At 45.1% G+C, this 72,089-nt stretch overlaps 1 long non-coding RNA gene across 11 annotated transcripts; it reads right to left on the bottom strand.

The window, feature by feature from the left end:
- Positions 1 to 31,750: 31,750 nt before the first annotated feature.
- Positions 31,751 to 53,276, bottom strand: LOC103692378 (uncharacterized). 11 transcript variants are annotated; one of them, NR_190624.1, is made up of 7 exons: positions 52,268 to 52,395; positions 50,438 to 50,564; positions 49,055 to 49,196; positions 40,939 to 41,003; positions 38,092 to 38,186; positions 32,893 to 33,022; positions 31,751 to 32,076 (listed from the first exon to the last, which is right to left on the bottom strand). It is a non-coding gene; the product is annotated as an uncharacterized LOC103692378 (long non-coding RNA). The 11 variants fall into 11 exon arrangements; NR_190625.1 differs by lacking the exon at positions 38,092 to 38,186 and having other exon boundaries at positions 32,893 to 33,019; NR_190622.1 differs by lacking the exons at positions 38,092 to 38,186; positions 49,055 to 49,196; positions 52,268 to 52,395 and adding an exon at positions 52,839 to 53,276 and having other exon boundaries at positions 32,893 to 33,019.
- Between the last annotated feature and the right edge of the window lie 18,813 nt (positions 53,277 to 72,089).

Here is a 72,089-nt window from a genome sequence, read left to right as displayed (position 1 = left end):
TCTTTAAAGACATGTGAGAAAGAAATGAAGGGTAAATTTGTATTTTAATAACATGTATGCATTTGGATCATAGCCTACACAAAGCAACACAATGACCTGATGTTTACTTTTTCCCAAATAAAATTCAAAGAGTGAATTAAATGATGCTTATTTATCAAATGAGAACGCTAGAAAATGTTGCACGAGTGTTGCAGATGTTAGTGAGGAAAGAACATCCATGTGGCGGGTTTTATATTAAAAACGCAATGCTTACCCACCTGGTTTTCATTTTATAAGAATGAAAAAAAAAAAAACCAAAAAACCAAAAAACAAAACTGTGTTCGATGTTCTTAAAATAAGTGACCTATATTTTCTATATTTTGCTTAAGATACAGTCATATTTTGGGACATAAATGCATGCTAATTTTTTAAAGGAAACAGTTACTGGTGTATATCATAAATATAAAGAAATTTTAAATATAAAATTCAAGTCAAGAATAAACTGGAACCAGAATGCTCCAACAGAAGCTGCACCTGCGTGCGTAAAACAGCTCAAATGAATGGCTTTATTTTCATTTTTAAAGTCAAGTTCTCAAATTGTGGGCCGGAACTGAGGAGAAATATTTCCAGAATAACCAACATTTACAAATAAAAAGATAAAGGCATCTGTGGCAGAGGGAAGAAATTCAAATTTACAATGAAAGTCTGACATCTGGTGGCCAAAGGGAGAAGTGGCCTAAAAGAACGCGATTTCAAGGTGCCTTCCTAAAATAAAAGACCAGGTTAAAGCCCGAAGACATTCTGTTTGTCTGTCTTTAATTCACCATGTTACAGAAAGTTTACTGGTCATACGCATCTCTTCCTAGCAAGTTTACTTTGAGGAAGCTTTTGTGGTAATATTTCCTAAAATTTGTTTATATTCAAGGTATTTTTAAAGAGATTTAAAATGAGAGGAAATATTTTAAGTGATAATGAATATGCAGTCAGAAACAGTTTACTGTTGATAAAATTAGCCCACAGAGAATGAGCTTTATATTAGACTTTTGGGAGTAAAATCGATCTGTCTCAAGCCTTCCCAATAAACAAATTTTAAAAATAAAAATCATACCAAGAGATTTAAAATTGTTTTTGAGAGAGAGAGAGAGAGAGAGAGAGAGAGAGAGAGAGAGAAGAAGAAGAAGAAGAAGAAGAAGAAGAAGAAGAAGAAGAAGAGGAAGAGGAAGAGGAAGAGGAAGAGGAAGAGGAAGAGGAAGAGGAAGAGAAATACTTCAAGCCTCAAATCAAAGACAATTCTGGTTCCTTACACATATTAAAATAGTTTATAGAACAAAACTAATAATAAATAATTACCCTCTCAATCTTGAGTATTGTTTTTATTAAAATGATCTGAAGTAATTTCCCATTTACTGCAAACTGACTTGACTGCAGGCTGCAATGGGGTTGGCCCATATTAGCTGAAATTAGGCTGTTTAAGAGGTACAGTGGTTGGTTCTAGTCACGATCCTTTAAAAATTAGCAACACTGTTGTGTTAGATAACACTTTCCTCAGATCATTCATCTTATGTTATCAAGTTCCTCAGATAGTTCTTTAAAATACCACTATGTAAGAATAATAATAATAACACTTTGGTGTTTTCCTTAGCCCCTAAATTTCAAAATATAAAACTAAGGATGTCTGCAAAGTCTCACATCGTCTTCTACATTTTCCCTGTACAGTGAGGTAGCCAGAGGGGAAGGCTGTTGCATAATTTATGTTCCTTATAAGATTTGACCGAACAGTGTGGAAATTGTTGACAATTTTTGAAATGCATCCTGTCAATTGCTTTGAATTCCCAGCTTGTTCACCGACACAGGCAGAATCCTGGCACTCGTTTGTTTCTGTTTGGGGCCGTTTGAGATCTCCATCCACCGTCCAGCACAGAGCCCGGAAGAAAATAGCACTGATCAGAAAAATGGCTCCTGTCTCCCTCATCTCAAAACTCCCTCTGCAGTGCCAGATGTGCAATACATCAACATCTGGTTGTTCCTTGTTTCCTAAGAGCTTCAGACTGAACCAGGGCATGAGCTGTGCTGTAATGTAGGGCCCATGGCCAGGGCTCTCATTGATACCTCTCATACAGCAGCGTATGGTGGGGCAGGTCCCTGATGCTCTGTGAAGGTAAGTGTGTGCTTTCAGAAGGGCATTCCAAATGCCCAGGGCTCCTGGTAGTCCTCGCACAGAGTGACATCTAATAATTTGTTCATGACAAACTGAAATTCCCACAAGCCAAACGGGCCTTTTTGTGCTATGCTCTTGAGTCATATTATTTCGGGAATGACAATAATAATAATAATAATAATAATAATAATAATAATAATAATAGATTTATCCTTCTTTAGCAACATTTCCTTTTTCTAAATAAACTTTTATGCGATTGCTCTGTGTTTCAAATACCAGTTGCTTTGGAGAGAACCATTTCTTGGCCAAGATTAATGAGTTAGTAACACAAGCCAGGGTCAGTGCAGCTTAGAGGACTATTAGCATTCTGTGTCTCTTAATGTAGATGTTCGTTTTCCTCAAGTAAATCACCCAGGTTTTTTCTCTTAAGATAAGCACATTTTAATTCTGGCATATAAGGACTCCTTAGATGGCGCTCCCACGCTTGGCCCTTATAACATCCTGGCTCACCCCGAGGGAACCCTCCACTATTTGCAATATCCAAGGAAAAGGGGACAACGTTGTTACCTGCCTCTCTGTGTCTGCTGCACAGCTCCCTGTCAATATCTATTGTTTAGAAGAAATAAGTAGATGATGAAAGTAAAATGCTTCCTGTTTTCTCCCCTCCAATATCAGTCACTTCTTCCCAAAAGAATGCTTATGCTAAGAACATATGCAGCTCAGCAGTAGGGCACATCCATGAGGCTGTGGGTTTGATCTCCAGCATGGGGAAGTGGGCAGAACACACTTTGACTGTTTCAATATATATAGAGAGAGAAAGGGGGAAGGGAGGGGGGACGGAAGGAGGGAGGGAGGAGGGAGGGGGGAGGGAGGGAGGAGGAAAAAGGGTTGCAGTGTATATATAGAAATAGTTATTACAATGCGTGCCCTGATGTGCAGTCTGAAGAACTATGTGATGGTTGGACGGAGAGATAGATAGATAGATAGATAGATAGATAGATAGATAGATAGATAGATAGATAGATAGAGAGACTCACATAATACAAACCTTTACAATTAAGCAGCCCTAGGGGTCCATGCTCTGAACATAGCTACACGGAATGGGTAGTGTATAAGCAGCTAATGTCTGCACTGATAATGTCTGTACAGAGAGAGGCCATCTGCTACTGAACCATGTGCTTGTATTAATGGGCCCTCAGCTTGCAATGATACATTGTACATACAGAAGCATGTCAGAAATTTGTAGCAGATCAAATATGGGGACCTATAACGGGCATCCCATTATCGTGTTAACAATAATCTTGAACATTTGGTTTTCTGATGATGTTCCTGTAAAGTGACACATTTTTACAGTTCTCTCAATCCCATCCTCCCTGCTCACCCCTAACCATGCTATTGCCCCCTCCTGTTATGTCCTATAATATTTACCTCTAGCCTCTCATTTTCTACATCACTATTTGCTAATTGCATAGTTGCCTTCCCCAAAATGGCTGTAACTCCTCCGACCGGCATGTGTGCCTTCCCTCTCTGACCTCTGTACAACGCTCAAAACCAGGGTTTGCAGAGACAATGCTAACTTTTCAACCGCCAGTAGGAAATAGTTCCCGGATGTTTAATGATACGAAGATTAAAAATGTTTGTTTCCCCTTTGCCTGTTCATCCAACCTCATTTGGACCCAACACCAGTCCTTCTCTGGAGAGTTAACTTATTTGTTTTATAATACTTTCTGCTACCTGAAATCGCTTTGTTTATTCTCTACTTGCTTGAGAGTTATTTTTTTTCACTAGAATCCTTGTTCCATGAGGGGAAAAAAACCTTTCTCTCCATTTGTAGTTGTTATCCCTGTTCCCTTACCCACCCTATTTAGAATCAGAATCTGTCAGGGATTGGCTTCATAGTGACAGAAGGGGACAAAGAGTCTCTTTAGCCTTAATGTCCACCAAAGACATGGATCTGCAGAGTAACGTCCTTGGGAGAGACCCACAGAGCCTCTGCTTCTATTTTCGTGGCAGAAGACCCATGGAGGGGCATGAGTTAGGGCTGGTCAGATGCAATTTTGAAATCTCTCTCTCTCTCTCTCTCTCTCTCTCTCTCTCTCTCTCTTTATAATGATAAAACATGACTTGTTGATTCAGCTACAGATCTTAGTTTTACTCTAGGAACTCAAAAACAAGACATTGCCTCCCTAATTCCTCCTCTAACATGTTCATACACACAATTATTTTCCCCCTCTAAATACAACACTGCCAGCATTGCTCATTTGTTCTGCTAAGTGCTCTAGACAGAAACAACCCCTGCTTTCATGTCCACACACTCAGAAGGGAGAGACAGATAATTAAACACATTATGTTCGTAACACATGCTAAGTACAGTGCCTGAATAGGAAGTGCAAGATCAAAAGGAATCATAGTGAGATCTGGGCCGGAGTAGAGGCAAGTCCACGCCATGCCGACTCTAATGGTGGTGTACCATGTGACATCCTTCTCTCTCATCCTCTACTCAAAAAAATGGATGTTGCTGTAAACCGCTTCAGAGGGTTCAGTTTGAGCCCCAGAACTGCATAACCCTAGCGTGTTTGTATGTGCCTATGAGTCTAGCACTTGGAAGTTGAAGATAGGAACCAAAGTTCAAGGTCACCTTCAGCTATGTAGGAAGAAAAGAAGAGAAATAATAAATCCTGGAGTTGTGTTTGTGGAATTGGAGAGATGGCTCACTGACCAGGAACTCACACTATTCTTGCGGAATCTAAGAGTTCAGCTCCCAGCGCTCACTTCCGAGACCTGCGACTCCAGCTCCAGCGGAATCTGATGCCCTCTTCTGGCCTGTGAAGGCACCTGCACTCACATGCACAGACCCACACACTGACGCATGTAATTAAAAACAAAAACAAAAACAGAATCTTTAAACAAAAAGGCAAAAAGAAAGAAAAAAAGAAAAATCAAACGTGGTTTTGTGAGTCCCTGGTGGCTGTAACAATGTAGTAAATCTTGCCTCGACAGAGTCGCAAGGCAATGGGAGTCTATCAAAACCAGGACGTTGTGTTTGGCTTATTTCTGTATTAAATCAGACGTTATTAGATTGATAGAAATGTGAAAGTCTTGATATCCAGCAGTGTGTGTCAGTGAAGTTCATTTCAGCCAAAAGTGACAGAAGCACTGAAATCAAAATGGCTTAAGCAAGGAAAACATCTCAGGGAGCTCAGAAGACCAGGGACTATAAGCAAGGACTCTGCTGCCTTGAGTCTCCTAGATCTACTCTTCTGGGGACAGGCTTCACACATACACCAACGGCAAAATGATTGCAACCGTTCCTGACATTGCCTCCATCCAAACTCAACAATGTCCAGCAAGAACTATTCTCATTTAGAACGAGGAAGCCTTTAGCACTTAGTGTTATTTCGTTCAGCATCCATGATTCAACACCTGGTAAGCGCGGTGAAACCATCCTCAGGCTTAAAATGCAGCCGCCAGCAAAACCACACACCCCTCTTTATATTTCATTGGTCAAGAATGTGTCTCATGACACCCTATTAGCCAATCATCATTAAGAACAGAAGCACTATGCTTGAGATCCAATCTGAAGTATTCTAAGGAAAAAGATCACCCACTTCTAGGTGACACGGGGAACTGATAACCGTTTTTCTAACAAATTCAGTAGGAGAACGGATACTCACTCCGCAGACAATGAACTATGTCTCCAACCAGAACTTATGAAAACTTGTTGTTGCATGGGGCTGGAGAGAGGGCTCAGCGGTTGGATGTGTTCTGCTCTTCCGGAGGCTATGCCTTTGATTCCCAGCACCCATGTCAGGAGGTTCATAACCACAAAGACGTCCAGCTCCAGGGACACTTATGCCTTCTCTTGGCCTCAACTGGCTCTCACATTCACAAATATTCATACATGCAGATAGATACACATAAGTAAATAATAAAACTTTCAAATATATATGTTTCTTGTTCGGTGAAAGCCATGCAATAATTTCTAAGAATCTCATACCCAATACAGGATAAATAACCAGGATTCTTTTAAAGAATACAAAAAGATCAACACTGTGTTTAAAAAGAAACCATCAAAATGTCCATAATATATTGTCTGAAATCTGTACAGTAAGAGAATTTGTGCATTCGTCTAAATATTCATTTTTACTGTGTTTTGTGTGTGTGTATATGTGTGTTTGTGTGTGTGTATGTGTGTGTGTTTGTATGTGTATGTGTGTGTGTTTGTGTGTGTGTGGTGTGTATGTGTATGTGTTTATGTGTGTGTGTATATGTGTGTTTGTGTGTGGTGTGTGTGTTTATGTGTGTGTATATGTGTGTTTGTGTGTGGTGTGTGTATGTGTGTGTTTATGTGTGTGTGTATATGTGTGTTTGTATGTGTGTGGTGTGTGTGTGTGTGTGTGTGTGTGTGTGTGTGTGTGTGTGTGGTACCTGTGGAGGTCAGAGGCTTTGATTCTCCCTGGAAGTCTAGTTAGAGGTGGTTGTGAACCTCCTGACTGGTTGCTGAGACTTAAACTTCAGTCTACTGGAAGAGCAGTGAGTGCTCTTAACCACTGGACCACCCCTCCAGTCGTATCAGTGCATTTGTAAGCTCTGTTCACTTTCTACTAAGTGTTAATGAGTTCATTTGAAAAAAAAGCTATTTCTTTAAATAAAAGGTTAGTCCTTGCCAACAATGTCCAGAATCATCCTCTAATGTCAATAAAATAGAATTTTATTTTATGAAGACTGAGGTTCCCAATCTCAAGTCAAACGATGACATCTTTAGCATTTTTTTTTCAGTATGTCTTGCTCCTTCAAGAGATATGGAGTTTTTGTTTTTTTTTTAAAGAACCACCTTGGCAAAAAGAAAAATTAAGTCATGGATTGAGAATATGTTATTGTATAGTTCAAATTTTTATAAAATATTTATAAATCTGCTAGCTCTATGGTCTTATATTATATCTGGCATAAGTAATTGAATTAAGAATTTTTTTAGAAAGTCTGTCGTTTTCTATAAAGGATATTATATGCATCAATAATTCTAATTTCAAACCCTCAAATAAATGATAAAGCCTCTGTTCACTACGCATTGCTTTTAATTTTTGTAAGTTGAATTTCAGGGGTTATCTATGACCTTGCAAGCTACTGTGAGATACGTGTGTGTGTGTGTGTGTGTGTGTGTGTGTGTGTGTGTGTGAGTGTTGCATGTGTGAGTGTGTGTGTGTGTGTGTGTGTGTGTCTGTCTGTCTGTCTGTGTGTCTATGCACATGTGGGGTGGGGAGTGTCTATGCCACACCGCACACACGGAGGGCAGAGGGCAATGTTGGGCGTAGGTCTTTGTCTTCTAACTTGTCTGACGTGGGGATCTCTTGTCATTTGTCACTGCATAAGCTAGGCTAGCTGGCCTGCAGGTGTCCAGGGAGTGACCTGTCAGCCTCTCATCCCTCCATGTGAAGCCTGGAACTACGGTATGCTACTGCACTCGGCCTCACATGGTTTCTGGGGATGTAGCTCATATCCTTCCACATCTGACACTTACCCTCGTGAACCACCTCTTTAGCCAGTATCATTTATTTTTTCAACCAAGTATTCGTGCTATTTTATGTGGGCCTGTGTAGAGATCAGAGAACAACCTCAGGGGTCATTCCTGAGACACCACGCATTCTCCTTGACCTGGAGCACGGCAAGTACGCAATGCTACCTGGCACCGAGGCCGCTCTCTGCCTCCCCGGGCTCTCTGCTTGGATTATATGTGCCACCATGCATGGGTTTTTTAAAAATGTGGGTTCTGGGGCTTGAACAGGGTCCCCATGTTTATAAGGTAAGAAAATTGTGGCCTGAGCCATCTCCCCAGCCTGAGACACTTGTGAAAGGTGATCACCCAGAAAACTAAAGGGTGCAAAATCCCACACAAGTGTGACACAGCCCCCAGCCCAGAGCTTGGCAAGGACGGGAGGAGGGGCAGCAGTTGCCCATGTTGGTTGTGGACCACTCCAGCTGCTCTCGGGAGTCTGGGGAGGACTGATCAGTATGACACCCGAACAGCTCACAACTGATAGGATTGTTCATCAGTCACCCTGGTCACAATGGTGCATGTACCAGGGAGGCAAGAGCGCCGATCTGCGCTGTCACTCTGGGGTACGTGACAAACATTGCTTTGTTCTCCCCCTTTCTCCTTTTTCTCCAGGCCATCTCATCCATCAACCAAACCACACAACATCTGAGACCCCGAACTCAAAAACACATACAGTGACAGTTGGCTAAACGATCAGGCTCTGCCAAACCCACAAGGGATTGGCTAACCACTTCATTAGATTTCAAGAACCCGGCTCCTCGGATGTTCATGTAAACAGACTGCTGGGGCTCCACGCGGCCTGTAGCTATAGACTGGAATCACAGAAATTAATTGCAAAGGCGCATTGGAAAAACTACAGACTTTGAAACCTTTAACTAATTGCCATTTGGAACCACTCAGCACTACATTCTTAGAGAGGAATTGGAATATAGAATATAAACACTGTGGTATGTTAACGTGGTCCCGGCACAGCAGAAGCCGGTTCACTTGAATGAAACTGAAGCGGAGGCGTGTGACAAAGCTTCATTGGGACTCTCTGAAACCCCCGCCACTTTGGAGGTCACTCCTCCCTCCGACTTATTTTTGTCTCTTACACGTATGAGGAAGATTAAAGTCCTGCTGTTATGCTGAATTTCTAAGATTGTAAAAAGACCAGGGAATTAAAAAGGTCGCCGTAGTATTTCACTCCGCGAGGAGGAGTTGCAAAGTGACTCAGAGAGAGAGCCCGTCCTCAAAGTCTAGGAAGTTGAATTAGGAGAAGCTAAGTGGGCGAGCGGCACCACTCTCAGTCCGTAGGTACATGCAAGAACTCCGAGAGCGGTCCTGGATCACAAGCGGGATGCCATGCGACTGCAGAAAGGACTAGAGCCAGGTGGCCTGCTGGAGAAGCACCCCGCAGGTTAGTCACATGATTTTGTGTGACCATCTGAAGTGGTATTCTGTAGAATGAACGAACGGCAGGCCTCATTACACTTGATCTTAGCCAAAAGGCCGAGAAGCGATGGCAGGCCTCATTATGACAAAGCGGTGGCCACCTCCGCATAAACATTAGGGCGGCCGCGCAACCCTGGAGGAAACTTCTGCACGATTACCTAATTGAAGATGCCTGAGAGCATAAAGATTGATAACCCAGACAATGCCAACCAATCAGGAACTGCCACTTGCAAGACACGCTTGCTTGGGACCGCCCCCAAGGATTAATAAATGAGCTCGCAGCGGGTTCTCAGGAGCGAATCTGAGCCACTGATTTCACATCACCTCATCCCCAAACCCCACGGGCAAGTAAGGTGGTGGCGGGCGGTTCAGGGCGTAAACCAGTAGGTATTCATTTACTTACTACATGGGTATGTTTATGTGTGTTCTTGTGTGGGCAGATACTTGCGTGTGTACAGAAGCCTCATGTTGTTTGCAGAGCATCACCCCACTTTGTTTTGTGAGGTGGGGTCTCTAATTGGCCCAGAACTCACCGAGTAGGTTAGCCAGTGAGCTCCAAGACCTGCTTTCTTAGGGCTGAGAACACAAGTATATGCCACCATGCCATCTCTGTTTCCATTAAACTTTGTTTCTCCAGTGCCGGGACTTGAACTTATGCCCTCGAGGATAGAGCCACGTGCTGTACCACGAAGCCACATTCTCAGTACTGAAGTGGTTTATAAGTTAGAAATGGAGATCATTCCAGCATCTAGGTGTGTGTTCTCCCACACTCCAAAGTCTCTATTTTATAATACTCTAGCTCCTGCATCTCGTGAAGATAACACGTTGACCTTATGTCCTGATCAGGGCTTTCTTTCCTGGTTGGGAGAATGAAGGGCTGGGATCACCTTGGCTAGACTTCTAAGGCAGAGAGATGGAAATGAACACTCAAGACCCTTTAGAGCCTAGCCCAGCTTTCTCCACAAAAACACGGCTGTGTGCACAGGTGCTATATTTAAATCTGAGAGCCTGAGAGTATCAGCCCTTTCTTTGGTATTCCCTCCTCTGTGGTCGCACAGGCGGTCCTGAGCTAAGTAGAACCCTCTCTCAACCTGCCCCCAAATTCCCTTCCCACGTGGCTGGCAAATTCAGCATCTGTGACTAAGGAGGACCAAACCAATAGATGGCATTCTAAGGATCTCTTTCTATAAGCCTTGGATGTACTTTATTGAAAACCGTCAGTGCTCCACGGGGGCACAGGCTCAGGTTTACTCCTCCCTATCATGAATGGGAAACTTTTTTTTTCAACCCAAGAGACACGGCAGGGGAAGCGAGTGGAGACACACCAGCGATGGTTATAAATGTTTGTAGACATAGCCGCAACCTTATCTAAAGTTCATCCTGTTTGAGGAGGTGTTTTATGCTGTACGATTCCTCCAAGAACATCAATCTAATAAGCGCCAAACGAGGATGAAGACAATGCTGCTGTTAAAAAAAAAATGGAGAAAAATGATTAAAATATGATAATTACACTGACAGCTTATATGCTCAATCTAATCAACCAAGCTTCCAATTTGTCACAACGCACACTCGCTCATACATTACTGCTTAATTATAGCAACACTTCTATTTGGAAAGGCTGTCAATCATGCGAATTCGCACCATTTTTCTTCTTTCCACCCCCCATGATAGAGCATATTTCAAGCGAGGATTTGATCCTTTCTGCTATTAATTTAACCCTTAGAATGCTTTATCCGCAAGAGCCACGATTCTCATCTCCTTTGTACAAATATCTGGAGATGTTTACATCACGTAAGAGTCCACCTTTAGATGGGGATCGACATAGAACATCCCAAAATGAAACTAAACATCGGCAGAATTTGACTATAACTCAGGCTTGCTTCATAGGGCGAGCTTCATTTCTTAATTTAAAAATTAATTTTGTACTCGGGTTTTTTTTTGTTCTAAACTAATGTTTCCTAAATAATAACTGATTAAGTTAGAAATCAGAGCCACTGGCCTTACAGTGTAGCCATGGGCATTGTTGTTAGGCCTGAGCGGACACTGCATGGGATGGTGTCTCAATGTAACTTCTCTTCAGTACTCTGCCTGGTGTTCAGTGAGCATTGGAAGCATAGGGACATTATCTCAATGCAGGAGACAGCAGCCAGGAAACCCTAGGTTTCCTTTGGTTCCTCGATGTTCCGAATGGATCTTTTTGTGGCTTGTTCTAGCACGGGAATATACATTTCAAATAAGCCCACTGTGTCAGTATGTAAGAACACCTGTGATTAATAGCAAAATGTATCCCCACCACCACCACAAAAGCATAGTGAAATGTCAGCTGTAGAACTTAGGTTAAATATATTTTTTCCCACTGTACAAGTCTTTAGACTTAGCTGTACATTTAAAATCTCTGGAATAGCCCGTCAAAAGTTTAGCATCAGTAATTTGCTTCATAAGCAACAGAAATGTGGTACTGGAGAAGAATGAAAATCTTCCCTTCTAACTTGACCCGCCACCTTGGCTATAAAAGCTTTGATGTTTCCCTCCTACATCAACCCATGGGCGAGCTCACCTCCTGAGAGCATCACCGGAACCAGCCTCTTGATTGGTTCGTTTTCAATCACACAGAGGGGTTTAATGGTGTCAGTGACTCTACACCTCACCTCAGAGTCTTGGGTGGCAGAGGCTTCCTCCTGTACAGGATGTGTTTGCAGGGGGAAGTGGGTTCTTTTGCCTTTCTTCACATTTAGTGACTAGAGCCTTACCACAGAGTCAACTGCTACGGTGTCTCCCGTTATAAGTCAACTTGGGGTGGGAAGTTTATTACCAGCTGTTTCTCCCCACGTGTGTCTGCAGAGGGAAGATCTTCCAAAGTTCTTGGGATTTCCTTCCATATTTGAGGAGATTTTTGTTTCTTTAGATGATGGTGAGTTCCTTCCTCATTTTCTTATCCAGAGGTGGGCCAAATCCTGTCTCCTGAAACCTAGAATTTGCTTGTGACATACAGATGAGTGGAAACTGTAACTCTGTAACTGTAACTCTGGCTCAGAGAGACGAGCTGGCTTCTCTTGGTGGTCCCACGATTCTGCTCCTGAGAGAATCCAGCAGGCCTCTCTGACTGGATTCTCATGTTAGACAAGGAACCCGAGATGCTCCAGGGGTGACTTGGTGACTCCTCAGCTGTATCCGACCTCCCAGACCAGACACACCAATGAGTCTATTCCCTGCCTTTCCGCCTTGAGGAACCCATTCACCAGATGAAGACTTGTGCCAATATGATAAAGACCAGAAGAACTGAGTGGTGACCTGGGATTTCTCAGCCTGTGGGAATCACACGATTACAAGACATGTCTGTTGCTCGTAAGTTGTAGTTTATGATCCAGCAAAAGTGACCAAAACAGTTCAGCACAGACCTCCTATCAGTGTCCCTGTCATAGACGCCATATCTCAAAAGATAATAACATAGAGGCAATATCCCACAGCTGGAGTCTTCCGTGATGCAGGAAAAATCACCTCCGTTTTCTGTCTGATAGTCGCAAAAGCTGACGGTACACTGAGATACTGCACACTGACAGTCAACTCAGAAGGGTCTAGAGTGTCCTAGGTGAACCTTCCCTTAAGTTCCCTTTGTTGGATATTTAGCACAGCACAGAAAAGAAACTAATATGCACACTGTGGCTCAGGAATAGCCTCGTTCAACCTGAAACGTTTGCTACCTTGTAGGCAAGTATGGTGGATATCCCCAAACGAAAGGACAGTGTGACGGGACTGTACAGCGATGTCCGAGAGCTTCGTTTCATAAAATGAATTCTGCCAACGCTTGGTTTATCTGTTTCCCTGATGTGTTTATCACCAATGCTGTGGCTGGAGTTAAATATTTATTCACAGGGAAGTAACGTGTACCCAACCTTACCTTCAGATACAGCTGTAATTTTAATTCTTATAGGACAAATGTCTGTGATTTGGTCTCTGGACCAATCTTTGGTAGAAATTGCTGCAGCCTTATATCAAAAAATATTATTCTAACGTTTATCTGGTACCAGAGAGACAGCAGGGTGTGTTTTACAATACCAAGAAAGAGCAACCAAAAGGGAAGAGAGTGGGCATCTCATGCCTCCATCTGACAGGCATGCCTCCATCTGACAGGCATGCCTCCATCTGACAAACATGCCTCCATCTGACAGGCATGTCCCCATCTGACAGGCATGGCACCATCTGACATACCTGCCTCCATCTGACAGGCATGCCTCCATCTGACAGGCATGTCCCCATCTGACAGGCATGTCTCCATCTGACAGGCATGGCACCATCTGACAGGCATGCCTACATCTGACAGGCATGCCCCATCTGACAGGAATGTCTCCATCTGACAAACATGCCTCCATCTGACAAACATGCCTCCATCTGACAGGCATGCCTCCATCTGACAGGCATGCCTCCATCTGACAGGCATGCCTCCATCTGACAAACATGCCTCCATCTGACAGGCATGCCTCCATCTGACAGGCATGCCTCCATCTGACACTCATGCCTCCATCTGACAGGCATGCCTCCATCTGACAGGCATGCCTCCATCTGACACTCATGCCTCCATCTGACAGGCATGCCTCCATCTGACAAACATGCCTCCATCTGACAGGCATGTCCCCATCTGACAGGCATGTCTACATCTGACAGGCATGGCACCATCTGACAAACATGCCTCCATCTGACAGGCATGCCTCCATCTGACAGGCATGGCACCATCTGACAGGCATGCCTCCATCTGACAGGCATGCCTCCATCTGACAAACATGCCTCCATCTGACAGGCATGCCTCCATCTGACAGGCATGCCTCCATCTGACAGGCATGCCTCCATCTGACAGGCATGGCACCATCTGACATACCTGCCTCCATCTGACAAACATGCCTCCATCTGACAGGCATGTCCCCATCTGACAGGCATGCCTCCATCTGACAGGCATGCCTCCATCTGACAGGCATGCCTCCATCTCACAGGCATGCCTCCATCTGACAGGCATGCCTCCATCTGACAAACATGCCTCCATCTGACAGGCATGCCTCCATCTGACAGGCATGCCTCCATCTGACAAACATGCCTCAATCTGACAGGCATGTCCCCATCTGACAGGCATGTCTCCATCTGACAGGCATGGCACCATCTGACAGGCATGCCTCCATCTGACAGGCATGCCTCCATCTGACAGGCATGCCTCCATCAGACAAGCATGCCTCCATCGGACACTCATGCCTCCATCTGACAAAAATGCCTCCATCTGACAGGCATGCCTCCATCTTACAAACATGCCTCCATCTGACAGGCATGTCTCCATCTGACAGGCATGCCTCCATCTGACACTCATGCCTCCATCTGACAGGCATGCCTCCATCTGACAAACATGCCTCCATCTGACAGGCATGTCACCATCTGACAGGCATGTCTCCATCTGACAGGCATGGCACCATCTGACATACTTGCCTCCATCTGACATACCTGCCTCCATCTGACATACCTGCCTCCTCTGACAGACATGCCTCCATCTGACATACCTGCCTCCATCTGACAGGCATGCCGCCATCTGACATATCTGCCTCCATCTGACAGGCATGCCTCCATCTGACAGGCATGCCTCCATCTGACAGGCATGCCTCCATCTGACAAACTTGCCTCCATCTGACAGGCATGCCTCCATCTGACAAACATGCCTCCATCTGACAGGCATGCCTCCATCTGACAGGCATGCCTCCATCTGACAGGCATGCCTCCATCTGACAGGCATGCCTCCATCTGACAAACATGCCTCCAACTGACAGGCATGCCTCCATCTGACATACCTGCCTCCATCTGACAGGCATGCCTCCATTTGACAGGCATGCCTCCATCTGACAGGCATGCCTCCATCTGACAGGCATGCCTCCATCTGACATACCTGCCTACATCTGACAAACATGCCTTCATCTGACAGGCATGTCCCCATCTGACAGGCATGCCTCCATCTGACAGGCATGCCTCCATCTGACAAGCATGCCTCCATCTGACAGGCATGGCACCATCTGACAGGCATGTCCCCATCTGACAGGCATGGCACCATCTGACATACCTGCCTCCATCTGACAGGCATGCCTCCATCTGACAGGCATGCCTCCATCTGACAGGCATGCCTCCATCTGACATACCTGCCTACATCTGACAAACATGCCTTCATCTGACAGGCATGTCCCCATCTGACAGGCATGCCTCCATCTGACAAACATGCCTCCATCTGACAGGCATGCCTCCATCTGACAGGCATGCCTCCATCTGACAGGCATGGCACCATCTGACAGGCATGTCCCCATCTGACAGGCATGCCTCCATCTGACAGGCATGCCTCCATCTGACAGGCATGCCTCCATCTGACAAGCATGCCTCCATCGGACACTCATGCCTCCATCTGACAAAAATGCCTCCATCTGACAGGCATGCCTCCATCTTACAAACATGCCTCCATCTGACAGGCATGTCTCCATCTGACAGGCATGCCTCCATCTGACAGGCATGCCTCCATCTGACAGGCATGCCTCCATCTGACAAACATGCCTCCATCTGACAGGCATGTCACCATCTGACAGGCATGTCTCCATCTGACAGGCATGGCACCATCTGACATACTTGCCTCCATCTGACATACCTGCCTCCATCTGACATACCTGCCTCCTCTGACAGACATGCCTCCATCTGACATACCTGCCTCCATCTGACAGGCATGCCGCCATCTGACATACCTGCCTCCATCTGACAGGCATGCCTCCATCTGACAGGCATGCCTCCATCTGACAGGCATGCCTCCATCTGACAAACTGGCCTCCATCTGACAGGCATGCCTCCATCTGACAAACATGCCTCCATCTGACAGGCATGCCTCCATCTGACAGGCATGCCTCCATCTGACAGGCATGCCTCCATCTGACAGGCATGCCTCCATCTGACAAACATGCCTCCATCTGACAGGCATGCCTCCATCTGACATACCTGCCTCCATCTGACAGGCATGCCTCCATCTGACATACCTGCCTCCATCTGACAGGCATGCCTCCATCTGACATACCTGCCTACATCTGACAAACATGCCTTCATCTGACAGGCATGTCCCCATCTGACAGGCATGCCTCCATCTGACAGGCATGCCTCCATCTGACAGGCATGCCTCCATCTGACAGGCATGCCTCCATCTGACAGGCATGGCACCATCTGACAGGCATGTCCCCATCTGACAGGCATGGCACCATCTGACATACCTGCCTCCATCTGACAGGCATGCCTCCATCTGACAGGCATGCCTCCATCTAACAGGCATGCCTCCATCTGACATACCTGCCTACATCTGACAAACATGCCTTCATCTGACAGGCATGTCCCCATCTGACAGGCATGCCTCCATCTGACAAACATGCCTCCATCTGACAGGCATGCCTCCATCTGACAGGCATGCCTCCATCTGACAGGCATGGCACCATCTGACAGGCATGTCCCCATCTGACAGGCATGCCTCCATCTGACATACCTGCCTCCATCTTACAGGCATACCTCCATCTGACAGGCATGCCTCCATCTGACAAACATGCCTCGATCTGACAGGCATGCCTCGATCTGACAGGCATGCCTCCATCTGACAGGCATGCCTCCATCTGACAAACATGCCTCCATCTGACAGGCATGTCCCCATCTGACAGGCATGTCTCCATCTGACAGGCATGGCACCATCTGACAGGCATGCCTCCATCTGACGAGCAGGCCTCCATCTGACAGGCATGCCTCCATCTGACGACAGGCAGGCCTCCATCTGACAGGCATGTCTCCATCTGAAAGGCATGCCTCCATCTGACAAACATGCCTCCATCTGACAGGCATGCCTCTATCTGACAAACATGCCTCCATCTGACAGGCATGCCTCCATCTGACAGGCATGCCTCCATCTGACAGGCACGGCACCATCTGACAGGCATGCCTCCATCTGACAGTCATGCCTCCATCTGACAGGCATGCCTCCATCTGACAGGCATGGCACCATCTGACAGGCATGGCACCATCTGACATACCTGCCTCCATCTGACAAACATGCCTCCATCTGACAGGCATGTCCCCATCTGACAGGCATGCCACCATCTGACAGGCATGCCTCCATCTGACAGGCATGCCTCCATCTGACAAACATGCCTCCATCTGACAGGCATGCCTCCATCTGACAGGCATGCCTCCATCTGACAAACATGCCTCCATCTGACAGTCATGTCCCCATCTGACAGGCATGTCTCCATCTGACAGGCATGCCTCCATCAGACACTCATGCCTCCATCTGACAGGCATGCCTCCATCTGACAAACATGCCTCCATCTGACAGGCATGTCCCCATCTGACAGGCATGTCTCCATCTGACAGTCATGGCACCATCTGACAGGCATGCCTCCATCTGACAGGCATGCCTCCATCTGACAGGCATGCCTCCATCTGACAGGCATGGCACCATCTGACATACCTGCCTCCATCTGACAGGCATGCCTCCATCTGAGAAACATGCCTCCATCTGACAGGCATGTCTCCATCTGACAGGCATGGCACCATCTGACATACCTGCCTCCATCTGACAAACATGCCTCCATCTGACAGGCATGTCCCCATCTGACAGGCATGCCTCCATCTGACAGGCATGCCTCCATCTGACAAACATGCCTCCATCTGACAGGCATGTCCCCATCTGACAGGCATGTCTCCATCTGACATACCTGCCTCCATCTGACAGGCATGCCTCCATCTGACAGGCATGTCCCCATCTGACAGGCATGCCTCCATCTTACAAACATGCCTCCATCTGACAGGCATGCCTCCATCTGACAGGCATGCCTCCATCTGACAGGCATGCCTCCATCTGACAGGCATGCCTCCATCTGAGAGGCATGCCTCCATCTGACAGGCATGCCTCCATCTGACAGGCATGCCTCCATCTGACAAACATGCCTCCATCTGACAGGCATGTCCCCATCTGACAGGCATGTCTCCATCTGACAGGCATGGCACCATCTGACATACCTGCCTCCATCTGACATACCTGCCTCCATCTGACATACCTGCCTCCTCTGACAGACATGCCTCCATCTGACATACCTGCCTCCATCTGACAGGCATGCCTCCATCTGACAGGCATGCCTCCATCTGACAGGCATGCCTCCATCTGACAGGCATGCCTCCATCTGACAGGCATGTCCCCATCTGACAGGCATGTCTCCATCTGACAGGCATGCCTCCATCTGACAGGCATGCCTCCATCTGACAGGCATGCCTCCATCTGACAGGCATGCCTCCATCTGACAAACATGCCTCCATCTGACAGGCATGCCTCCATCTGACAGGCATGCCTCCATCTGACAAACATGCCTCCATCTGACAGGCATGTCCCCATCTGACAGGCATGTCCCCATATGACAGGCATGTCTCCATCTGACAGGCATGTCTCCATCTGACATACCTGCCTCCATCTGACAGACATGCCTCCATCTGACATACCTGCCTCCATCTGACAGGCATGCCTCCATCTGACAGGCATGCCTCCATCTGACAGGCATGCCTCCATCTGACAGGCATGTCCCCATCTGACAGGCATGTCTCCATCTGACAGGCATGCATCCATCTGACACTCATGCCTCCATCTGACAGGCATGCCTCCATCTGACAAACATGTCTCAATCTGACAGGCATGTCTCCATCTGACAGGCATGTCTCCATCTGAGAGGCATGGCACCATCTGACAGGCATGCCTCCATCTGACAGGCATGCCTCCATCTGACAGGCATGTCTCCATCTGACAAACATGCCTCCATCTGACAAACATGCCTCCATCTGACAGGCATGCCTCCATCTGACAGGCATGCCTCCATCTGACAGGCACGGCACCATCTGACAGGCATGCCTCCATCTGACAGGCATGCCTCCATCTGACAGGCATGGCACCATCTGACATACCTGCCTCCATCTGACAAACATGCCTCCATCTGACAGGCATGTCCCCATCTGACAGGCGTGCCTCCATCTGACAGGCATGCCTCCATCTGACAGGCATGCCTCCATCTGACAGGCATGCCTCCATCTGACAGGCATGCCTCCATCTGACAAGCATGCCTCCATCGGACACTCATGCCTCCATCTGACAAAAATGCCTCCATCTGACAGGCATGCCTCCATCTTACAAACATGCCTCTATCTGACAGGCATGTCTCCATCTGACAGGCATGCCTCCATCTGACACTCATGCCTCCATCTGACAGGCATGCCTCCATCTGACAAACATGCCTCCATCTGACAGGCATGTCACCATCTGACAGGCATGTCTCCATCTGACAGGCATGGCACCATCTGACATACTTGCCTCCATCCGACATACCTGCCTCCATCTGACATACCTGCCTCCACTGACAGACATGCCTCCATCTGACATACCTGCCTCCATCTGACAGGCATGCCGCCATCTGACATACCTGCCTCCATCTGACAGGCATGCCTCCATCTGACAGGCATGCCTCCATCTGACAGGCATGCCTCCATCTGACAAACTTGCCTCCATCTGACAGGCATGCCTCCATCTGACAAACATGCCTCCATCTGACAGGCATGCCTCCATCTGACAGGCATGCCTCCATCTGACAGGCATGCCTCTATCTGACAGGCATGCCTCCATCTGACAAACATGCCTCCATCTGACAGGCATGCCTCCATCTGACAGGCATGTCTCCATCTGACAGGCATGGCACCATCTGACATACCTGCCTCCATCTGACAGGCATGCCTCCATCTGACATACCTGCCTACATCTGACAAACATGCCTTCATCTGACAGGCATGTCCCCATCTGACAGGCATGCCTCCATCTGACAAACATGCCTCCATCTGACAGGCATGCCTCCATCTGACAGGCATGCCTCCATCTGACAGGCATGGCACCATCTGACAGGCATGTCCCCATCTGACAGGCATGCCTCCATCTGACATACCTGCCTCCATCTTACAGGCATACCTCCATCTGACAGGCATGCCTCCATCTGACAAACATGCCTCGATCTGACAGGCATGCCTCGATCTGACAGGCATGCCTCCATCTGACAGGCATGCCGCCATCTGACAAACATGCCTCCATCTGACAGGCATGTCCCCATCTGACAGGCATGTCTCCATCTGACAGGCATGGCACCATCTGACAGGCATGCCTCCATCTGACAAGCAGGCCTCCATCTGACAGGCATGCCTCCATCTGACGACAGGCAGGCCTCCATCTGACAGGCATGTCTCCATCTGAAAGGCATGCCTCCATCTGACAAACATGCCTCCATCTGACAGGCATGCCTCTATCTGACAAACATGCCTCCATCTGACAGGCATGCCTCCATCTGACAGGCATGCCTCCATCTGACAGGCACGGCACCATCTGACAGGCATGCCTCCATCTGACAGTCATGCCTCCATCTGACAGGCATGCCTCCATCTGACAGGCATGGCACCATCTGACAGGCATGGCACCATCTGACATACCTGCCTCCATCTGACAAACATGCCTCCATCTGACAGGCATGTCCCCATCTGACAGGCATGCCACCATTTGACAGGCATGCCTCCATCTGACAGGCATGCCTCCATCTGACAAACATGCCTCCATCTGACAGGCATGCCTCCATCTGACAGGCATGCCTTCATCTGACAAACATGCCTCCATCTGACAGTCATGTCCCCATCTGACAGGCATGTCTCCATCTGACAGGCATGCCTCCATCTGACACTCATGCCTCCATCTGACAGGCATGCCTCCATCTGACAAACATGCCTCCATCTGACAGGCATGTCCCCATCTGACAGGCATGTCTCCATCTGACAGGCATGGCACCATCTGACAGGCATGCCTCCATCTGACAGGCATGCCTCCATCTGACAGGCATGCCTCCATCTGACAGGCATGGCACCATCTGACATACCTGCCTCCATCTGACAGGCATGCCTCCATCTGAGAAACATGCCTCCATCTGACAGGCATGTCTCCATCTGACAGGCATGGCACCATCTGACATACCTGCCTCCATCTGACAAACATGCCTCCATCTGACAGGCATGTCCCCATCTGACAGGCATGCCTCCATCTGACAGGCATGCCTCCATCTGACAGGCATGCCTCCATCTGACAAACATGCCTCCATCTGACAGGCATGTCCCCATCTGACAGGCATGCCTCCATCTGACAGGCATGCCTCTATCTGACAGGCATGCCTCCATCTGACAGGCATGCCTCCATCTGACAGGCATGCCTCCATCTGACAAACATGCCTCCATCTGACAGGCATGCCTCCATCTGACAGGCATGCCTCCATCTGACAAACATGCCTCAATCTGACAGGCATGTCCCCATCTGACAGACATGTCTCCATCTGACAGGCATGGCACCATCTGACAGGCATGCCTCCATCTGACAGGCATGCCTCCATCTGACAGGCATGTCTCCATCTGACAAACATGCCTCCATCTGACAAACATGCCCCCATCTGACAGTCATGCCTCCATCTGACAGGCATGCCTCCTCTGACAGGCACGGCACCATCTGACAGGCATGCCTCCATCTGACAGGCATGCCTCCATCTGACAGGCATGGCACCATCTGACATACCTGCCTCCATCTGACAAACATGCCTCCATCTGACAGGCATGTCCCCATCTGACAGTCATGCCTCCATCTGACAGGCATGCCCCCATCTGACAGGCATGCCTCCATCTGACAGGCATGCCTCCATCTGACAGGCATGCCTCCATCTGACAAGCATGCCTCCATCTGACACTCATGCCTCCATCTGACAGGCATGCCTCCATCTGACAGGCATGCCTCCATCTGACAGGCATGCCTCCATCTGACAGGCATGCCTCCATCTGACAAACATGCCTCCATCTGACAGGCATGCCTCCATCTGACAGGCATGTCTCCATCTGACAGGCATGCCTCCATCTGACAGGCATGCCTCCATCTGACAAACATGCCTCCATCTGACAGGCATGCCTCCATCTGACAGGCATGCCTCCATCTGACAGGCATGCCTCCATCTGACAGGCATGCCTCCATCTGACAAACATGCCTCCATCTGACAGGCATGCCTCCATCTGACAGGCATGTCTCCATCTGACAGGCATGCCTCCATCTGACAGGCATGCCTCCATCTGACAAACATGCCTCCATCTGACAGGCATGCCTCCATCTGACAAACATGCCTCCATCTGACAGGCATGTCTCCATCTGACAGGCATGCCTCCATCTGACAGGCATGCCTCCATCTGACAGGCATGCCTCCATCTGACAGGCATGTCTCCATCTGACAGGCATGCCTCCATCTGACAGGCATGCCTCCATCTGACAAACATGCCTCCATCTGACAGGCATGCCTCTATCTGACAGGCATGCCTCCATCTGACATACCTGCCTCCATCTGACAAACATGCCTCCATCTGACAGGCATGTCCCCATCTCACAGGCATGCCTCCATCTGACAGGCATGCCTCCATCTGACAGGCATGCCTCCATCTGACAAACATGCCTCCATCTGACAGGCATGCCTCCATCTGACAGGCATGCCTCCATCTGACAAACATGCCTCCATCTGACAGTCATGTCCCCATCTGACAGGCATGCCTCCATCTGACAGGCATGCCTCCATCTGACAGGCATGTCTCCATCTGACAGGCATGCCTCCATCTGACACTCATGCCTCCATCTGACAGGCATGCCTCCATCTGACAAACATGCCTCCATCTGACAGGCATGTCCCCATCTGACAGGCCTGTCTCCATCTGACCGGCATGGCACCATCTGACAGGCATGCCTCCATCTGACAGGCATGCCTCCATCTGACCAACATGCCTCCATCTGACAAACATGCCTCCTTCTGACAGGCATGCCTCCATCTGACAGGCATGCCTCCATCTGACAGGCATGGCACCATCTGACATACCTGCCTCCATCTGACAGGCATGCCTCCATCTGACAAACATGCCTCCATCTGACAGGCATGTCTCCATCTGACAGGCATGGCACCATCTGACATACCTGCCTCCATCTGACAAACATGCCTCCATCTGCCAGGCATGTCCCCATCTGACAGGCATGCCTCCATCTGACACACATGCCTCCATCTGACAGGCATATCTCCATCTGACAGGCATGCCTCCATCTGACACACATGCCTCCATCTGACAGGCATGTCTCCATCTGACAGGCATGCCTCCATCTGACAGGCATGCCTCCATCTGACACACATGCCTCCATCTGACAGGCATGTCTCCATCTGATAGGCATGCCTCCATCTGACAGGCATGTCTCCATCTGACAGGCATGCCTCCATCTGACAGGCATGCCTCCATCTGACAAACATGCCTCCATCTGACAGGCATGCCTCCATCTGACAAACATGCCTCCATCTGACAGGCATGTCCCCATCTGACAGGCATGCCTCCATCTGACAGGCATGCCTCCATCTGACAGGCATGCCTCCATCTGACAGGCATGCCTCCATCTGAGAGACATGCCTCCATCTGACAGGCATGTCTCCATCTCACAGGCATGCCTCCATCTGACAGGCATGCCTCCACCTGACAGGCATGTCCCCATATGACAGGCATGTGTCCATCTGACAGGCATGGCACCATCCGACAAACATGCCTCCATTTGACAGGCATGCCTCCATCTGACAGGCATGTCTCCATCTGACAGGCATGCCTCCATCTGACAGGCATGCCTCCATCTGACAAACATGCCTCCATCTGACAGGCATGCCTCCATCTGACAAACATGCCTCCATCTGACAGGCATGCCTCCATCTGACAGGCATGCCTCCATCTGACAGGCATGCCTCCATCTGACAGGCATGCCTCCATCTGACAGGCATGCCTCCATCTGACAGGCATGTCTCCATCTGACAGGCATGCCTCCATCTGACAGGCATGCCTCCATCTGACAAACATGCCTCCATCTGACAGGCATGCCTCCATCTGACAGGCATGCCTCCATCTGACATACCTGCCTCCATCTGACAAACATGCCTCCATCTGACAGGCATGTCCCCATCTCACAGGCATGCCTCCATCTGACAGGCATGCCTCCATCTGACAGGCATGCCTCCATCTGACAAACATGCCTCCATCTGACAGGCATGCCTCCATCTGACAGGCATGCCTCCATCTGACAAACATGCCTCCATCTGACAGTCATGTCCCCATCTGACAGGCATGCCTCCATCTGACAGGCATGCCTCCATCTGACAGGCATGTCTCCATCTGACAGGCATGCCTCCATCTGACACTCATGCCTCCATCTGACAGGCATGCCTCCATCTGACAGGCATGCCTCCATCTGACAGGCATGTCTCCATCTGACAGGCATGTCCCCATCTGACAGGCCTGTCTCCATCTGACCGGCATGGCACCATCTGACAGGCATGCCTCCATCTGACAGGCATGCCTCCATCTGACCAACATGCCTCCATCTGACAAACATGCCTCCTTCTGACAGGCATGCCTCCATCTGACAGGCATGGCACCATCTGACATACCTGCCTCCATCTGACAGGCATGCCTCCATCTGACAAACATGCCTCCATCTGACAGGCATGTCTCCATCTGACAGGCATGGCACCATCTGACATACCTGCCTCCATCTGACAAACATGCCTCCATCTGCCAGGCATGTCCCCATCTGACAGGCATGCCTCCATCTGACACACATGCCTCCATCTGACAGGCATGCCTCCATCTGACAGGCATGCCTCCATCTGACAGGCATGTCTCCATCTGACAGGCATGCCTCCATCTGACAGGCATGTCTCCTACTGACAGGCATGCCTCCATCTGACAGGCATGCCTCCATCTGACACACATGCCTCCATCTGACAGGCATGTCTCCATCTGATAGGCATGCCTCCATCTGACAAACATGCCTCCATCTGACAGGCATGCCTCCATCTGACAAACATGCCTCCATCTGACAGGCATGTCCCCATCTGACAGGCATGCCTCCATCTGACAGGCATGCCTCCATCTGACAGGCATGCCTCCATCTGACAGGCATGCCTCCATCTGAGAGACATGCCTCCATCTGACAGGCATGTCTCCATCTCACAGGCATGCCTCCATCTGACAGGCATGCCTCCACCTGACAGGCATGTCCCCATATGACAGGCATGTGTCCATCTGACAGGCATGGCACCATCCGACAAACATGCCTCCATTTGACAGGCATGCCTCCATCTGACAGGCATGCCTCCATCTGACTTGCATACAATATCAAAGTTCTAAACACCCAAGTCCAATTGTGTCCTTAGTGATCTTCTTTGAAAATAATATGGGCAGAAAGGGGAGGATCTGTTTTCAACAGTATGTACTCTTTTCCCAGAGAACCTACGCCTGATTCCCAGCACCCACATCAAGAGGCTCACACCTACCTGTAACTCCAGCTCCAGAAGAATCTGATAGCTTCTGTATTCATATACACATGTACCTGTGCACTCACACACATGCCTGGAGCAAGGAAAGGAACTCAGCAATCCTGAAACTCATGAGATGGGCTTTAAAGTGAACGGAATGCACAAGTTTAAATACATGGTGGTTTATGCCCATATTCTCGGTATTTGAGAACACAAGCAAGAAAATTTCTAGGTCAAAGACAGCATGGGCTGTGTGCGGAGTTTGAAGCCCACATGGGACATGCTACGAAATCCAATCACAAAAGAAAATTCAGATTTTTATTGTTTAGGAAAGTCAAGCTCTTAAAGACTTCTATTCAATCTTGGGACAGGTTAGTCCCGGGGAAATTTACACAGCCTTGTTCATACTCCTGAAAGCTACAAGAAACACCAATACCCACTGAGGTAGCAAGAGTGACTTGGCATCTCTCGAGTGTGCTGCTTCCATTTAGACCAATGACGGTAAGGTAAGAATCACAATGTATGAATAAAGAAACCATCCTCCGCGTGCAAATGAACAAAGTTGTTAAGAGTCCAGAAATATATTCACCCACGAACTAATAGAAGACATGAAAATCCTGAGGTTCTGTTCTTCCATGTCCAGTGATGAACTAATGTTTAAAAACCTTTCTTATCACTCCTCCCTGTAACATGCCTAGCTCCTTCCTTGTACTAAGATATATCTAAAAGACAAACCATGTCTCTACTGAGGAAGAATAATTAGCAAGCCATTCACGTTCTTTTACTTTTTGTTGTTATTTTTTATTTTTTTTTTTTGAGACAGGGTCTTACTGTGTAGCTCTCACTGGTCTGGGACTCAACATGTAGACCAGGCTGGCCTCAAACTCACAGGGATCCAACTGCCTCTGCCTCCCAAGTGCCGGGACGAAAGGCACCATGCCAGCATGCCCAGTTGTTTTCCTTTGTGACTGGTCATTTGTGGGAACTTGGGTTCCTGATCTAGTTTTAAGCAATAGTATTTTGTCAAGAAAGCATGTACTTAGCAAGTATCCTCAGAGTCGGATGTCTGAGTGGTGGACGGCAATAACAGGTCAGCGAAGGAGCATCACACCAAGAATAATGAACGATCTGAGTTCAGTCCCTGGTGCCCGCGCAGTAAGAGAGAACCAGCTGCAGGATGATTTCCTCTGATTTCCACACTCACGCTGTGTCATGTATTCATACTCACACACTTACACATGGATGGGCACATACACATAAATAAATAAAGATTAAAAGTACTTCTTTAAGTAAGTCAATATTTCTTAAAGTAACACCTTGAAATACCTGTAACACGAGCCAGATGGTGGTGCTACACACTTTAATCTAAGTATTCAGAAGGCAGAGGCAGGCAGATCTCTGAGTTGGAGGCCAGCCTGATCTACAGAGCAAGTTCCAAGATAGCCAGGGCTACATAGAGAAAACCTGTCTTGATGATGATGGTGGTGGTGGTGGTGGTGGTGGTGATGATGGTGGTGGTGATGATGATGGTGATGATGGTGGTGATGATGGTGCTGGTGGTGATGATGATGATAAATGATACACACACTATTTGATGTAGACTTGATATTGCGCAATAACTTTCTAAGTTGACTTTCATGAGCGTTATCTCTTGCGCACAGTCACAATATGCATTTATGCATAAATGGATGTGCATTTATCAAGCGTCCTTCTCCACTACAGAAGTCCAGCTCTGTTGAGTCAACAAGGCTCCCACTGTTTTGAGAGGAGACTTTCAGGTACTCCATTTTCTTTCTTCACGTAAGACAATAAGCAAGAATGAAGCTTGGAGGCAGGGTGTGTGCTTAGTGTTCGAAGACCTCAGCCCTGAAAGGAACAAAGGAAAGTACGACTGTTTTAAGACGGTTTGCTCTGCTGCAGTGGGGCGGGGCTGAGGATGGGACAGACGGCACCACACAAGACGGGGTTTTCCTTGAAGGGCCACCTCAGACAGCAGACTCTTCTCTAGTGGGGTTTGAGGATTTTGCCTTTTCTTTTCCGGTGTTCGACGGCTTTTGCCGAAAGCAAAAATAAAGACATAATAGTCCAGAAAGAAGGAAAACTGAAGATGAAATATATATTTTACACGTAGGTCTCATCTCCTGGGATGAAATATACATAAATAGTCAGACACATCATTTTAATTAGTACCCGGTGAGCACAGAAGTGCTTGACTCAATACTAATGATCTTGATACTGGCGCTGAACCATAACTAATGTCAAAAATTTGCAAAAATTCAAAGAACATCGCCCATAATATCAATGTGTCCTAACACCAAGGTCATTCTCTAATGATGGGGATTTTATCTACCTACATAATTTATGGGTAAATGAAGAGTGTGGAAGCTTGACGTGTCGGAAAGAAAAGAAAAATCCACCCGTTTCAAGTTTCTGCTCCTAGACCGTGTTCTTCTGAACATAATTCCAAATCATAGCACATCTCTAAAAACTCTCGCAAGAATGACCCGAGAGCAGCGACTCTCACTGTGAATTACCAATTACTGTCTTTTACACTTCCTCCCGATCTGGATAAAAGCTATCCCTCTCCAACTTATCAGAAAACACGTTATAACTCTACAGCTGAGTCAAGGGAGTTTTTCCTTAAATTGTCAGGCTGGGGCAATGGCTTTTTTCTTCTAATGGCCAGGAAACCCGCCTTCGCTCTTGTTTGAAGATTTTTATCTGAGGAGCAGTCCACCTGCTCGTGACTCTGGATATCAGGGTCAGTTTCCTATTTCCAACCCGTGTCTTCCAAACTAGTGTCAGGACACGAAGCCCAGTCAGGGGAAGGTGTCAGGAGGCACCGTCTAAAATGGCGCTGCGAGCCTTCAGATGTCTTCTAAGTGGAGGTGGCTGTGGATGCTAGAGATGTGTGAATCCAGCGAGCCTCCAAGCCCTGCCCTCATTCCAGCCACTTCTGTAAAAATCCTCCATAAAGCTATCAGAGTGCTAATGGGCATCGCTTGCAAGGCCAAGCAGGGTAGAAATCCCATCTGTTCAATTACCAAGGACAAAAGATACACGGCCTGATCCATGTGCAGGGTTCTCTACTGCATGATGAGTACATAGGGTTTCAACATTCCCATCCCGCCCTAGGAATCAACCCCAGGACCTCAATGCTCCCTACGTAGCTACCGCCAAGCTGCCCTCCAGTTATCACTTGATAACTTATGTTTTGTAAAGGAACGTTTATCCTTATGATAAGACTGAGAAGACCGAAGAAGAGGTCACACGCTTCTAAAATGCAGAGGTAGGACGCCAACTGTGTTTTCTTGTTGTTGTTTATTTGTTTGTTTGTTTGTTTTTTTGTGCTGCTGGGCTCCCCCTTTATACCACCTGCCTACGAAGGGTGATCCCAGTGTGTGACGTTGTGTGTTCTCACCGGGAGGCCAGAGAATAAAGAAATTATTGAACTCTTGAATTAAAAGGCTAAAACAGGGTCATTACAGCGAGGAACAGAGGAGTTTCCATGTCGAAATGAAATAGCCCTGTGAATGGTGGCTTCTTAATGGGAAGGAGGCACAGAGACGGGTGGAACCGAGGTGGGATTTAGGGGCAGGGAAATAAAGATCCGAGCCCCCAGAGACACTGAAACAATGCAGGAAGGGTTGCAGATTCTGGACTGGGAGCAAACAAGGCCAGAGCAACCCAGGACCGCGCTTGCAGCCCGAGTTTCAATGCAGCTGATTGCAGGCTGCGGGAAGCGAGGGCTAAGTTCTCACCTTCTCCTCTCTTCGCCCAGAACATCATTCTCTAAGCTGTAAGAAATAGGAGTGAGGAGCTGTGCAGTGGTGCGTGCCTGCTCAGCTTATTAAAACGTGGGAAGAAGGCAATATTTCACCCCCCAGGAAAAAAAAAAGAGATAGACAAGTGAGAATGGCTAATCCATCGGAAGAAATTAGCAGGCAGAGTCTGTAGCTGTTTGAAATGATGAACGAGGCTGAAATGGCTACACAGGCTAACATGCACTTGGATAATTACTCCAAGCTCTCGGGCTAAAATCTGTCTTGGAGGAGCTGGGAGGCTTTGATGACTCAATTTCAATGGGCATGCTTATGAAATACATAGTAAAACCTATTAAAATTGAAATTGTTCTTGGTAGGTACTCTGTGACGGGGCTGCTGACCCTGTCAGACGGCTTTTTAATAAGGTACACACTATTTTTATTCTCAAAAGTGGCATGCACACAGACTCGGCGTTAACCCTGTAATGACCTGCTTGTGCTTTCCCCACGTGTGTACACTAAGCAGTCTTACCTTCCTGTGTACAAAGTGATGGCTTTTCCAGTCGAGCGTGGATAGTGTCAGCTTTATGTATGTGTGTGTGTGTGTGTGTGTGTGTGTGTGTGTGTGTGTGTGTGTATTATTTCTCTTTGATATTTTTCTCTGCTCCAGATATAAGGGACTTGTTTACATTTATTTACTGGGGGGAGGTTCATTTGTGCCACAACCCGTGGAAACTGCTTCTCTCCTTCCACCACGTGGGTTCCTGGGATTGAACTCAGGTCATCAGGCTTGGTGGCAAGCACCTTACCAGCTAGGCCATCTTGCCAGCCCAAGGAGGATTTGTTGACAAGATTTATTACCCTTCTGCATTTCTATAATATGCATTCTCCAGTAAAAAATCAATGTCATTGTCACGTTGGCCCTTATTGTATTATGCCATGGCCACAATCAGGCTATGTGCGTCAAATATACCCGACTACAATCCAAAACAAAACCCAGATTTGTAAACTAATTAAATTGACAGAGTTGGTCTAAGGGATCCTCCCAGGCATTATAGAATGGCAACTTGCAGTTTTCTTAGAAGAATGGGCTTCTCCAGAACAGAGCAGTGACAGAGAATGAATGGGCACTTATGAGTGAAAACACAAAGCTTCCAAATGAAAAATGTGCTTCAAGAAAACTGGAAAGGAACACACACGCCATCCCAGCATGGAGAGCATTGAGGAAGGATTGAACTGTGCTCTTTATCCACACCCTGAACAAGCTTTCCCTGGATGACTCTTCCAGGCAAGGACTTGGAATATGCCAGTGAATGGGTAACGGGAAGCTCTCTGGGCTGCTAGCCCTGAGGAGGTGAACGAAGCATCAGTGAAAACAAGGGAGTAGGGGGTCAGGGAGGGTAGTGGAGGAATGTCAAAAGAGAGCAGGGAGCATGGGATGCACCAGAAAGAGAAACAACACCACAAGCAGCAACCATTTGTCTCTCACAAGTTTTGATTTCTGGCTTTAGCTGCCCTTCATGATCTGCTAAAGCCCAAGGTGGAGCCAACCACTCAGCTGCCCTTACAGAAGGAACCTGAATCCCTCCAACTCTGAGCTTCTGCCAGTACACGTGCGTGTTCTTCATCCTTGTTTGACCCAAAATCCTCATCTGGCCACGCCCCCAGTGCCCATGACCTTCACCTTGACCCATTTTTGGCTCTAGGGTCACATCGTGGACTATTTGAGTTTTTTCTTTCCAGCTGTTTCGTAGCCTTAGCGTTCTTTGGTTCTGTGCCATGACTCCACTGCTCTCCAAACTTCTCTGCCCTGTCCTCCAGTCTATCCCAGGGAGTCCCCAGTGCTATGCTCTCGGTCTTCATCCACTAACGCCCTCCTGGACCCCATAGTGAATCATGGGAAACTGAGAGCTCCTGCTCTCTCCGCAGACTCTTCCTCTGGTGAGGTGTAAACCTTCGTTGCCCAATCACCTAAACCCAAGCCTTGGGCTCTTAGAGAAAACCAAGAAACACTCTAAATCTTGAAGGTCTCTGACTTGTGGTTTCATCTAACCTTCACTGCCGCCCAGTCAGGCCTCCCTTTTTCTCTCACTCACCATTGTCCTTCAACTCACCCTTCAACCCCAAACCCCTCTATCTCCATACATCAACCCTTGTACACTCTTATCTAGGGTTCTTCTCTTCAAGCCTATCCATGTCCTTAATAATCCATCTCCAGTCAACTTATCATTTTCTTCCCCCTCCCTCCTGCATCTTCAGTGCCTCCCCCTTTCTCTCTTTTTGGCTTATTGATCTCATCCTGTAATGATAAGCATCACTTCTCCCAGACAAGAAGGAAAAAGAGCCAACCTTAACTCATTACCATGATTAAATCCCTTTTGGTAATCAAAATTTACCCAAGGTGCAGTTTCGTTTTATATTTTCAACACTCAGCCCAGCCCATTGTGTGCCTGGCTTCTGTAATTGTGCAGATGGACAGGTCCATCCCCTCTTGTTGCCAGGTCTGACCCAGCATCTTATCAAATCCTCTGCAGTATCACATTTCTTTCTCTCTTTGCAAACCAACAACCCACTGTATAGGCTGTCCTCTCTCAAACCATTGCTTCTTCAGGTATCAATGCTGGCACTCCGATGCTTGCTTCAAGGCTTCACGGGGTTTTGGTGCTTTTTCTTCAGTGCCCATAATTACTCACAAACCAGTGGAAGGTTAATAAGAGATGAAGGGCTTCTGAAAGACAGATGAGGGGTCCTTAATCACCAAGAACGCACTGGAAAGTTTGTGTGATATATTCAGACTATAAGCAGCATCTGCATGCTCATCCTGGTTCCTCTGATCATGCTCATACCCATTCTGAGTTCTCTAATCATGCTCATACTCATCCTGGTTCTCTTAATTATGTCTATACTCACTCTAGCTCCTCTAATAATATCATACTCATCCTGATTCATTTATCCATGACCATACCAACCTCATCCCTTGAATCATACTTATTTGTATCTTCTACTCACATCCATACTCATCCTGGTTCCCCTCATGGTGCTCATGTTTATCCTGGTTCCTGTACTTATGTCTAGATTCACTTAGGCTCCTCTAATCATATTCACTCATCCCAATTCCTCTAATTGTGTCTATACTTATCCTGATTCCTCTGGTAAAGCAACTTATTCATTATATCCATTTATTTTGTGTTTTAAGTGATTAGATGACCTAGTTTATTTACTGAGGTGATATTTTTAATTCTCCATATATATATATATATGTTTAATTATATATTACAAATAAATATCTCATCACCACATAGGCATTTAAACCCTCAAATCTTCCCCGACTTAAGAACTGCCGCCCTTTGAGCACCTATAATCACGAAGGACGTAGAAGGTGACATATGTGTGACAGATGCTGCAGGGTGCAAATATTTTATATTTGTTAGTGAACATGTATACATGGTAATTGCTCTTTTGTGCTATTACGTTTCTGTCCATTCATTTGGGAGGATTTGGTCTTAGTGAAAAGAAAAACATACAAACCCGTTAATCCCTTTACCTTCAAGAAGGTCGAGTTCCCTGTGGACCCTTGGACACATTCCTTTCATTGGCGTCGTCTACTACATGAGGGCTTTATGCTGCTGCAGTATTTGTGGCTTAGTCAACGACCATAAACTAGACAGCAGCTACTAACAGGAAACAGAGATTTATTGCTAAAGAGTTAAGTCTCTAAGACATTTTATGTGTTTATTTTTATGGTCATGTTATCAGAAATTACACAACCTTTTTATTTTTCTTTCAGAAAAAAATGGATTTTTTTAAAGTCACAGGGACACAGCTGTGTTTCTGTTTTTTATTTGTCTATCATTTGTATTTTGCTCTTTTTCAATTTAATTCACTAGTAAAATGCTGTTCACATTGTGTCTGTGATATACATTTGTTTTACCTTTGCTGAGACATGTGTTTACCTTTGCTGAGAGAAATGTTATATTTTTCAGTTCAAATAACTTTTTCCAGCTTAGTGTAAGAGTCTATGGCTATAATCCTTGCACTTGGGACATAAGAGGTAGGTAAATCGGGAGTTCAAAGTCATGTAGAACTTTCTAGAAAGAGTGGGTCTGTTCTAAATCATACAGCATCTCTTCTCAAATAAAAATAATAATTACTTTTACTAATAATTTTTTTCTCCTCAGGCAGCTTTTGGAACAAGTTGACTACTCCAGCCATTGAACTGAGCTGTTTCAAAACAGTTTCCTAGGTCGGTGTCATTCACTGTTTTGTATGAATCAGTACATGCCAGTCAATGAATCTTTGTTTTGAAGATGAACATAGTCAAGCTTGAGTTTGCAGTTGTCCATTCTCAACAACCAGCCCAGCATAGCAGATGTTCACATATACAAGGTGTGTCCAACCTTTTGATGTTTATAACACAATTCTTGTCATGTACAAAGTACACGCTTAAAAACCATGTAAATGTGTTACAAAAATGAGTGTAAAAGCACATCACAATGCATTAACTAGCTTATGACTTTGGGTTGTGAACATTCATAGATACCCAGGACACATGTATGTTCACAAGTTGTGAACATTATTAGATATCCTGTGACACATATATATCATTTAATGACCTTCTTAGCCCCCCATTTAAGGGGAAAACATGATAGATAACATCCTTAAATTAAGAAAAAACATTAAGTATGTCACATTGAATCATGAAAATGAATAGAACTTATTCTTTATATGACCCTTACAAGTCATTTTATTTAAATGATTTAAGTTTTTATAATAAGCTATTCATTTGACTTTATTTTAAAATGTATATACATCAGAGGAATTTAACATTTTATAGCAATAATTCATAATCTGCTATAAGCATAATTTCATATCATTCCTAAGAATTAAAAAATGCAAGATCTAACTTAGATACTTAGATATGCCTCATCCCACTATAACAATATAAAAAATTCCGAATACTAGTTACTAAATGAATATTTTAAAATCAGCAATAGCTTTATACACAAGTACCCATCAGAAAAATAATGCAAAAATTACCATCCTGTTTGCATTTGCAACGAATACATAAAATTCATATTCAATGCAGTAAACAAGACAAGTACAATTAATATTTTAAAAATTTAAAGATGCAGATCTCAGTGAAGAAAGTTACCAAAGCCTCCCTTAGGCAAATAAGTTTAGTTCTGACAAATAAGATCTGAGAGTTTGCATTGGATCAATTTGTGGGTTATTACAACGTCTTTCATTCATGGATTTTATCTTTTGCCTTTGTCCTAGAACTGTGTGTGCCACGAGGAGTAAACCTTAATCGACACCTCTGGGGCACACATATAGCAATGTGTCTATCCATCTGTAGATGGGTCTATCATTTCTCTTATTATCTACATAGCTATCTCCTACCTACCGATTTATAAAACCCAGCAAAAGAGAAGTAGAAAATAATGATGGTAAGACTGAATTTTTTATATTGAAATTATGTCTTATGAAATTAATATAAAAAAACACGGGCTCAGTGATTGGTTCAGAACCACAAAGCAATGACTATATTAGAAAACCCTCGATTCCACCTGCCTTGTGAAGGAAATTATTTCACTGTAGAGGTTTTTAATCTAATTTTTATGTATATGAGTGAGGGTTGCCCTGGTGCTGTTTGTATTTTTTATGCCAATTCCGCTTCCCCAAGAAGGGCTGCCTCAGAGGAGGAGTGAATCACTACTCAGGTGACTTCATGGAACCTTCTCCCCACTTTAACTTGTAAGATAAAGGCAGCAGCCGGTGATTGGGAAGGGAAGGGAAGGTGGAGCTGAAAAATTTAGGGAGAAGGAGACTGGGGACCACGGAGTAGGAGGAGGTGGAAGGGAAATGGAGCAGAAACATGTGGCCTGGGGAAACAGCAAGTTATAAGGGTTCTCCTAGCTGGGGATAGAGTGTGCAGTGGTAGATCTGGCCAATCTAGGCGCGCAGCTTGTGTTCATATTAATTGAGTTGTGTTTTCATTGCCCAGGCATATTTGGGCTGGAGATTTACCGCAACGTATGAGTCTATTCATGCTTGTATCTATATGCCTGGCATGCAGGCCTCGTTCCCACAGAGACTAGAAGAGGGTGTTGTCTCCCCTGGAGCTGGAGTTGATTGGGAGTGTTCTATATTACCTCATCTACTCTTGGTAACTTGGTAATTCAGCAAGTGACATTCGACTCTTTCAAAGTGAAGAAACAAATTCAGGAAGGCAAAGTAGTTTGTCTAAGTCACATGGCTAGAAAACAACACTTTAAAAGTGGGCACAGGAGAACATGCCTGTGAGCCCGGGACTAGGGAAGCTGAGGCAGGCAGATCTCTGGTGCCACTGACTGAGCCAGCCCAGTCAGCTCAGGGGGCTCTTGGCCAATGAGAAACCCTGTCTCAAAATACATAGTAGACTGCCCCAAAGAGGTGTACCTGAGGCTGACATCCATGTGTGCCTGTGTGCATATGTGCCTACGTGCCTATATGTATATATGCATATGTGTATATGTGCTTATGTGCATATGTGCTTATGTGCACTCAGAACTGCACAGGGTGGGAGCTGGAAGTAACAGGTGAGGATTTCATCTCAGAAGGGGCTGGTTACAATGTCTTTTTCTATAAAGCAGCATCTAAAACCTTGCACGCACCTCATTATGCTCAAGAAAGCTTTAACAAATAAATATTAAATATATAAAGATTTAGAGGAAAGAAAACCATAAAGACTTCCCAGATGACCTTGGCTCCGCAGAGCATTGTAGAATAAAACAAGCATGCCCTGGAAGGAAGGGGTATGCAGATGCCCACGACTTCAGAGTTCTCTCTTCTCTTAATCTTTTCAAGCTAGCTAGGAATAATCCACTCAGGGGTCTCGAGACTCCTCACATGTAATCACTACAAACGTAAACCCATACATCCTTTTCCTCTAAGGTGACTTTTCCTCCATTTCCCACTGTGTATTTTCTGTGTTAATATACATACAGGCTACTATGCCATCCCCTCCCTGTGGCCCATGTCAGAAATCCAGAGGCTTTTTTTTCCTAAGTTTTTTTCTCCTTGCTACATTGAATTTCTAACAGTTTCTGGGGGCTGAAGAGATGGCTCAGTGGGTAAAGCGCCCACTGCACAGGCGTGAGGATTTGATGGTACCCCAATACCTGCACAGGATTCTGGGCATGGAAACACCTATAACCACAGTCATGGGGAAGCATTGGTGGATTAGCCAATCAGCAAAGTCCGTATTCAACTGAGAGGACCCTGTCTCAGACCATCAGGAGGAAGACTCCTGATCCCTGATGTTGACCTACATGCAGGGGCATGCACATCGCCCAATACACACACACACACACACACACACACACACACACACACACACACACACACACCACAGAGAGAGAAGGGGGGGATGAATAAATAGATAAATGGTTCTAAAGTACAATTAGTTCCCGTTTTATTAGTCATTCAGCATCTTCCTCACAGAAGAAATTATTTTGTAGAACAAAAATTACTTTGTACTAATCGGTTTTAATTTTGAAAAGTAACATCCTCAGGGCTGTATGCATGTAACACATAGGTAAGCTTTAATAAAACATAACTCAGTTGGGGGAGACACCAATGTCACACTCATAAAAACCAGCTGATTGGTAGGAGCGAATTTGAAAGCTGACTGAGTTCAATCATTTTAGCTGTTTGGAGTTTGTCCTGACGCTAATGTCACAGAGTTATTTTAAACGTCTTCAAGGAGCACATTTATGGTTTTCTCACAGATTAAGGAAATCGGGGTTTACTGGCCTAATCAGTGACCTTCCCGGAACCTGAGTGGAAAATCCCCTTCACAGCGACTGTGAATGTGAACGTGGCTCCGATGCTCGGCCCCTGACGGAGGAGAGATGAAAGGCACCTTCAAACAAAGCAATGGATGTGCGCCTTTTGGTTGAAATGGTGATGCCTTTCACAATGGCTTGTCCTGCTCCTCTGTGGAGCTGATGTGCGGGAGTGCTTGACACATAAACTTGATCAAAACTTCACCAGTAATGAACACCGTAGGCTGAAGGGGAATGCCCCTCCTCCAGGGGACTCTGGAGCCCATCTGCTTACCAGTTTAGAGCCAGAGGCAGCAGAACTGTGCTCTTCGGGCTCAGCCGCTCTTGGTAGCAGAAAATAGTCCTGGGTATGCAAACGGGTATGTAAGCCTGAGACACAAGAAAGTGCAGCTTTGGGAAGAGGGGCTAGGAAAACGGGACTTCTAGAGTGTTAATAAAGCATGTTGGAAGTATGTCCATCTTCCTTGTGGTTCCCAGAAACCCATAAGGAGAGGTTCTAGTTTGTTTTAGTGTTTCTAAACACTAAAGATGTGTCACATGCCGTATTGCGTATAAGTCAAAATGGCTCAAATTTCACTTTATGGGATCCCAAGGTAGAAATGCAGCCCTGTTAAAGAACGCGGGATGTGGGAGTTTGCCATGTTCTCCTCTGTCAGTCATGTGACAGACAGTCATGGAGGGGAACCTTCAGCAGCTACTGCACCCTGGGTTTTGTTTGTTTCCTTGGATTCCACACTGGTAGAGTTATTTTGCATGTTTTTTCTTCCTTGACATTTGAACACCAGAGCCAATATAATCATGATCTTGTTGAAATTAAATCACTAAATCAGAATAAAAATGCTGACTCAACCTGCTCCCACCGAATTCCATTCCTAGTATCACAGGGTTTTTCTTGACAGAGAACGGATGATTCTCACCCGGAAGACCTGGACCTGTCAGTTCACAGAATCGTGTTGTGGCTTCTCTTGGACCTGTCAGCATGTTTGGGGGTTAACCTGGATGGTTCAGTGTCCTAAAGGAGTGAAGAAAACACTAATTTTTCACATGAAACGTCAGGCTAAAAATTAAGGCTCCTCTGCCTTACAGGGTACAGTGCTTCTCTTCTCTCTTAAACATTAGCCAAGTCCCTTCATGGTCCCCAAACTTGTTTTGAGTGTAGCATTCCTACATTTAATCTATTTCAGTGTGTGATAAAAACTAACACTCCCACCCCCAGAGGTTAATTCTGTGACTAATCACATCCTGCCTCCAAAAACAACAAAATAATCAATTCCTAGATTTTTCATAAAAACAACAGTATTCAAGTACGGTATGAATCATAATAAAACTTTCATTACTAGAATGAAAGATGAAATGACAAGATGAAGTCATTTCATGACAGAATCTCTAATACACTTTTAATTTGAATAAACGGGAGTGGGAAAAAATATATATCTATATACCAAGTCCCATGTGTAAGAATTATAACAAATTAGAAAATCTGTAGGAAGCTACTCGCGGAGTGTTACAAAAGAAGGGTGTATCTGCTAAAAGCAAAATCACATTGGAAATAAGAGCAAATCATAAAGTATATTTCTCTTGTTTTTAATGAATATTATATCTGTATGTATATATATGATATATATATCATACATGAGAATAGTATATGCTTCACTTTCTGTCTCATATATTCCAATTATCCAACCATAAGAGAAAACAGTATTAAGAATCCCTTTATCCCCGATCATCTTAACATAAATGATATGGAATGGTCATTTGAGCATTTCTATTTATGTAGACACAAATAAATAATATCAATAAGGATGGAAAATTAATTTGATACTTCCAAATGTTTCTATGTATGTTTATATGGTTGCACATATGTGTGCTCATATAAATGTACATGTGTATTCATATATATGTACATATGTGTGCTCATGTAGATGTATGTATGTGTGTTCATATAGCTGTATATATGTATGCTCATATAGATGTACATGTGTGTTCATATAGATGTACATATGCATGTTCATATAGATGTATGTATGTATTCATATAGATGTACATATGTGTGTTCTATAGATGTACATATGTGTGCTCATGTAGATGTATGTATGTGTCTTCATATAGATGTACACATGTGCTCATAAGATGTATATACATATTTGTTCATATAGATGTTCATATGTGTACATATGTGTTTTCATAAAGATATAGCCCCTCAAGTTTAATCAATAAATACTGATCAGACAGAGAACTCATCATGAAGATTCCCAATAGCAGCAACAATAGTGAGAGGACTTCTCAGCCACGCCTGACTTACTAGATCTGATCCAGAATTCACATTTCCTTACCATGCTTTGCTTACATGGAATATTAATCTAAAGTATTTCCTTCCCTTTGTCCTGTTAGCACATACCTACATTCTTAGCCACTCAGGAAGCTGAGGCAGGAGGATTGTAAATTCAAGGACCTCCTGGACCTACATAACAGATTCAAAACCAGCCTGGAAAGCTTAAGGAGACCCAGACACAGAACTAAAATATTTTTAAAGAGCCTCTGGCCAATGAGTTGCCTAAGTCAAGGTATTTGTGCCACAAGCTTAATGATATGAGTTTGATCCCATATAAAGATGGCAAGAGAGAACCAAATCCACAAAGCTGTCCTCTAGTCTCTATTTACACACACTGTAGCAATATGTAACCCATAAGCAAATAATTTCACACACTCACGCAAAGAATAAAAAAATTAAATCTGGATATAGGTCAGTGACAGAGTATCTGCCTAGTGTATCTTAGTACTGGAAGAAAAACCCTACCCAATTCACACATCATTTTTGTAAGATGCCTGTAATAAATCTTAAATACTAAGTACAAAATAATGCTTTTGATGTCCCTATTTCTTTGGAGAATTATGACAAAACATAATCTGAAAAAAATCACAAATGAGAAGGGGGAATTCTAAAAGATTAATGACTCCTAAGCGTGGGGGCCCCACAATCTAGTCAGACGAGGGAAGGGTTAAAAAGAAGCTGCCCTACAGCTTAGTTGACTTTGGAAACACAGATCGAAAACAAAGAGGCAGAAAGTGTAATTAACTCCATTACTGCTCAGTCAAATGAAAACTGCCATGACACCCTCGCTTATTTATGACACCAGCAAGTAGTTCAATTCAACTCCTGGCTGCGGTTAGAGAAAGCACGGAGTCCCCCAGCCAGGGACACAAAAACAAGCCCTGGAAATTCATGCCACTCGGTCACGTTACAGGTGTAAGGTTTATGTACACGTCCCATGAAAAAATAAGTAGCTCTTATGTCTCCTAACGATTCTCCTTCTCAGCAAACCCAAGTGTCTGCCCAGGAAGCCAGAAGGTTCTGAAGTGCACTTAAAAGGATAAAATACAAATACATTTATTTCGTCTCAGATATTGAGTGGTATCAGTAATGCTAAAAAAAAAGAATCTTTATACAATAGACCATGATTGTCTATAAAGTATATATGTTCCAGAGTTGTCTTCCCTAGTAATTGGAAAATTGATCCATATATATATATATATACATATATATATATATACATATATATACATATATATATTCATTACTGATACATAAAGGAGGAGAGCTGGCATAACGAAGGCTTACTCACAACTAGTCAACCTACCTTCCTTCCTTCCTTCCTTCCTTCCTTCCTTCCTTCATCTCTTTCTTCTCCTTCCTGGTCAAGCCTTGCCTTACCAATCCCTCACCCAAGTAAGGCTGCCTCTGGGAACCCACAGCACTTACTCACCTTGTCTGTCTATTCCGTCTGCCTGGGATAGTATTTGGATAGTTGACATTAACAAATGTAGGTACCTGAAAAAAGAAAGAAAAAGAAAAAGAAAAACCACAAAACTAATTGTGCACCTGCATGCCATTTCCCGGAAATACCTGAGACTTCCTCCTAGCTCTCTCTGTCTCCAAAGCACAGCACAGGTTTCCTATTTAGATACCAGCAGCTGCCCACTTTCCCGAGCTTATTATTTTTTCATGATGCAAAGCCCCTTTCCCATTGCTGACGGGTGTATCCACAGGAGCAAGCCCTGGAATGGCGGTTCGCTTTGACACTTATCCTCACGAAAGGTCCTAACGCACTGTAAGCAGGAATGTAAATGGGTGTGGCCACTGAGGAAATCAATGTGGGTTTCCACAGGAATCCAAAAACTACCATGTGATGGAGGCTATTTTCGATGGGGTAAGACTCGAGCAGTAAATCTGTGTAGCAAACAGAGGTGGTGCCGATGAAGCTCAAACCCTGTCAGACTGTGTCTGTAAGACTGAGGCCGGTGCAACGCCAACGGCGAATACGTGTCTCACGGGTTCTTCTTTCCATTCCCTTTCATCTCCTCCTCTCCCTGCCCTTCCCTTCTGATCGTTTGCAATCATCCCTTCTCCTTTCCGTTTTAAATCAGCTCTACTGTGTGACCGTAGAACGGAGTTATTTTTCCAAGGGGATCTGAGAGCAGTCCTCGTGACCTTGAGAGGATTGGGCGGCATCGAGGGGAGAGACCATAGAGGATATCACATTTTGCCTTCGTTTTGCTTACTTTGATTAGGCTCGCACGTGTGAACATTCGGTCATCTCTTGGTAGAACTGTTTGGGAGGGTAAGGGGATGTGGACTCGTTGGATAGGATGTGTCACCAAGAGTGGGCTTTGAGGCTTCAGAGACTCACGCCCTTCCCGGTGTTTACTTTGCCTCTTGCTTGTGGTTCGAGATGTGAGCTCTCGGCTGTTCTTGCTGCCCTGCCTTTGCTTGGGCATCGTGGGATCTAATCCTCTAGAACCGTAAAGCTAATGAAGTCCCTTCTTTTCTAAGTTGCCTTGGTCACGGTATTTTTTTCATGAAAAGAAACCAATGTTGGGGAGTCTTTGGAAAATGATGATGATAGCTCTTAAAGCCTTGGCTCCCTCCTGTTCTTCCAAAGGAACTGGCTGAACCGGCCACTTCCCTCCACTGTACGCCAATAAACATTTGTCACCAAAAGAACGAATAAGTCTGTCTGTGAGATCTATTGCTCAGCGGTGTGGCTGTGACACCTGAAACCATAAAAACCACATCTGAAAAAGTGTAAAATTTGATAAAAGAATTCAGAATATATGTATAATTTACAAATTGATTTGTTTTCAATATTAGAGCTTGTATGTAAGGTTCCGGCATGGTGAATTTTTACAGCAAAGCTATAAATACCAAAATGGAGATTATGAATGTGGGCAACATAATTTATAACACTTGCATACCTTTCAATTATTCCTGTGCTCAAAGCCCAACAAATCGAATAATGATCAGGGGCGATGAATTGAACCCTAAGAATTACACGGGGAGCCCAGGAAGGAATTTGCATACAAACTAATAAAAGCCTGCATGAAAGATACATCTTCTCTCTTAAGCCAAAACATGCGTGGAGCAGTCATGCAATTGCAGTTCCTTCAAAGAATTTCCCACTAAGGCGTAGAACTGATGCCCAGTGTGTATTTCAGATGGCCAAACCCAGGGGGAGGATCACAAACGGCCGTTCCATTCTCTGAGCGAGTGGGATCTCTTGTTATTTTTAACAACATGGGGGGGGGCGCAGTCATATAAATTACCAAGGGCCATTGATTTAGATGTATCTTAGAGATCCGCTGACATTTCACAGTCTGAAGCAGAGTTCTCAAGAGTGCTTCATACAAGGGTCAGGCTTTTAACCAATGAAACGGTTTCTGATTAATAATAATAATAATATTATTATTATTATCCAAACAATGCCCACAAAATATTTGTAGGATATGCACCCAACTCTTCAGTCACATCTCTGCCCCAGTGGTCCTGCTGACCAATAGGATGCACATCCATTAAAACTCATGGTAAGATTCAAATCAAGTACTATGATGATCTACCTTGTCTTCTTGACGACTGTAGGGTCACCATGGAAACCAGTCCCTCAGAGATTAGATTAACAGGGTGGGAAGATCCACCTTAAATGTGGGCCTTGACATTCCACCAGCATGGGTCCTAGACTGAATGGAGAGTGTGAGCTGAGCACTAGGAGAGCGGAAGCTAGGCACAGACACACATCCATCTCTGCTCCCTGACTGTGTGTGCAGGTAGCCAGCTGCCTCTGGCTCCCGTCTCTTTGCCTTCCCAACTCCCACCATGTCCTCCCCAGCAGGATAGGATTCCCTTGCACTACAAGTCAGCATAAACCCTTGCTTCCTTGAGGTATTTGTCTCAGGATGTTTACGATGTCAAGAAGAAAAGTGACTGTTAGCTAGCATCGATAAAATCTTAGCGGTCCCCTCACCTCCAGCCTCCATCCCCCCACATACATGACTGCACCCTCATGGCCCAGTGCATAAAGTCATTTTATTCAAAGCAACTTGGAAAGAATCTCAGTTTTCTAGAACACCTTCGTGGGGGGAAAAGGCAGGATCGTGCTGAATGTGCGACTGAGGGTAAACACTAGTTTAAGCTTCCAGCTTTCCAAAGAGCAGAGAACACGCATCAGTAGATTGTTCAGCCAGAAACACGACATCTATACTAAACCCTCTCTCCAAAATGCACAGGGCCAGGGAGACACAGAGAACCGGGAGGAAACAGGGGTCGTGGAGAACCAGCAGGAAACAGGGTCCACGGAGAACTGGGAAGAAACGGGGGTCACGGAGAGGAAACGGGCCACGGAGAAGTAGAAGGAAATGGGGGTCACAGAGAGGAACCGGTCACGGAGAACTGGGAAGAAACAGTTCCTTCTAGACATGACAGGATCTCGGTACTCATAACCTCACAGTTCTGCAAAAGTTCTAAGCAAGATCGAGCCAGTCGACATTCTTCCACAGAGAGGGCATGGGTTCATGAGTCCTGACCCGTAATCGAAGAGCTCTGGACAGTTGATGGCTTCTAGGGGAGGGGATTGCATTTTTCTTTAAGGGAGTGGCTGCTGGTAAGCCAATTCCACTCCTGTGGATGGCCCCGTGCCTGGGGGGTAAAAAGCGAAACATTTAGCATTGTGCCTGGTTCACCGGGCTCACACCAAGTATTATTACCGCCTTGTGCTGCACGGGCAAAGATTGTTATTCCAGAGACAGATCAGTAGCTGGTGCCTGTAAATAAAGGTTTACCACACACAAGAGCTGCTTAAAGGGGCCTTAACAGTCTAATAGTAGTCTAATAATAATAATAATAATAATAATAATAATAATAATAATAATAATAATAATAAGTCTAATAGTAGCGGTTGACACTACTGTACAAGCAGAAATCACACTGGGGTGCAGCTGTGGGGGACTTACTAAGATAATGAGTGTGTGGGTGGTTTTTATTATTATTATTATTTCTAACAGGTTTTATTTTATTTTATTTTAGACCAGCAAAAGAACATAGAGGCTTGGCAAGGATTGCTGAACATGGTTACTACCTCTGTTAAACATGTCCGTGCATAACTTGAGATGTAGCAATTGTTCTGAAAATATCTTCGTCTCCAGTAGAACACAAGCAAAGACAGTGCTGGAAGCATGAGTCCTCGGAGGAGGAGGCAGAAATAACATTTGCCTTCTGGTCCCTTTAAGGTTCCAGAGACAAACAAAAGTATGTTTCATCAAAGTTCAAATTGGGGAACAATAAGTTTATTTCTGGGCAAGGGATTATTTTCAAGAACTTGGGTGAACGCCCCACCCCCACCCCAAAGCAGCTACACTGAAAAGTCTTCACACAGCATGGGGCTGTTCCTGTGAATAGATGCAGCCCTTCTGTTAGCCTTCCCCAGTCTACATACTAACACCTCCTCAGGCCCTGTGCATACTAACTGCCTGGGGCTGTTAGAACCTCTTGTATTGGCTGGTTCTGTATCAACTTGACAGGATTTGGAGTTATCACAGAGAAAGGAGCCTCCCTTGAGGAAATGCCTCCATGAGAACCAGCATTTTCTTAATTAGTGATCAATGAGGGAGTGGTGCCATCCCTGGGCTTGGTAGTCCTGGGTTCTATAAAAGAGCAAGCCAGTGAGTAACATCCCTCCATGGCCTCTGCATCAGCTCCTGTTTCTTGTCCTGCTTGAGTTCCAGTCCTGACTTCCTTTGGCGATGAACAGCAATGTGGAAGTGTAAGCTGAATAAACCTTTTCCTCCCCAACTTGCTTCTTGGTCATGATGTTTTGTGCAGGAATAGGAACCCTGACTAAGACATCCTGCTAAGATCCATTGTCTCTCCCTGCGCCCTCCTGCCCACCTTCTCTGAGAGAATCCAGGCAGCCAATAGGCAAGATCTTGAGGGATTCCTACAAACAGGCATTGCCTATCTGATGAAGGCGGTGGCTGTTCTATTCTGGCAGAGGACTGTATTCTAAAACAGAGTCAACTGTGCACAGCCTCATAATCTAATTGTCTGGGGCTAGTGAGTGGCTCAGGGAGTAAGGACTTAAAGACTCAGTTTGATTCCTAGAGCTCATGGTAGAAGAAGAGAACCAAGTCCCCAAAGGTGGCATACATGTACCTACACTGACAGGCACACACACACACACACACACACACACACACACAAGAGCGCATGCGCGCACACAGCTATAATAACTTTAAAAATGGAAAAAACAAAGCAAGTTAGGTTTTTAGTGGGATATGCCATGTAGAATTCTCTGTGCCAAGCTGCCATGTTGTAATCCATGAACTTAGTAATTAAAGCAAGTATAATCAGTTCATTTATAAGTTAAAATGAAACTCAACGACGCTCTATTACTAAAAGAAAAACAAACAGAAAACTCTAGGGGCTTAAGAAAGAGAAGATTTGATCTGTAAAATGCTCACCTCACAAACATAGGGACCTGAGTTCAGATCTCTCTCACCCACATGAATTTTAAAGAGTCATGTACAGTGGCTGCAACTGTCACCTAAACTTGGGGAGACAGAGGAAAGAAAACTACTGGGGCTCACTGGTCAGTCAGCCAAGACAAAGTGGTTAGCTTCAGGTCAATAAGATATTCTATTTCAGAAAATAAGGTGGAAATCAACTGAGGAAAATATCTGACAACTCCTGTCCTCCACATACATGGACCTACATGTACACACACAAGCACACATACACACATATAAGCACAAACACATGCACAAGCACAAAAGCAAACATGCACACACACACACACACACACACACACAAGCACAAACACACAGAGGAGCACATACACATAAGCACATGATTTTCCTTAGATTATTGAAGTGCACCAAGGGCTTGGCGCAGACCTAACCGTCAATCTTCTAGAACATTCACTGTGTTTCATCTTTTGCTTTGATTGTCCATTTGTGGAGAACCATAAAAGGTAAAGTGAGGAAGCACTGAAAGATCATGTGACGTGACCGCTGGGTACCAGGCATGAGCCCACCAGGATCAAGAGAGATGGTTGTGCTGCAAAGAGCCAGGAGTCAAATAAAAGCTCTCGTGAATTTTACAAGCACTCAGAGAGCTGCCGAAAAGCCCAGGAAAACTTGCTGTTAGTCATGCCACTCACGTTAGAGAGGGCAACGTGAAAAGTCTTGTCCGTGTCTTCAGGTTATGTTTGCCGACAAACGAATGGTGCTTCCCGTGCCATTACGAATCCATGGCCATTTGTCTCTTTAAGGAAAGCTGGAGACACTCAGCAAACTGTCTTATACAATATCACATGAGTTCATCTAGCACTTGATTCTCTTCTTGCTGTTTAGATTTCTGAAATTCTCAGCTAAGTCAAAAAATATTTTAATACAGAGCCCCTTTCCTTTCTTTGATATTGCCTGCAATGACTTAGAAGGTCCCCATTTAATCTCCCAAAATCCATAAGTTCTAAAGGGAAGCACTCAAACAATTATAGATACTCTTTTTTAGGTGTGTGTGTGTGTGTGTGTGTGTGTGTGTGTGTGTGTGTGTATGTGCGTGTGTGCATTTCATCTGAGGATCAGTGGTAACTGGTAACTGGGTGGGGCTGGTAGCGAGGTCCATCCAGAGCTTAAATCCGGGTAGCGAAAACTACATGCTTCACTTGGGCAGTGACAGAGCCACAGCAGAACTTCAATAAAAAAACAAAAAAACAAAAAAACAAAAAACTTCAATAAAAAAAAAAAACAGCAAGAATCTTTACTGCCTTTGTTACGTTTTTCTGGACAAACCCTGTACCATTATATAACTTCCCCTATAGAAGCAGCCCTCTCCTGATGTGGCTTTTCAGCACTGGAGAATCTATCATATTTCCTCCATAATAAATTGTATAGTTTATCGTGTCAATTTCACAACTGTGAAATCACAAAGACAGAAAATTGTACTTATGACCTCCCCACTCAAGAAGCCACTCACCAAAAGAGACACTAACAACCAAATTATCAGCAGGATCATCATGGCAGCAAATTGAGCCCTGACCCAAGAGAAGGCATGTGCTAAGGATTCTGCATGGCTTCGTCATTTAATCCTTAGAGGAGCCATGGGACGTGAATGGCTTCCATTCCCCATTTTCCCTATGAGCAGTGGGGACACATTAAGGATTTATCAGTCTGATTCGTGCCTTCATGCTTCTCATCAGGGAGCAACATTCACATTCTTCTTTTATAATGATTGCCTCATCTCCTTAATCATTTTTATTACTTTTCTCCTGAAACCTCAACTTAATTGTTATGAACTAAATATGTGTCTTCTCAAAATGTCTATGTTGAAATTCTAATCTCTAATGAATTTGTTTCAGGAGATGCAGAGTTTGGGAGACAGTGTCTGAGTGTGAGGGTGAAGACAAGAACAAGAGTTCGTTCTCCCTCTCCCTCTCCCCCTCCCTCTCCCCCTCCCCCTCCCCCTCCCCCTCCCCCTCCCCCTCTCTCCCTTCCTTCCCTCTCCTTTTTTTCCACTCCACTCACCATCTTCTCCCTTTCTCCCTCTCCTCTCTGCCAAGTAAGAATACTAAAAGAAGATAGTGATGTATAATCCTGGAAGACAGATGGCTTTTTTATCAATAATCAGACCATGCTGGAACTTAGCTTGAGATCTTCACATTCCCGAACTATAAGAAAAGCACCTGATGGACGGATGTCAGAGAAGGGCTAGAATAGGAGGATCAAGTAGAGGGGAAGGGAAGAGGGGATTGAGGAAAGGGATATTAAAATAAATGGATCATCTGAGAGGTGTATGGAAACCAGATACAGTAGAAGTCTCCTAAAATATACATATGTATGAAAGTGATCTAAATGACACCACCAAATAATGGGGGAGACAGAGCCCCAACTGGCTATCTTTTGTTACCAAACAAAGTTTCCAGTATGAGGATTAGGTGGGTCGTTGGCCAAAGGGATCCCATGGGAACCACGAAACAACCCACGCCATTGCTAAGACCATAGGCTACTCTCCACAAACTGACAGCAAAGCTTGTCTGCCAAAACCAACACTTACACAAGCACTGGATATGGCCGTCAAGCCGGCGCCTACATGCAGCCTTCACATGGTGTCTTGGTACGGGAAGATATTCTGTAGAGGGCCGCAATACATTCGCCACCACTAGATGGCGCTGTCTTCCACTGCGCCCCACGTGGTAGGTCAGGATAGACTCCGCCATTGCAAGATGGCGCCAACCTTCACTGCGCCAGCCGGCCCCCCTTTCAGGAAGTTAACTGTGCGCATGTGTAAGAGTGCCTTCGTGCCAGGTCTTTGCCCACTCCGGGGCGTGCCTTTTGAGATCATGGGTAACAACCAATCAGGTGTGGGTGTGCCGCACTAGGGTTTTATAAGCGCACCATGTTGGCATGGTGTGGCTTTTCCTCTTCTAAGATTAATAAAGTGGTCACAGTAAGGATTTCTAATGTCCGCGTGCTCCTTGCCGGTGAAAAGTCGCGCGCGGGACAGTATTCCACCTGCTACTGAAGGAGAATGTATACACCAAAACAGCCACTTACCCTTTAATCTACGTTGGTGTCCTGCAAAATGGGCTAGTGTACAATGGTGACACAAAGTCTGTGGAAGTAACCAACCAATATCTGATTTGACTTAAGGCTCACTTCACAAGGCAGAACCCATTCCTGACACTTTTTGGGTGACCTGCAATTAGACAACCACGGACTTAGGGTAAAAACAAACCTTCTGTTATAAAAACAAAACAAAACAAAAATAACAATAAAATTCATCCTAATGACATTTTACTGTACTCATAGATCAGGGCCATAAAGCATTGCTCAGCCATCATCAGGGACGCTTCCCCGTGCAGCAGATGAGAACAAACACAGACACCCACGGCCAGACAGCATGCAGGGAGTGAGAACTTGGAACACTCAGCCCTAAATGAGATGTCTCCATTCAATGCCTCCCTTCAGGGACCCCATGGAAAAGGGAGCGTGTAAGAACCAGGGGAGGGAAAACACCAAGAAGACAAGGCCCTCCAAATCAATATGATTGATGCATATCTGAACTCACAAAGACTAAGGCTGCATACACAGGGTCTGTGTGGATCTGTTGGGGCCCTAGAGCTGAAAGGAGAGGTGTAAACATGTCTCCCATCCCTAACCCAGGAGCAATCTCCAATAGACAACACCTGCAAATGGAAACTGGTTTCCTCCAAGGGAGTCTTCCTGGGGAAACAAACTCCTCATGGTGGTCAGCTGCATGTCCGGCAGTAGAAATATGGTCAACAGAAAATGGACTCCATGACATCAGTGGAGGTCCCATTCTCCTGATGTCACCTAAGAGCTCTTTTTAAAGATTATCTTACTATTTTTTTCATTTTTAAAATATATATCTTTCTTCTCTCTTTTTACCCTGAAGGTCCTTTTCATATATAGTATGACTCCCAGGTTAGTGAGTTTACGGGATTCGTAAGTTTACCAACCAACAAGTGGGTCTTAGCTTCTTGCCCCTTCTGTTGGGCTCTTTTTCTTGTTTGTTTTGTCCAAGTCTTATGTGCTAGTTTTTGCTTTGTTTTATTATATTTTATTGTTATCCCATTGAAGCCTGTTTGGTTTCTAATGAGAGAAGGAAAGAAGGTGGATCTGGGTGGGGGTAAGGTGGGGGAAGTGCTGGGGAGAGGAAAGAAAGGGGAAAGCATAGACATCCATGCAGGACAGACAGACAGACAGGAAAGAAGGAAAGATGGGGGAAGGAAGGAAAGAAGGAAGGAAGGAAACCACCCTACCTCTGGTATTTTCATTTCAACAGTCAAAATTGACTGAGATTTCTCACACATTAATGGTCCTGGAGCAATCACATTACCCAGTCCCCCCATACCACATTGGTTCCCTCCAACCCCCACACCACATTGGTCCCCTCGATGTTGGCTGTACACTTACCCATGCCTTGACCTTTCCAATAGAACAACAGCGAACGGGAAAAACAGAGGCGTAACAGAGGCTTGGGCTTTGCGGTGAGCAAGGCCAGCTTCACACCCATCTCACACTGAGATCCTCAATTCCTTAGCTGAAGCAGGAGAAAATGTATCAGGTTTCTGAAGTTCTGAACTTGGAGAGATGGCTTGTATTTGTAGAATAAGACTCATACTTGAAGCCTTATCTGCTATTGACCAGCTATGTGGGCTTCGTGTCAGTCATGGGAATTCTCTGAATTCATATCCCTTATCAGTGAAGTGGACACAGCCATACTCATCATAAGAACTCAAATCGAAAGTTGTAGATACTCGAAAAGCCTCCATCGCTATTGAATAAATCAGTAAATTTTATAAGCCATAAAATTGCCTTTGCATATTATAACCTGGTTCAACATATCTTTCATAGACTATATATTTCAATTGCATAAATTAGAAAAACACAAGCAAATACACAACAAAACTTTTCACAGCCTTAAATTAATGACCATCAATATGTGGATGCTTAGACATTCAAGTATTTATATGACCAGGACATATTATTAATACTGTCATTCAATCGGGGTTTTTTTCCATTTAAAAATGTGTTGGGAGTATTTTTTCATGTCTATAAACAAATTACAAGACGGTGTTATTCGTGGGGGTGGCATGTTCACATTTTAACCACGTTGTGTTTCAGATGCATATCACCTGGATATAGTCACAATTTACCTAAGAAATTCCAATGCTCCCATTAAATAGTTGCTCTAGTTTTGTTATTTAGAATTCTAAGCCAGATGAGAATCAAACTAATCACCAGGCTTTAATAGAAAGTATTTGATATTAAATATAATAGTTACAGATAATTTATAGATGGCACATTGGAAATTAAAACAATGGACCAATCATTAAATGCACATGTGGCTTATTTCTTACTAGAGGCCACATCCCTTTCTGGAGATGGCTGCTGATTGGATGAGTCCGCAACAGCCCTCACGTTGCTCTGGGAAAACCATCTCCCCAGCTTGTTCCCTGAAAAACTGCTGTAAACTCTGTGAGGAAAACAGTCTTTTCCGTTTTCCTACCTCAGGATTTATAGGAAAGCATTCTCTAAATCTGATTTACAGCATGGAGGGAAGTAAGCTGTTGGCCCATCGAAACAACTTAATCTCAGCCAAGAGTAACTACCACGGGGCTTGTTGAACACGCTGCCTAGTAAGTGTCAGGGTCACGTTTAGGAGATGGGGAATCTCCCGTTGTCTCCCAGTGTTTCTACTTTTTGGCTTGCCGTGGTGCCCTTTTATAATAGAAGAAGTCACCCAAATCTCTGGCAAATCAGCTGTCATATTTATGGGCATTTCCTAGGGAAGAAATAACAGAGCTGGTGAGATGGATCAAGGGGTAAAGGCAGTTACTGAAGACGTGAGTTCAACACACGCAAGCTTCCCTGTGACCTCCGCACACTTATCATAAAAACATGCATTTGTACACACACACCACCACCAGCATCATCATAATCATAATAATAAACTGCCTTAATAAACAAAAAGAAATTATGGTTCTTAGAATCCATCTCAGTGGGGGCTAGAAATTCGCCATCACCAAACCTGTCTGCTTCACAGAACAATCGCTCAAGCACCTCAGCTAGCAGGACTCACGTTAACCGAGCAGCTTGCTGAGTAACTGGTATTTTCAGACAGCAATGAATTGTTTGGTGCTGTGAAACACACAGCGTGGCTAAAATATGAAAGTCTCCGCGTCAGTGTTTCTGAATATCTTTGATCTGTGTTTGGTTGGATCCACAGATCAGAATACATACCAAGGGAACATCAACTGTATATCATCTGTAGACCCAGTTCTGGAAGATTCCAGTGAGGTCCAGGCCTCCAGAACTCCTCTGGGCACATGAATGAACATCTTCACAGAAGAACCATCTTCGCTTGTCTCAACAAGAATGTCGATTTCTTTTATCTAATATAACGAACCTCTGACGCAGATGTCTCAAGTTCATACTTAACTTGAACCGCTCAATTGTTTAACTAGAAAGCTCTCGTTTATATGTTTGAAGGACGGTACATCCCCCAACCATCTGCCGCCATTTCAAATGTACACGCCCCCTGTGAACAAAACCCCATTGGACGCAGCTTTTCAAACGTTAAGCTCCTGGCGGCCTCAGGGTGATCAAGACCCTTTCAACTTCATCCTTGCCTTCTCGATGGCGTCGTGTGAAGACGATCACAAAGGGTGGATATTAAGGGCGATCCAGCATCGGAACTAAGAGAACCTGTTCTGGAGAGACATGAACATCCCTCACTCCGTTTAGTCTCACATATTCCTAACCGTGCCTTCCAAACCTCCAGAGGCCGTTACTTACAACCCATAGGACTCACCTCTAATTTCTTCTCCAGTGCTTCCGTCATTTCCCAGAAGGCTGTTGGGGATGGCTCTGTTCATAACTGGGAAATAATGAATGTAGCAATACTTCTGTGACATTGTGCCCACCCCGGAAACACACATCTGTGTGACAGACAGACTCGAAATGGGGTGCACGTTGCTTTAAACTTCCTAAGAGCTGTATTTTTTTAAAAAGGAAAAGCTTTAATTCAGACCAGATTTTTTTCAGCTGTTAGCTTGCCAGTGTGACCAGGTGCCATCATCAGAGCTAATGTCCCCTTAGCTCATGGAGAAGGAACTGTAATCAAGGGGCAACCTAAACCAAGGGGGAGCCTGGAACGAAAAGCAGTATGTGTTGACACAGAGAGGAGGAACCTCTGTTGGAAACCCGAAATGATAAAATGCTTTGTATGGAGGCAGAGGAAAGGCTAACACTCTAAACACTCTCGCATCCCTGACTGAGAAGCAGACGCTTATTTTCAGTCCTCCAAGCTAATGGGAGCCGAGGCAGGCTCCCTGGCAGTTACACCGAAGCAGACCACATTGACCATTTCTCCAGAATTTAAGCCTCCAAGTCTCATAATGGTCCAATAATTCTACTCCTATGCCCTCAACAGGAACGAAAACATACGTTCGAAATAAGACCTATAAGGGAACAGTCACAGCATTTTTCAGTAATAATCAACGAGTGGACGCAGCCTGGATATCATCGAGAGTAGTTAGCATAAGCAACTGTCACGCAAACTATAAAATCTGTAGATATGTAAGCGATAAGTTAAAAATTGAAGGAAAACTAGTTTTTGGTTTCTTTTAATGTAAAAGTGAAAGAGCACTCAGACATTCAGGTAATATCTATTCCTTATTCTTAAGGAGATAATTCTGTCTCTTCAACCCTACTTTCCGGTATTTTACTGACACTCTCTCCTTCCGGAATCTTGCTGAGGCTAAGTAGCCAACAGTCTCTTGGTGACCGCTTCCACCAAAGTGTTAGCGAGACCCGAAGCTGTAAGTGAAGCTGTACACTTCCCTCACACCTCTCCGCCAGTCCTCGAAAATTGTTCCAGAATTTTTTTTTTTTTTTTTTTTTTGGTTCTTTTTTTCGGAGCTGGGGACCGAACCCGGGGCCTTGCGCTTCCTAGGTAAGCGCTCTACCACTGAGCTAAATCCCCAGCCCCCAGAATTTTTTTTTTAATGATGAGAAACAATTTCTTTTCAAAGAGTAAACAATTAGTATACGTAGTAGATCATACAAATATCATCGTCTCTTTATTAAATCTCGAACATGGTCATTTCTGGAAAATTTGAGTCGATGTGTTTCTAGTTACTTTCCAGTGACATTTAACAGTCAGACTTAAAAATACAGAAGGAAGCATTATCAGTTTTATCCAAAATGATTATGGCCACCATTTGAATGAAATACACATTTTGTAAGCTATAAACCATATCATTACAACACACTGGCCTGAAAAAGGTTTGGTTCACAAACTACAGTGATCTAACCAAGTCATTAAATCTGTCTAAAGGGGGCTCATTTGAGAAGCAATAAAAATTTTAATCATTTTATTATTAAAAGAGTGTTTAATATGTAGCTAATTAAATGCCAAAGGCAGGTTATCTGAGTTTAACCTTCAAAAAGAAAATGATGTATCAAAGCCTGCCTCTGGCATCATGGGATAGAAATGTCATCCTCCTAATCACTGCGTGACAACTAGCTGGTGGCCTTTTCTAGAGCTATAGTTAAATTACCTGATTAAATTAATAGCCATTTAGATGTTTTAGGAACTGCACAGACCTATACTAAATGAAAATTAGGTCCATTACATTTTCTGAGTGGGCTAGATAGGTCCTAAAATAAAACACGTATGCCATTGCCCACATTACTTAGATTAAGCAATTAAAAGCTCTTTCCAAAAAACGACTAATTCCCTATAATGTGCGGACAACAGGATCTCCACTAATGACCCCAGGTAGGACTGCCTGTCTTTACTGCTTCTTCTTCTCGCTCCTTAAATCCTGTTTGTTTTTAAACAGAAGATTAAACCGAGAATACATCACACACAGATGTAGCTACATCATGAAACTACTTGCTACATAATTACCAGACAGTGAGAAGCCATGTTACATAGGCAAACTAGGAAGAAGGAAGATCATCCCAACCAGAATCACCTAACTGCCCTGCAGCATTGTGGGACGCAGCCTTCAAATGTATCCATCCTAGTGGTTCCAAACTAACAAAGAGAACGCAGGTATCTCTCACTTCCCAAGTTAACCAGATCTGAAAGTACGATGTATTTAACAATGTATAGAGGAAGTAAACTGCCATTCTGTCCAAATTATTCCTGTTTAAAATGAAATTAATATGAACTTATTTAAGGTTTAAGGATGGATTCTTGCCCACTGCTATACCCCGAGTACCAGAACAGTATCCAACACATCCCAAGTATTTAACAAAGACTTACTGGCTTAAAGGTGAGTCTAGTCCTCTATCTCAGATTTAATGTGTAGCAACTCATTTAATACTTATCTTGAATACACACATTTTGATAGCATGCTGTAAAATTCAATATTTGCCAAAGAATTTTTAGGCCTGTCTGTCTGGTATGAGTATGTGATGGATTAGCTGGGCCACTGCAATGATCCCTTTTATTTATAATTAAGGTTTTGCCTAAATTCATCTCATATCTACCAAAGAAATAATGCTATAGGGTATTCGTGGACCGTAAGGGGCTCTAGACAAACATAAATTTTAATAATATTTATTCCAACATCCACTTTCTGGCTAAGACACTTAGATTTACTCTAAGATATAGTGATAATTATAGATAGATTCCATCTGCAATGTGTTCACAATCAGGCCAAATGCTCTCAGAGGCATTGATAAAAATGTGTGTACAAGCCAGTGTTCTGGAATCGATGATGCAGACCCACAATTTAGTTGAATGTGTGTAAGCCTTTCTTCACGGAATCAACTTTTATCTGGGGGAGGGAGTTATTGTGTACCTGCATTGTGCTATACCTAAAACAACTATGTGTCTGTGTGTGTGTGTATGTGTACACTTTTGCCCATATGCATTTGAATACAAATGCACACATATTGCAGTGCACATGCAGAAGTCGGAGGACAACCTCATGTGTCTGCCCTCACCTTCTGTTTGAGGCATGTGCTAGTTAGGGTCTTATTGCTGTGAACAGACACCATGGCCAAAATGAGTTTTATAAAGGATAGCATTTAATTAGGACTGGCTTACAGGTTCAGGGGTTCAGTCCATTATCAGCAAGGCAGGATCATGGCAGCATCGCAGCACCCAGGCAGGCATGGTACAGAAGCTGAGTTCTACATCTTCACCTGAAGGAAGCCAGGAACAGACTCCTCACCCTCAGGCAGCTAGGAGGAGGGTCTCCAAGCCCACCCTGACAGTGACACACTTCCTGCAAAAAGGCCACACCTTCTAATAGTGCCACTCCCTGGGCCAAGCATTTGCAAACCATCACAAGGCAGGTCTCCTCATTTGATGCTAGATACCCCAGGTTAGCTAGGGGATTCTCCTGATATCTCCATTCCAGACTCGCCATGACCCATCTGGATCTACATGGGTTGTGGATGTCTGAGCTCAGGTTTTCACACTTGCTTGTCCAGCCACTTGTCTCCTGGGCCAGCTCTCCAGCCCCTCGAGTTACATGCTTAGAATAAATCTAAAGATTAATAGAACAACCACTGCTCTAAGTATAGTGTAAACAATTAATCCGATGGGTGGGACAGGGCAACAGGAAGAGTGTGTAGGAGCTGTAAGTCCATGAGCTTGGCTGCGGCTGCACTGAAAGGGGTAGAAGCCAAACAGGACGCTGAAGCAGGCTGGGAAAGGACTTCTAAATAAGACAGGATTTGAACCTGTTCATAATAGAACAAAGGAGGAGGTTACTGCAAGCTACTAAGTCAAAACATGACCTCTGGGGCTGCTGTTTATTTAGAGCAAATTCTTTCCAGAAAATGTCCAAGTCCAGTTTGAGCCAATTTGGTTTCATATGAGAAGAAAATGACATTATCCTAGAGGTTGTCGAAGATAGTCCAATCGTCATGCACTCCTGCCTTGGAGAGACATCCCACGGAAAAGTCTCTTGCCACAACTCATGAGTAGGGAAGACGGAGAGGGATATCCTGTTTACAAGAAAGCATGGACATAATCACCCAGGAAATGTCAGAGTACTAAAGCTTTGAAATGCATCTTTAAAAGACTATGCGAAATCTAGCTGACCACAAAGTCGTGATGTAAAATACACAACCCAAAGTTTACAAAGTCTTGGGTCACAGTAACTCAGGGAGGAAATAGTTGTGGAAAACTGACTAGATTATGATAGCAGATTTACCATAAATGATGTCAGGAAAAGAATCTTCATAAACCATTTTCAACAATGCCTTCTGTCTATGCCTGCCTTACGTTTTGGTTACATTACCTATCAAGAGGATTGTTATTTGGCATCCAATAACACCAACAGGGGGATGCCTTTCTCTAAGCATTGCCGTCCCACCCTACATACTATTGTGAATGTCTCCAGAGCTGCAGAGAATGGAATTCAAGCCACCACACTCATTAGGTGCATCTCTAAGGAAACCTTGGAGTTAGCTTGCTTAAAGCCCAAAGAAATGTTTCATGTACTCTCCCGACGTGTTTCTGGTTTACACAGGAATTATTGAAGTACTGTATGACAGGTTATAACTACAGCCTTTTCCCACCCAGCTAGCCTCTGTGCATTCCACATGTTGGAAGACTGTTCAGCCCTTACTCTAGCAATGTTTCTCTGGCTGACACTTTGTCCCGGGGACCCATGTGTCCGTTATAGGGTGTTCAGCAACATTCCTGGTTCCACCCTCTGGATCCCTTAATATCACCTTCTTGGCTGTGGTGATACAAAGTGTTACTGGAGCCTGAGGTGACTGCATCAGTAAAGAGTGACCTTAGCATGCACTGAGCCCTGGGTTCCACCCAAGCAGGAAACAGGAAGTGAAAGGCAAAGGGAAGAAAGGGGAAGATGAAGACAAGGAAGAAAATGGCTACAATAACCCATAGCTGTGGCACTTTAATTTAAAAAGAGCTGTGCACACAGATTATCCAGATGGTGTAGTTAAGTAGAAAGAATTAGGTACTTGGTAGCTTGGCAGAATAGAGAATAGAATAGAATGAGCCAAATTTCACTTTACAGGTAATTCTGCTCCTCAGTACTTTTGAAGCTTTTTACAAATGTTATGATTATTACTTGTGTCTAGTTTACTGGAAATGTCTTCCTTCTATAAATGGATTAATTATAACTTATTTATGGATGTATTTATAAGTGTAAATATATTTATAATTACATATTATTTTAAAATCCATTTTTAAATGGATTTCTTTTTTAAAAAATCATAGATCACAATATCTTTGTAATAAGCAACTATGTATAATATGGATGAATAGGGTGAGCATGGTGACCTGCACCTATAATCCCGATACTCATAAGAGGGGGTAGAACCATGTGTTTGAGGTCATCCTAGGTTATACAGGAAGTTCCGTGCCAATCCAGGTCACAGGGCTGAGAGCCTGTCTCCAAACAAAGAAGCCAACACCAACAAAATCAATCATTCAAGAAAAAGGAAATGGGTAAAACCAAGTCAAGGGAAACTCTGCTGTTCCTCAGCTGCCAAGATTTACTTGATACATTGTTAACGTGGAGTCTGAATCTGCCGCAGGTCTTTATTTTGACAGCTGGCTCCAGTGAGAGTTCCTAGCATCTTCAGAACTTCGTATTATAACATTAAACCAAGTCACAGTGGCTGAGGTTTCTGCCAGCTGGGAGGAGATGGTCTCCAGGGGCTTTCTTAGCCTTTCTCTGCTGGTTTTTGCCTTGCCTTGAAGAAGTCCTTCAGTTACCATTGGAGGCTCCCTTCCCTCAGCTATCACTGGGGCGCTCCCTTCCCTCGTTTAAGTTTCTTTACCTGCTGACCTGACATTGATTGTCTAGGAGAACATCTCTGGGGATAACTCTCTTTAAAGTTACTTTGAAGTGGAGTAAGGATCCATGATGAACAACAGAAGGAATGAAAGTATTCAACAATTTCAAAGGATTAGTGGATGAGCTCTGTGACAAACATATATTATAATACTACTCAGTTCCCACTGTGTGCTCAGTTCCTACTGTGTGCTTGTGGGGCAGTGAGCTGTGAAAGGTACCCTGATTCCTAGGTGAAATAGGTTGAATCCCCAGGAGACCCTAAAAGGGATGGCAGGGGCTTCTCCCTGGATATCAAGGCCTCATGTAGCTGCGCACCCCTCGGACCCCTGTAGGGAGGTTTGAGATAGACCAGTCATGCAGTTCAATGCCCCAAGCTCCTCCTCCCCAGGTGAGGATGTGACCATAGGTCACATAAGCTCAAGACAGATCAATCATAGAAGCAGGACCACGCCTCCAAATATGTAGATGAGGTCTTCTCAAGCTCTCAAGCCAAACCAGTAGGAAGTACCTGCTGTCAGACACTGACCCATCCAAAGAAACTGTATTTAAGTGTAGCGCTCAGAATCAAAGGTGTGCAGGAATTATTCCATCATCTGAGAGCTTCTGACCTAAAAGCTGTAACACTGCAGCTTGGGGAAGAGATCTGCTCTCCGGAAATCATTAACAGAAGCTCCCCTCCATCCCTCCCCAGCTAGTCAGTCTCCTGCAGGCTCAGCCCAGCCCAAGCGGGCAGAAATGGAGGTAGAGCAGGAGGCAGAGGAAGCAGTCCTCTCTCCCTGTCTGAGTTCTCTCCCCCTTGCCCGAACCCACGAACCCACGCACCCACGCATCTAGCTGAGCCGGAGATCTCTGTGAAAAGCCCCTCCCCCAGCGCCAGAACCCTACATGTGCTTAGTACCCACTGTGTGCTCAGTCCCCCACACACTTCTTCACTTTCTTCGAGCTCTCACCTTCCCCTGGACTTTTGATTATTGGGAGCAGTTTTATTTTCCACACAAAACTTCTCTGTGAGCACAGATTTACTTAGAAAGCTGCACGGGGGAGATTGCTTTCTTTTTGTCCAATAAGGTTAAGCCTCGAACTGTCCTTTCCACTCACAGACTCTCCAATCTAATCCTTTCCCAACACTCTTATCAGGTAAAGAGTTCTTTGATCCTGTCAGACTTCTGGAAAATCCCAAGAGTGGATGAAGGACAATAGGGTTGAGGGAGACGCGTCAGAGATGAGACGCAGTCATGAGATGAGAAAAAGAATGATGGCTGCTATGAATGACCAGACATGATGCTGCCTGTGTGTATGTACTCTCTACACGTCAGCAAGGATGAGTGGACTGCTGTGTGCCTGTGACCTGCACGGAGTAATTATGAAAGTTCGAGAAGGACGGATGGCATTGACGTGCCAATTCCAAAGACAGCTAGGATACGAGATGTGCTTCTTGTGTTTGCTACCAAGTTCATAGGAAAGAAAGAGCACAGGCACTTTTGGTGAAGACGGCAGGGCAGGAATTGTAATTGCAGTTACTTTTGTGCTGTGTGTGACTTAGCTCAGTGGAGTCTGGAGGAAGGCAAGGCTATGAACTCTCTGCGGACTCTCTACACGGACACCCCACTCTGCCATTCCTGGGGACAGTTCGGTGACTCGGATTTTCATTTATGGGGTTTGTGCTCATGGACCTGAAGCCTTACTCCACTGTGCTCAGTGCTGTTGACAGCCTCGAGTTAAACAGAAGCAGTGACAACAGGCAACACCTTTGCACCACAGGCAGTCTTGTGCCAGAGGGTCCCTGGACACCGATTGTAAACCACACGTGCGGCAGGGACTAGAACACAGACCTGCGGGCTAGCTCACTGCATCTTTAGTACTTCCCAAATGCGGGTGCCCAGAACTGGTTAAAGTGGCAGACGTGTTCTGTGTGTCTGTGTGTCCTGCGGAACCTTAAAGTTGAATCTAGAGAGGCGGCTCAGTGGATAAAGGCACCCGCTGCTCTTCCAGAGGGCCTGAGCTCAGTTCCCAGAACCCACATTGTGTAGCTCACAAACACCTGCAGCCCCGGCGACAGGGGATCCCGCAACCTCCTCCATCTTGTGTGGGCGCCGCACTCACGTGGTGCATTCACACGGAGACACGTGCGTGGAGAATAAAGCTTTAAATGGATGTTCAGATCAAGAAGAGACGTGCATGCAGAGTAATGTCGAAGTTGCTCCTAGGCTTCATTCCACTGGGGGGACATGAAGATGAACGGCCGTGTCTAGTTCTGAATCTTTTTCTTCACTGGCAAAAGGAGACATAGGGACAGGCGTGCTTTTCGGGCGGCTTCACCCTGGCTTCTGCCAAATGGGGTCATGAAGCTCCGCTGCCCACTTCTATCCACCTATGGTACAGAGTGGTTTGCAGCCTTTAGAATTTAGTGCGCCTTTAGCGAAGCCTGACGGGTACATGGAGGATCAGCGGGAGGAGGTTGGCAGGACGTAAGAGTGCTAAGAGAGCAGCCGTATAATTTACAGTCCTCACACTCACAAGAGCACAGCGAGCAGGGAAGGGTCAATACACTGGCACAGGGACATCAGCCAGACCTCCAGATGCTTCCGGAGCCAATATATTATCGCATGACCTGACGGCACCACAGGATGGTAACATCCAGGTCCAGGACCACAGTTAGTCTGCCACGACAGTGCAGGAGAACAGACAGCAACAAGACTGGTGGCCAGCAACAGTGAGGTGGGCAAACATCTAGAACCCCCTGATCTGGTTCTGACTGCAACTTCACATCTGTTACCACAGTGGTCAGCAGGGTTATGCTTATGAGTTGTGGGTTCGAGCAAACCTCTTACCATTTGTCAACTGGATCGTCTTGAATTATGTTTCAGCATTTTTAGACACAAATTTCTGATCAAAACAAAGCCAAGTCTTAGACTCCTTAAAAGAAATGAAACAAATTACTCATGTAAAATAATGCCATATAGGGGTTGATATATACTAAGGACATGTGAAATATTGGCTCTTATTACTATAGTGAATCACCAGAAATTCATCTATGCCAGAATAGTTCTTTCGTTTTATTATCACGTTGAGTGTTTATTTTACCAGTAGTAGGATTCTGCCTGCATGTGCACAATGTGATGTAATGCTCACCGTGAGCAGAAGAGGGCGCCAGTTCCCCTGAAACTGAGTTGCCAATGTTTGTAAGCAGCCATGTGGGTATCACAAACTCAACCCAGGTCCTCTGTGAGAGCAGCAAGTTCTCCTTAACACTGAGCCATCTCTCCTGCTCCTGAGAATAATTTTTTAAAATTTATTTTCTTTTTAATCGTGTGAGTGAGTGTGTGTGTGTGTGTGTGTGTGATATGTGTACATTGAGTGTGGCTACCTATAGAACTCAGACAAGAGTTCGAGTTACAGGCTGTTGTGCACCATTTGATACAGGTGCTGAGAATAGAACCCAGGTCCTCTGTCAGAGTAGCCAGGGCTCTTAGCCACGGAGCTGATAAATAATTTTTAAGATTTGGTGTAGGATGATGTCATACAGGTGAAAGCAGGTACCGGATAGAATTAGGTCTGTTATTGGATGAGAAGGACGGATGGGCAGGAGAAAAGTTTTAGAGAGAGGAGGAGATGAGAGAGAAAGAGAGAGAGAGAGAGAGAGAGAGAGAGAGAGAGAGAGAGCGCTCCAGAAGAACATGGAGGCCGATGTTAAGATTCCTCTCTGCACATTTACAGGTTGTTATGAATATTCTTAAGGGACGGATGTGTACAGGGCTTTGTATGTCTAGGTGGGCAATTATATCTTATCAGTTGGATCAGAGGTCATTGTGTTGTGTGTTCTCTCATGTGAGGAATTAAGTTCAAGAGAGTATGTGGTGGCTGGAGACACTAGGCTACCACAGAATTGGGGTGTGTATGTCTGGCATGGTGGCAACCTGCCTTGGGAACTAGATGGATAGAGAGATTGCTGCCAGGCTCAGAGAGAAGCCATCGGCAGTGTGATATGGGATGGAGCAAAGCTGGTGAGAGACTTTGCTGACTGAGATGAAGGGATCTACCAGATATCTTGGGGCACTGCGGTACCAGATCCAGTGCGGGATAAAAGACAGCATTTAAAATTTTTTTTTTTTACAGCAACAATTTAGCTATACGTTTTTTGGCTGATTTTCTTAGGTTAATAAAAATATCGCTCCAGTTTTCCTTAATGGGCTGATTAATGAAATCATTAATCATATATCGTAAATCGGAATCATACTTTGACAGTATCATCCCAATTATTTACTGCTCAGGGAGACAGTTACATGTATGTCCTAGGCATTAGAGGTAGAAGCACCTTTACTCAGCGGTGTGTCTTCAGTTCTTCTAATCAGGTCTTCTCCTTCCCAGACACAGCCTCCAAACACTTCAGAAATCACAGCAAGGACACAACTACCAGAAAGAAGCCTGATGGGCTGGCTTTGCCATTATACGAAGGACAGCTCTACAGATAGCGGTTCACAAACGTCCCACCCTTAAACAGTTTCATCAACACTTGACAAACTGAACTCCGTCATTCAAATCCGCTTTGTGCCAGGGAGGTTTTTTTTTTTTTTCCTCTTTTCCTTTTTCGATTGTAAACGAAGGAAACAGGGAGAGAGCTAGCATTCCACACACCCGCCCTTTACATCTGAGAAGAAAATCTGAGATCCGCGGGATGCGTTTGATCTGCAGTGAAAAGCAATATTCTGTTCAGGGGCTGGCCTTAGTGATCTGATTGAGGGGGGCAGGTGGGAACAGACAGTCCCTGCCTGGTACTCTTTTGCTTCTTCCTTTTTTTTTTTTTTTTTTTTTTGTCAGCTGGAGATGTGACAGTATTAGTAGCAAATCCTCTATCCAGAACATAAAAACCAGGCACTTAGGCATTTTTTTGAGTGATAATTCAATAGGATTAAATTACACTCCCGTGACAGCTGCTTCTCACTAATGAGGTTCGTTTCAGTAAACTGTTGACTGAACTGTCTAACAGGTTCCTCTAATTTACCAAACACGTAACGGCATGGGAAAAGCATGAGTCGACGCGACGAAGATGATAAGCTGGGAGGTCTGTGGGCATTTTACATCAATCGGTGACAACCTGAAGGGGCTTTTGTCGCCTGCTCTATTTAGCCCAAGGCAGAGACACAGAATAACTGGTACCTGTTAGCGTGATTGACTTAACCAAAGCAGTGAAAAGAATCACTGTGGAGGGGGACGGGTGGGAAACATGTCAGAGACATTTCTGTTCCTTTCAGTTAGCAGGAAGGGTGCTCTCCATGCAAAGAGGGCGAGGGTTAGCCACGAACTTCAAAGAATGTTTCATTTTTCAAATTTCTCGAGCTTTTCCTATTAGATAAAACATAAAAACTGTCTGTATGTATTTCCAGCCAAGTGCTAATCGGGACCATAGGAAAATGAACCCTTGCCCATTGAGGTCACGAATTCCAATCAAAGCGAAGAGAATAAGAGAAAGAAGAAACCGTAAACTAAAGACAAGGAAAGCTAAGTTTTGGAGACATGACATGCCTGGTTGAAGAACATCTCTAGCTCTGATCATACCAGGCGCGAAGAAGAAGCTACAAGACCCTTTGCATTCCTTCCAAATGTCAGGTTTCTACAGTTTCTGGAAAGCAGTTGGGCTACATGGGAAACTACAGTCACTCCACACTAATGACTTAGGGCGTGTTGTGGTTCCCAGACAGCTCCTGGGCACCGAGGTCTGTTTTAATCATTACTGTTTATAAAGAATCACTCACTCACTCACTAAACGTCAATGTAAGAGATGTGTTCTGGTGTATGTCATAGCCACCCTGCAATCTCAGAGACACAGTGCCTTAGCATGTGAGCCGCCCAGGGGTATCCCCAGTACCCTCCCCACACACACAAAGAAAAGGGATGTGTGCTATGAAGCAAAGGGACGGACGTCATCTTACGTCGTCTGCATGCCCAGAATTATTCCAGCGCCATTCCTGCAGTGCTATTACAAGACCAAGGACTCAAACGGAGGGGCCCCAGATGAAATGCCCTATAGTGGGAAGAGGGAACTTGTAGAGCCCACCTCCAGCAGAAAGACAGGAAGGGCATCAAGTGAGGGATGGGGTTGTCATCCTACAGTCAAAAACTCTGACCCATAACTGTTCCTGTCAGAAAGAACTGCAGGGATGGAAACGGAGAGGAGCCTGAGGAAAAGGAGGTCCAGTGACAGCCCAAAGTGGGATCCAGCTCAAGGGGAGGCCCCAAGGCCTGACACCATTACTGAGGCTATGGGGCACTCACAAAAAGGGACCTATCGTGACTGCCCTCTGAAAGACCCAACAAGCAGCTGAAAGAGTCAGATGCAGATATTTGCAGCCAACCAATGAACAGAAGCTGCTGACCCCTCTGGTTGAATTAGGGAAAAGCTGGAAGAAGCTGAGGAGGAGGGCGACCCTGTAGGAGGACCAGCAGTCTCAATGAACCTGAACCCCAAGATCTCTCAGACACTGGATCACCAACCAGGCAGCATCCACCAGCTGATATGAAGCCCCCAACACATATTCAGCAGAGGATTCCGGGTCTGGGTTCAGTCAGAGAAGATGCACCTAACCCTCAAGAGACTGGAGGCCCCTGGGAGTTTAGAGGTCTGGCGGGATGAGGGGTGAATGGGGAGGTGGGGACATCCTCATGGAGACAAGGGTGGGGGTTGGGGGTAGGAGGTGTGAAATGTGGAACAGTCAGAGGGTAGACTGGGAGGGGAATTAAAATCTGGAGTGTAAAAGGTTAAATAGAATTTAAAAAACAAAAACAAGCAAAAAGACCCAGTGCAGGTGAAACTGGAACATTGTATACAATGGGATTTAACTTAGACACAAAGAAGAAGAACATTACCTCATCAAAACAAAAAGGATTGGGAATAGAGATCATCGTCTTAAGTGAAATTTAAGACTGTCAGACAGAAGAAAGCACGCGTTTCCTCTTATGTGAAATGCTGCGTTTTACAGGAATGAGGTGGGCAGGTAGAGAGATGGCTCAATGGTCAAGAGCACTTGTTGCTCTTACAGAGGACCAGGGTGCAGTTCCCAGCCTCCACGTCAGCTCACAACCGTCTGTAACTCCAGTTCCAGGTGATGCAGCGCCCCCTTCTGACCTCTTTGGGGACTGCATGCACCTAGTAAAAATGCTTATGTGTAAGCAGAACACTTACTTACACGCATAAACTACAAGTAAATAAAATGCTTTGACCTAATTAATACATAGGACAGGGACCAGCTGTCTAGGGTGGGAGGCGAGTGAGAGTGACGGTGGGTGGATGTAAACAAAGAACATTATATGTGTAAATGAGAAGTTCCAAATGGAACCTTCTGGATTTTGTACAAGAAATGGATACTAGTAAAAAAAAAAAAAAAAAAGATAGGAGAAGGGGATAAATGCTGCCTTATTTAAATTGTTAGGCACTTAATTTTTTCTTGAAGCAGAATCTTACACTGTAGCTGGGAATGGCTTCAGGCCCAAGATTCTTCTGGGTTAGCCTCCTAGGAGCTGGGTGATGGCTGTGCACCCCCTAAATTAGGCTAAAAATGAGCTCTGAAGTATCCACCACAGGACAGAGAATTGTAGGCTTGGCCCACCCAAAGCACCAGTTAATCCCTAAGCACATCAATTAGGGCTCAAAAGCACAGGGTTCACAAGGAAGCAGCTAAAGCCATCCTCTCTGTTGTTGCTTTGTTTGTTTGAGACAGGGTCTCCTGTCCTTAGGCTGGGCTGTGACTCCTTATCCCCCTGCCTCTGTAGTCTAAATGTGAGGTTGGCAATGTGTGCCACCACCATGACCTGCTGCTTTTCTCAATCAGATCTGACTGCTGTCCTGTGAGCTTGTTGCGTATGTGTGACTTTCTGGAGAGCAGAACGGTAGGTTAGGAGTTAGAGTAAGATTGAATGAGAAATGGAAACTGGACAATTTGAGCTGGAACCCTTGCAAGGATATACAGGGAAAAGCTGAGAGACAATCACCCACCCAGTCCTGCTATCCACACATACATATGGAAAACTTCAGACCCTGGAGCAAGAGAAGAAGCCATTGTAGTTAACAGAAACACTGGGAAGATTGCATACTAGAGTGAAAATACAAACCAGATAATTTTGAAGACAAAAGGCTTTTCCTACCCTATTGACAAAGCTCCTTCTTTTGCTGGCCCCTGACTCTATCCTGGACTCTGAACATTGTTTTTTGTTGTTATTGTGGTTGTTTTGTTTTGTTTTTCTTTTTTTTTTTTTTTTCAGAGCTGGGGACCGAACCCAGGGCCTTGCGCTTGCTAGGCAAGCGCTCTACCACTGAGCTAAATCCCCAACCCCAGTTGTTTTGTTTTTTAATGATATTTATTGTTATAACTTGAGTATACAATGCTACCCATAGGCATATTATTTGAAGAGTAGGCCCCTGTATTATGTGAATATGTGGTCCCTAACCCTAACCCTCAGTCCCCAGATGGGAGTGTGTTTTGGGGAACGGGTAATTCTAGATGTTCAGTACCTGGAACCAAGCTGGAGGAAGTGGGTCACTATGGGTGGTCCTTGGGGATGGATTTTCCTTTGTTGATTCTGGTCTCCATCTCTCCTTCTTGGTTTGTTATGAAGGGAGCTGAGACACTGCACTGTCCGTGATGGGTTGACCTCTCTGGAACCCTGAGCCAAAATGAACAACCATTTCCTTTTTGTTAGGCATTTGTTCCTGGTCACAAAAAAACTATTTGGTACAGTTAAAAAAATGACAACAGTCATGGACATTTCCTCCTTGTTCTCTCATTTCAAAAGGTGTTGCCATCATTCCCGTTTTTTCTGAGGGTTAATCAGACCCAGCGTTTTAACAGCAGATTTCAGCATCAGTCATGCAAGGTACGAAATACTCGATCATTCCAACTCTGTATTCAAATGCCCTTTATGGGGTGCTGGATTGTCGGTCAGTGTCACCTGCTGGAATATTTGGAGGCAAAGACTCTGAGGAGACCTGGGCTAATCCAGCAAGAACCAAATGTCCCAGAAGGCAAGTCCTAGACTAGTCCTTAGGGGAAATGTCAGACTAAGGAATCCGACTCCCTACAGTGAAGCTGGGCCTCGTGGAAACAAACAGCTCTGTCCTATGTTTCCTTTACTTTGCCCCAACAATGTTAAAAATGAGAGAAGAGATCTTAAAGTATAACAAGACAGAGACTGATAAAGGAAACAATGAGGAATTAACACCCTTAGAACATCATTTTAACATCCTAGAAGCAGAGAGATGGCTCACTTACGAGTCCTGCTTGCTCTTCAATGGGACCTGAACTTGGTTCCCAGCACCTCTGTGGTGTGGACCGTAACCAGAGTATCTCCAGTTTTGGAGGATAGGGTGCCCCTTTCTGGCCTCCTCAGGGACTGGGCACACATTCGGTGTTCCACACACACCTATATGCAAAATACTTTTATACTTAATAAACTCATAAATGTCTTATGATCTCACCTGGAAATCCTCATCTGAATAGTAAAATGCTTTTCCTCTATAATGTGCATCTCATAATACTAACATTTCATAGTTAGTATTATGATATGCACTTATAAAGTCATCCTAAATTACTATAATCCTTTGACATTCTTCATTTAATAGTTCAGTATCAGTAACTCAATAATCAAAAACAAATAACCAAGTTTTATCTGAGGGTAATTTAACTGTTTAATCAGTTATTTGAGGGAAGTTTTAATACTGCTAGTCAGTCTCTGGGCTTGGTGTTCCGGCAAATGCCCATAGTCTTAGCAACAGAGAGACAAAGGAAGATGGGTCAGAAGTTCAAAGCCATCTTTGGTTTCATTAGGAGTTTGAAACCATCCAGGACTACATGAGAGCATGTCTCAAAGAAGACAGAAAGACAAAACACCCAAACAACAGTTAAGTAAATAAGTAAATAAAATAATACTTGTAGTTGATGGTGACTACAATTATTATTATTATTATTATTATTAATTTAGTATGTAAAATAACATTTTACCTATGTCATTTTAACGTATGTGTATCATACAAGGAGACAGGCAATACATACCTACTTAAAGGAGACAAAGATAGCCCAAAATAAACTGTAATTAGGCTCCCGGTCTGCAGTATGCCAGCCCCTCCACAAGCACTGATGTCAAATCAGCCCATCAGCCTTGCAATGTGACCGTCACCATTTGCAGAAAGAAGGAAGCTTTCTTCCACAGAAGCCTTGCAATGTGACCTTAGTTCACATCAGCACACTGGGTACCACATTCCCGTTGTGGTCCCGGAAGTAGCTGGTTAGCCAGTAGCCGAGACAGTGAGCTCCAGGATCAGGAACCCACATACAGAGACCATGAAATAGTGGAGGCGAATAGGCTTTCAGCATAAGTAGCCATTAAAAGGCTAAAAACAAAAGGAGACAGAGTGTTACAGTGTAACTGAAAGAGAGGAGTGAAAACGGACCCCAGGCGTTAGAAAACACAGAAACGGCTCTAAAAGGAAGCGCTTAGCCTGCAATGTGTACTGGATTATTCTACAAACCCAGTGCCCATAGGGTTCCTCTGGCTTCAAAACGACACACCATTTCACCAAATACGCCCATAAGACCTGAACACCACAGACCCAGCATTTGGCTGAGTTTACAGAACTGAATTTACCGAGACAGGCAGCCCAGAGAGGACCGATGGTCCCCGTCAGCAGAGCGGTCCCGGGTGCCCTGTAAATTGCTGTTCCGGGTGCTTGACCCCTCCAAACCATAACGATAATTGCTGCAGTGTCGCCAGCTGGGCTTCTGAACAACTCAGGGGTCAGAGCCCTCCCCTCACTAAGGCTGCCTGGTAGTGAGGACTCCACACATTCTACGGTGACAAATGGCTAGGTGACCCAATCACCAGTGCACAGTAGTGGGCATTTTGTAATATTACCGAAGCAGAAAAAAAAAAAAGCTTCTTTCTTTCAGGGAAAAACAAAAATACAAAGCTTCAGTGTATTTGGGGGAAGAGAAGGAATCTGTCCCTTTTAAATCACGTGCACAGTAAGTCAGGTATCAAATCTAAAACAATGAACTACAATGGGCCTCCTTGAAGTCGCTTAGCATTGATAAATTAGTAATGTATTATTAAATTATTCATATCTTTTTTTCCTCCAGCCTATAATGATATACTGTACACAGCGCTGATAATTTACTTAGGCTGAGTCCATTCATTTAATTATACTGCTAAACTTGGTAGGCCAATTGGTCATCCTGAGAGTTTCCAGGCAAGCTAATCGCAAATATATAGAACTTGTCCCTTATTGTCCCCAGCGGCTGAGTGCTGAAACGGTATTCAGTGCTTGGAAGGTTAATGCCCTGCTTATGTAAATTGTCCAATTTAACATTCAGTGGCAATATCATAAATTCCGGCTCTAGGATTTCATTAAACGTATGTTCAAACTAGTTGACCTTATAGGTTAACAAGCAGAAGTTAAACAGGACAATTATTTCACTCACTCCTTATCAAGAGACGGAGGCACCCCGGCTATTTAATCACCCCGCATACTTCACAATTAGAATCCTTCTAAGGCCACCTGATAAAGCAGCAGGTCATGAATTTTCATAAGGATGTCAGATAATAACTATTTATCTGCGCTTGTTTTTCTTTCTTATAAACTTACACTTTGATCTTAACATTCAATTAGGCAGGATTCCGCAGAGAAGGGCTCGGTGACCGGAGGAGACAGAGGTCCTCCGGGTCTGCGGGAAGATTTTAGGAGTGGCACCTAGATAGGCACGAGGCAAAAGTGATGTCAGAGGCTCGTTGTTAAGTGGGCCGCTAAGCCCCACTCACTGATTTCAGACCCTGAGCTAAACATTATCTTCCCGAGTGACGCTCTTCCACCACCACCGTCACCACATGCCTGTTAGCATGTACACACATGGGACAGAACACGTTGTCCTTTGTGCTCATATAGCAATGGGGTTGAAATGGTGCCAGCAAAATCTAGACAGCTATGGGAAGGAGAACACCTGTTCTCCTGCCTATGCCCCCTTCTCTCTTCCTTCCCCTCAGACCCGGTGACATGGTGAGCACAGCTCTGGCTGGGACTAACTACAGCTCAGGCAGGGCACTAAGAAAAGTCCCTAGGCGGTCACTTCTACCGGTGTTTTGCTACAAGAGGACCGAGCATTGGCTTCAGAGAGACATTAAGTTAGTAGCCACACACTGGCAATCTTAACACTTGATCCCTGATCCTAAGGCTCTGGAAGGGGCTGCAGGGATGGCCAAGTGGGTTGAGCACTGGCTGTGCAGACATGAAGATCTGAGTTCAAATCCTCAGTGACCATATGAAGAAACAGTTGTATGCACAAGTGTCTCTAACTCTAGGGCTGTGAGAATGGAGTAAGGAAGCTTGCCGGCTGCTGGCCTGACTCTGGGTTCAGTGAGAGACTCTGTCTCAAGGGAAGACGGTGGATGGTGATAGACAGGACAACTGCAAACTTTCCCTAGCCTCCATGCATGGACACACAGAGCTGCTCACATGTAGGTTGATGTCATTATGCAGGGGAAGGCAGACAAGATAAAATGAGGCCTGTCATTGGACGAGAAGGAAGGGAGGCGGGCACAGAGGTTTTAGGAGGGAGGGAGAGGCAGAGACAAGAGGAGGGAGGAGAGAGGAGCTGAGAGAACATGGCAGCAGATATTAAGGTTCTTCTCTACGCATAGATACAGGTTGCTACGACTATTTTTAAGGGGTGGGTGTGTACAGGATTTTGTGTTGTGATGGGCAAATTATATCTTATCAATTGGATCAGAGGTTATTGTGTGGTGTGTTCTTTCATGTGGTGACTTAATAGAGTTCAAGAGAGTAGATGGTGGCACTGGGCCCTCCATGGAATTGGGATGTGTATACCTGTCGTGGTAACAACCTGCCCTGGGAACTAGATGCGTAGAGAGATTGCTGCTGGGCTCAGAGAGTAGCCATGGGCAATGTGCAATGGAATGGGACTGTGAGTGAGGACAGAGTGATGAGCTGGGATGGCTCATGGACCACCTGGGTCAGAGGGGGCTCAGGAGAGAGGGCGTGGACCCGTGCGCTCGGAACCCGTTGTGACAAACACTCACCCTTTTTTATTTTTTACCACAACACACACAACTGTGCACAGACCACACACACAAAATAGATAAAGAAGCAATAAATAAATAAGTAAATAAATAAGCAACCAAGCAATAATCAATCAATCAATCAATCACCAATGAACAAATAATCGATAAATAACTGTGAAATAATCAGCCAATAAAGAAAT

This window comes from Rattus norvegicus, chromosome 13 (genome assembly GCF_021556685.1).
Source record: "Rattus norvegicus strain SHRSP/BbbUtx chromosome 13, alternate assembly SHRSP_T2T, whole genome shotgun sequence".
Lineage (NCBI taxonomy): Eukaryota > Metazoa > Chordata > Mammalia > Rodentia > Muridae > Rattus > Rattus norvegicus.
Note: the sequence above shows the minus strand (reverse complement) of the source record. Positions and strands in the feature narration are given on the sequence as shown.